This window comes from Clupea harengus, chromosome 1, assembly GCF_900700415.2.
Source record: "Clupea harengus chromosome 1, Ch_v2.0.2, whole genome shotgun sequence".
Lineage (NCBI taxonomy): Eukaryota > Metazoa > Chordata > Actinopteri > Clupeiformes > Clupeidae > Clupea > Clupea harengus.
The window spans coordinates 7,956,512-8,021,348 of record NC_045152.1 but is presented as its reverse complement, the minus strand read 5'-3'; the positions used below and the strand labels follow the sequence as shown (position 1 = coordinate 8,021,348).

Below are 64,837 nucleotides of genomic sequence, written 5' to 3'. Positions count from 1 at the left end.
TCCTCCGTTGCATACCCTTGTGTGTGTGTGTGGGTTTTTCTTTTTTTTCTTTCTTTTGGTCTGTGCTGCGTAAGGAGATTTTCAAGTAAGGGGGGAAATGAAAGAGAATGCAGCCTCAAAAGATTTATCTTTTGAAAGTTTAATTAATAAACATGAATTGTTGCACCGAGCAGCACATGATTGAGTTTGTCGGCGCATCAGCCTCTCTCTTGTGAAGCGCCTCTCTGCGCGATAACCCCCAGAAGATGCATTTGACTTTTGAAAAAGAGGCAATCTCCATGTGTGTGGTGATAATGCTTTGCTGTGCAAGACCGGCACATGCTAGCCTGGTCACAGATCAAGCAGACTAATGCTAGCGTCTCAGTCCTCCACTGTGAAGTCAGGCTCTGTGCTCCACCATCGTATTGGACTTTTTGATCTTCTATACTCAACACAGTGTCAAACATTCAAAGCAGTCACATTCACCATCAGATTATTTTTGCACGTGGTGTGGCTCATGGTTCCAATGATTTTATGTCAAAACCGCTGTGTTTTTTTTTTTTTCTTCAGTTAGTAAGCTTACACCCAGAGTCAGTTGTTGGCTATTAAATGTCTGAAAGCAGATCTGCTAATGGCCGTAAGTGTTCACCTTTGGACTGTGCAGTAAGCCAATGGCGTAGGCCCTGTGGGCTTGCCTGCCAGGCCTGTGATTGATTGGCTGGTGTCGCTGCTTGCCGTTCCTGTCACGCACTGGACCCCAGTGAAAGGCTAGCACTCTTTGGCCAGACTGTCCTGATGGATGTGTTGGTTCAGATAGACCCTGTTGATACTGAAGGGGATGCGTGGCTCTGGTTTCAGGCACTGGCTGTGAATGAAAGGGGTGTGTGTGTGTGTGTGTGGTTAGATTTGGTTGATTAGACTTGGGGTGTGTGTGTTTCTGAGGGTGTGTAAAAATAGACTTAGGTCAGTGTATGTTTATGTATGTGGAAAAAAGACTGTGTGTGTGTGTGTGTGTGTGGGAGAGAGACGAGAGGCTTTGGTTACCCGGTTGATGCAGACGAGAGGCGTGTGTTTTCTGGCTTCTCTGTCTGTGCACCTCGGCTCAGTATGCTGGTGGGTGAAGGTGAGGCCTGACTGATGAAGTGTGACGTGTCAAAGTTCAGCCCGCGCCCTCAAGCTATTCTCCCCCGTCACGACCCCGTGACCTTTATCATGTCGTGAGTGTGCACCTCTGAATCCCTACCCCCGCCCTTCAGCTGCAGCTTCCATTCTATCCCTCTGTCAGTCTTTCTCTCCCCGCCCTGCACTTTTGTGTAGAAAGTGGAGTTTTTAGAGGATCCCTCGAGGTCCATGGTAATATCCAGGCAGGGGATGGGGTGTTGAATTCCCAGATACAGGCCCTCCCCTATTGAATGCTAATGGCCTCTTTTTTTTTTTTTCTTCTTCTTTTTTTATTTTTTTTGATTGTTCCACTTTGAACAAAATTCTACACTACCATGCCCCACTTAAACGTAACCTTCTTCTGTCCTCAGTAATAGATCCCTTGAGAACGGCCAAGTTAAATCATTCTTATGCTTGAAGAGACTCTGTGTATCTGCCCTTCTTTTCACAATCACACCGGGTTTAAACCCCTTAATCTGTTCCTCGGATTAGGTTCTTTTCCCTCCTTCCCCAATTCAGCCCGGAGGTTTTCTTATCAGTCTGTGTGGACTGTAACACTCTCTGTGCTGACGCGGCAAGGCGCATAGTCAGAAACTAAGGCCAGTGATTCCTCGGTTAAGAGAGAGAGGAGAATATTTGGCTGGTATTTACAGCCTGAGAACAAAAATGAGATGATTGCAGTGTAAAGAAGCCCCAATTCTGTCTGTTTTTGCTGTGGTTGCGCACCACTGCAACCATCTTTTCCACACACTCCTATTCTTGTCCTCCTTAAAAGAAACTGAAACGACGGCATCTTTGTCCCACAGCACGGGCAGGATGTCCACAGTTCTGTCTTGGAATGGTGTCGGAATGCCATCAGCAGCTTAGTGCTATCGTATCACCTTAGATGTGCTATATTAAGGCTCTGCCAATGAACCTCCAGTGATGGCTGTGGGTGTCAATTAGTGGCTCGCCCAGAGCTTGCCTAGCAACAAGTGTACCTTTTCCAGCCCTATCTTTTATCAGCAGAGTACTATATTTAAAAAAAGACCTACCCTGACGGTTGACATAACTATCTGGGTGGAAGGTTGTGTGCCGAAAAAAGGGCTACTTTGCAAGGTTGTGTGCTGACAACAGCCGCTGTTGACTAACCGGCTTGTTCCCTCTCTGGTAGATTTGCCGGCAGCTAGTGCAAACGATCACGCAAAAGCCCCTGTGTGGGCACGGCCCGTGTTCCTGTTACCAGACCGCACAGCTTTGCATTTTTATCAGTGTGAGGAGGTCAGTGCCGCAGCTCCTGCAAATAATCCTCTGGAATAGCACTGTGGGAATAGCAAGGCAAAGTAATGTGACCACACTTGAAGCAGAGAAGGCATGGAGATAGAGGAGGTTAAAGAGGGCATAGACACGCACAGCCCCTTTTATTTGGGGTTTTGATCAGATCAGCCTGCACTTTGTGTGCTCTTCGCAGAGGCCACGATCTCTCCATCTCTTTCTTTATCTGCGCGCCTCTCTGGAAGTTTAAGGAATGCAGCCTTGGAAATAAAATGGGCCGTGAGAATCCTCATCAAAGGGCTCTGGAAAACTCTCCCCGCCTGACTCCCTGCTCCTTCGAGCGGCTGTGGGCAAATCCCCTTTTTTTTCGTTGCTCACGCGGCAGTCATTACGGACATTTGACCCTTGACCCTTGACCTTTGGTCGCTGCAGCACCTTGCCTGTATTATCTTTCTAAACACCGATGTGGTGCCCTTTCATTGACGGCCCCATGACTCTGGCTCTAATCTATATTGGCTGATGCGACTCAGATTTTAATTGCCTCTGCTGTCAGAAGCTAATCTCTGGTGTTGTTTTGAGGCTCATGCTCTATGCACTCGAATAGAAGCTTGCCTTCAGCACTGTATTATTTCAGATAAAAAAAAGAAAGGATGAAAGCTGAATGCTCAATTACAGTTTAAAATATTCATGTTTTAAAATTCTATCCATGGAATTTTACTATGGTGGTCTTACACGTTTAAGCTATGTGTAGATGTGAATTATTTATTGTCTACAAGCAGTGAAATATGAAATTTGGCTCTGTCCTGGTCTGATCTGATCTGGACACGGTGGGGAAGCCTTAAGGAGTGGTGTAGCACTTGAGCCGATTAGCATGGCAGTCGGAGGGATGCGATGGCTGTTTGACCTTTCCCATTTATAATGCCCCTCAGCCCTGGGGCTAAATTGCCACTCGGACACAAGGCTCATTAAATGCATTTTGTATGCCTGCTATAGTCCTTCATCTGAACAAACAAAGACAGCCATGCACACCTGTCCCCTATCAGTAGCGTGTTTGTTACGATAAACGTTGTTATTTTGGAGGGAGATGCTTGTGGCGGCGAAGACTCTCGTGTCTCTTTAAGGGGGAGGATTCACCGGCTGAGTCATGACCATCATCTTGTGACCTTTTCGCCAAAACCGCTAAACTCGTCTGACACGCCTGCGAGTGTTCTGAATAATTGCATGCCTGGGATGGCGGTGGCTCTGAAAACAAACATTTCATTTGTCAGTCGTCGCCTCGCTCTGAGGGCAAAGTCACGGGGGGTTCAGCCATCGCCTCGGGCCTGAGACTGACTGCCCCCCCCTGTGTTTCCCTCCCCTTTGCTAAAGTTTCTCAATCCATGCTCCAACAGGTTGGTTCAGCTCTCCGTCTCCTTTCTGCCTCATTCTCTTTTCTTTCTATCCGTTTCTTTTTTGCTCCTCTGCTTTCCTGTTCTCCATGCTCTGTGTACTCTTTTTTTGCTCTCTATTTCTCCCTCTCTTCTTCTTCTTCTTCTTCTTCTTCTTCTTCTTCTTCTTCTTCTTCTTCTTCTTCTTCTTCTTCTTCTTCTTCTTCTTCTTCTTCTTCTTCTTCTTCTTCTTCTTCTTCTTCTTCTTCTTCTTCTTCTTCTTCTTCTTCTTCTTCTTCTTCTTCTTCTTCTTCTTCTTCTTCTTCTTCTTCTTCTTCTTCTTCTTCTTCTTCTTCTTCTTCTTCTTCTTCCCAGTGTCCCACTACAAAAACAGACTCAGCCCCACCCATGGTGCACAGACTTAGCTTTAGCTAGAAGGGTGCAGAACCTTCTACCCAATTAGAGCCTGGAGGTTATGTCTGAGATTGAACACGGTGGCAGATTCCATACACACACACACACAGAGAGAGGGAGTACTAAGAAAACAAGAAAGAAGAGTGTGTGTTACCTTTTTTTTTTTCGTTTGGAGAATGTCAATTATTTCTATGTTTGGGAGAATGAAAAACTTGCAGTACTTCTGTAGATTTTTTTGGTCCTCATTAAAATTAACACTGGGCAAGTGTACGTTGTGGTGAAATCTTTCATAAAATTCATGACTTTGTGTACGTCTGGATGGACGCTCCCTGGCGACCAGCTGTCAGACAAGAGAAAAATATATCCCCGCCTTCCTGTGTTGCAAATCCATAATTCAGTTTTATGATTTTGTTTTAGATGTGTGAGTGCATTGTAAAAAACCTCACTGGAAATAGCAAAAGTGTGAGGTAAAGTGAGCAATGTGGTGACAAAGGCTGTGTTCTTCCCTCAGGTTATCCACATCTGCCTGGCAGTTTGTATACCAGTCCCTACATTCCCGTTGGCCATATGGAACACCCACAGCTGGGCCAGCATGCACTCTTTGACTCTCAAAAAGGTTTGTGATTTTTCTTTCCTATGAAGCATTCATCTGCATGATTTACATAAGGGGTCAGGTTCTCTATTGATTATAACAGAAGGCTTGATCTACCAATCTATGCAGCTAACACCCACACTGACATGTAATGCTAAGCTCTTGTTTATAGTTAGTGCTTGGTGAGAAAACCAGCACTTTGTGTTTAACAATCAGTATAAAGAACATGTGTGGGTAGTTGGCTTGGTGTGTGTGTGTGTGTGTGTGTGGGAGTTTTTTTTTTTTTTCTATTTGTTTCATAAATGAGGTATTTCTAGTATGTTTTATTTTTCTGTTACCCAATCATAAAAAGGCCCATGCATTCCTGATTATGTTAGACGCAGTAGACTACAGGTCATCGTTGTTGTTGCCTCTGCTCAGTCTGGACAGCAGTAAGGGCAACATCTGGCTATCCAGTGGAAAGGGAATGATTATTTTTGCCTATTTACTGGTCAACTCCTGGACAACAAAGTGATATGTGGAATAGATGGGAGTAGGACTGTGGGTTTTCCTTTTTTTTGTGATGCTACAAATGAGAGAACTGTTGCACAGTAACTTGGCTTTTTAATCATGCGGCCTTGTTCTCTTGCAGAAGGTTTCTACCTGTCTAGTCCTGTGGGTCAGCCATCTTTGCACTCCCAGTCCAGCCTCTCCCGCAGCCCTGGTGCCCACATGCCCAGCTCCCTCTCCAGGGAGAAAGAGCATCTGCTGGCCCACAAAAGCCTGAAGGACCCATTGAGGGAGCGGGAGAGGGACAGAGAAAGGGAAATGGGCAAGGAGAAGGCCTTCAAGATCGAGCTGGGTGCACCGCTGCAGAGGCGGGATCGTGAACGGGATCGAGAATGCGAACGTGAGCGAGATCGGGAGCGTGATCGGTCCAGGGAGGAGCCGCGTCCCCACAGCGTGGTGGACCTGACGCAGGATGTCAAGACCGAGGACGAGCGGGAGCGGCGGCCTCTCTCCGGGTCGGAACGGCTCGGAAAGAGCGCCATGGAACACGCATGGCCAGCCTTCCACCAGCACCCGCTTGCATCGAGCGTGCCCGACGCCAAGCCCAAGAACCCGCTGCAAACGTCCTCGCTCAGCAACTGCCGGGGCAGCAGTGGAGGCGGGACCAGCCAAGGTGGCTCCTCGGCCCGATGCCCGAGCGGAGAACCCGACCGAGATCGGGGTCCCCGCGACGACGAGAACGCTCGGCCCGGCGTCGGGTGCCTCGGGAGCCACCTGCACCCAGCGGACCGGCAGAAGAGGTGCGACTCGATGTCCGCTCCGGGGGGCCCTCTGCACATGTCTTACGCCGTCCCTTCCTCCCTGCAGAGCCCCCTGTCCCATCTCCCTCCCCGGCTGGTGTCTTCTGGCACCTACCCTCCCCCTCACCACATGCCGCCCAGCCTGTACCCCTTCTACTCAGCCTCCAAGGAGCCAGGAAAGGAACACAGAGTGATCGCTCCCACGTACGTGCCTTCTGTTGAGGTTTACGATGAGAGGAAAGGACCGATCCAAATTGCCTCGCAAGCCCGAGACAATAAAAATGACAAAAGCAGGGAGAGGGAGCGGGAAAGAGAGAAAGACAGAGAAAGAGAGAGGGACAGGGAAGCCTACAGATCAGTCCCACTGGTTGATAGGACTCATGCCGACCACGGACGGTCCTCGGTTAGAAGCGAGTCCCCCCTTCACTCGGACTTCAAAAGAGACATTATGAGGGAGGAAGGCTCAGTCATAAGGTCAAACGGTTTAGCCATAAAACGCCCCCCACCCTCCGATATGTGCACAAGCAAATCCAGGCACAGCCCCGACACTCGGGACTATCCTAGCGCCCCGTCCAGACACATGATCAAAATGGGCCTGGAGGCAGAGAGTCGCAACCAGGAGAGGGAGAGGGATCGGGATCGGACTCCCCGGCCCACACACCCCTTCACAGGGATGGACCCAGCCGCACTGCATGCAGATCCACATCCCCACAAGGGCTTTGCAACAGCAGAGCCCAAATGGAAACCTTTCGACATGGGCAACTACGCTACCAACCACATGGCTGCTTTGGCCTCCCACCACGGACACACGGGGCACGGAGGGGGCGAGGAAGGGGGCAAGCGAATGTACCTAGACCCCTCCGGCCTCCACCGGCCCTCCGGCAGCGGGAACAGCCCTGAGGGCCTCCACCCAGACCCTCACCCTGGCGAGGTGTCGGCCATGCAGAGCCTTATCAAGTACAGCGGAAACTTCCCTGGCGAGCCTGGCTCTAGGCTCTCCCCTGGGGGGGGCAGGAGCCCGTTTGGGGGGCTCGGGAGCATGAAGCTGGAGGCCGGCGCTGGCCTCGGCCACGGCCTCGGCCACGCCCATGCCCACGGCCACGCCCACGGCCAGGGCCACGGCGCCGTCTCCAAGGTGCAGCACCTCCCCCCACAGCAGCCCGGCAAGCAGCTGAAGAGGGACCCAGAGAGGCCTGACAGCGCTAAGTCCTTTGGCCGAGACGGAGGGGGCAGCGCTCAGGGGGAGGTGGAGGTACGGCACCCGCCCGTCGGGATCGCTGTGGCCGTGGCCCGACAGCGGGACAACAGCAGCAAACCCAGCTCAGGACCAGGGGACAGGGAGCGGCCCATCCCAGGAGGAGGCATCAAAAGTAAGAATCCTGCCCTCGCTTTTTCCATCTGATATCAATTTCATCAATCAAATTCATCAAAGATCAATTTTCTTTGGGGTTGTGTAATATTTCAACAGTAGAGTTTTCACTAGAAATAAAAAATGCACTTTTAAAATCCCTCAGTATAGACAAATCTGTTTATTGCTGAATGTTTTGCCTGTTTGAGTATGCTTTTTCGAAGGTCAGTTTGACTGTCAATGTTTCAGTGTTCATTATAAAATATCTTTTGACCTTTTTTTTTTTTTTTTACTTTGTGTCGCGTTTTAAGAGACAAGCACAGTGCCCCCCGCCCCTCCCCTTTACTACCATGCAGCTCGAGGGACTTTATGTAAAAGAGATGGCTGAGGTCTTGTCAGTGAGATTTTCCTACAGTACAGCCTGCCAGAGTAGGGGGGAGTGTACTAAGGCTTTTCTCTGACTAAGACGCTGCCTGCCAGCCTGCCTGCCTGCATTATAAATGTAATTTACAGAGTAGAACTAAAAGCTGCAAACAAGAGCAGAATTCCAATAGGACTTTAGGTTTGTTGCTAAGCAATAGAATCAGCCTTGACTGAGCGAGGGGTGAGGCATTCATTTATTTTCTTCTGTGTGCACAGGGATTGTAGTAATAACACCAGGCCCTTTTTGAACCACGGGCACGTTCTGAAATCATAAATGTGTCCGAGGAAAATGGAGAGTAGAGCTTTTTTGTGGACTCTTCTTTCCATGTTTGTTTTGGGTGTTTCTCCGCCTCCCTTTCCCTCTCTGATGCTGATGGATAGCGTTTGGTGGGACTAGATTTCAGTAACCTTGGAAACGAGTTGAAACCTCTTCCTCCGGAGCATGACCGAGATCGGTGTGCTCTTTCGTGGCCCTCTGAGGTTTCCCAGGAGCGCATTCCTCCTCCAGCCCCTGCCTGTCAATACTAAAGGGTTCAATACACTCGTAAAAATGACTGAGGGGCCCTGGGTGCATCTCGCCTGTAAACAGGATCCTGCACTGTGACATTTATTCGAAGCTATTTCTGTAATGCTTGCATGAAACCTCCTGGCTTTAAGAGAATATTGACCATTGTACAAGTCACGTCATTTTCATCACATGTGGATAACAGCTGCTGGATGTATATTTGATTAAAATGGATCAGAGTGAGATATTGAGCGAGTGTTACTGCGCACTGATGTTTGAGTCGTATTTTACCAGGTTTGGCTTCGTACTGCCTATACCCCTGCAGCAACAAAACCACATGGTCAATTTGATGTGCTTGTCATCGGTCTTTGTTTGGGGGGAGGGAGGGGGTAATGTTCATGTTGTGTTAACTCATCTCACTTGACTTGTGCAAACTGAATCAGTCCATTGACTGATAAGCTCTGTCACTAAGAGCATTGGCTATCTTTAGACTTCCATGCCCACGGAGAAATGCAAACACATTCTGACACCCGGGCACAGTCCAGGCCTCTTTTGTTGAGGGAACACAGAAGGCGCCGGAGATAGAACAACACGCCACAGTGTTCTGTAATATGTAAGAGAATGCCGAGACATGGGTGCTCTCTGCAATATACGCCCAGTTATCTTGTCTGAGGTTACAGGTCTTAAAATGCAGGTTGAGCACAGCCGAAAAAAAAACACATTCCTTTGAACGGGGTCTCACAAATGAATTTGATTTATGGGTCTGTGAATTCCAGAGTTCACAATTGAGGCTTCATGCAAACCACCTGTGCCTTTCAAACACCCTCCATCTGAAACCTGACCTCTGACCCCTCTACTCACAGGCTCAGGTCACGCTGAGGACGACCGAGGGGATGAGCGCACGCGTCACCGTGACGACCGGCTCCTGACTGGCCGTCTCGAGCGAGATCAAGAGAAGGTTTTGAGGTGAGATTTGACATGCTCTCTGGAAATGTGTTTTCTTTAGTGTCTGTAAACGTGGAGTTGTTTTTTTGCTGGCTCTTTAAACACCTACACATTTGTTCATGAATGTTTTTTTGTTTTATTAGACCCTGTAGAGTTAAAGAGTTAATGATTGGATTATATCTCATTTCTTAAATGCGATTCTGCCACTTGCAATTACTGAATGTCTGCTACTTTTTGATTGTAACCATTAACACGTAGCTAGATGGAGGCCATAAGATGTAACTAATACAGGGTAATGTCTCTTGCGTTTTTCTTTTCATTGTTATTCTCTTTGAAGTCTCTTGTGTCTGGATTTTTTGTCTTGCACTGGGTGGAAATTGGGAAAATGGAACAGAAAGTCTATACCCCATCTTCTAACGAAGACACAGGGAGGAGCTGGATAGCAAAGCTCCGTGGCTGAGATTGATTTTTCTCCCCCTGCAGTTATGTGGAAACTGGCGATAAGGGCCGTTAAAGGATAGGATGTTTGTCCTTTGAAGGTTACTCATTTAAGTAACTTACAGTTCTCATAAGCTACCAGCAAAGACACGCATGGATCCAAAAGAGATATACGCGGTGCCATGCTAAGCCAGCGTCCCAGAAGCTGCAGTGCTTGCCAAAAAACGGGGATCAGTTTTTCCCGAAATGGATCGCAGTGCGTCTTCTTGCTCTTAGAGGTAGCCAAGAATAAAAAAAATGGTGTAGTGTGTGTAATTAATTGCACCTCGTTATGAAAATGTTTTTAGTTTACTGCCGAGGGCTGTGAGCACTTCCGCCCCGCTTCGGAAAAGCAGCCCGACTCCTCTGATGGCGCTCATTGGCTTAGCAGGGCATGTTTTTTATTGGTCTCTTTCGCAGCGTGGGTTTTCTTTAAGGACCAGATGGATTTATGGGTACTTTCCCAGCTCATGGGAGTCTATTTTCAAAGTGTTGCACTCATTTAGAGTGGCAGAAAAAGTCTGCCTTCCCCACTGTGGAAATTGCTGCTTATAAAATAGACGGGTTCTCCCAGCAGGGGCTCGGCCTCAGATTTGCTCCCCCTGCATAACACTGGATGGATGGTTGGGTGAAATAAGAATTAGTGCCCCATGTCCTGGTAATGCCTTTATACACCACAAGATGCTTAAAAAGCGATACTACAGTGAGGGTCCAGATGCTGCTACTCAAAAAATAAATAAAGTAAAGTAAAGTACCAGTGTGATCGTTAATGAAGGACCTGTGTAATTAGCAGTGGTCAGCTGGCAAAAGGAGCATGGTTTTCGTTTGAGTAGCAATTACGCTGACAGCTACTGGGTACTGCGAACTTTGGCCTCATTCCCAGGCGGTAGCATGCTCGCATTATGCAAAAATCTATTTACTTTTAGTTTTTGAGACTTTGATCCCCAGGCTACCATGTCTGCACTTCTAATTTGTCCCGGCAAAAAGAGAAAAAAAATGACCGGAGAGGGCCTCATTATTCTGTGTAACTGCATTCTTAATTCTTCCATTGGCAGGGAGAGTAAGGAGCTAGCCGAGTACACGCAGATGCATCCCCCAATGGTGTCGGCCAGCGGACTCAACCCCAACCTGGTGGTGACCGGCGGGCAGGCCCTGGCTGGAACGGGGCGATGGCCCGGCGACCCAGCCTCCCACCTGGCCTCCCACCACTGGCTGTCTCGCTCAGGTGCTCCATCCATGTGGCTTCCCGGCTCCCACTACGGTAAGGACGAGGAGACTCGCTCAGAGGTTTTATGAAGTTGTGATTTTTTGTATTTTAGTATCGGGAGTACTCCCAAAAGTTATTTTCTATCCAAAGAATGTGTCGGTGTGTTGAGGTCTGATGTTTGTTATTTCTTTTGTTTGGTTTCCTTCCTCCTTGTGTTCACGGCGCTATAATTCGTCTCTCCTTGAGATTGGGATCGGCGCTGAAATGTCTTTGCCGTGTTGTTCGGCGGCTTCATTTCCTCCGATTTGTCTCTGTGGGCCTGTCAGATGTGTTTCTGCTGGTCTGCCAGTTTTGTTCCAACTCTGTTTTATAAGAATGTCCCAACTGCCTGCCCCAGACAGCAAAAAAACAAAAAACGACACACAAAAAAAAAACAATCGTGCTCTGCACATTTTCCTCATCCAAAAATAACAGCACAAACCAACACGGTCCCTTAGTGATTCCCTGACACTGAGATTGCAGTCTAGACAGCGCTCCCAGAGATGGAATGCTTTAGCACACTAGTTCAAAAGGGCTTCGATTCCTGGCATTGACAGAGAAGTGGTGGTTCCGCTTAGGGAGTACGGAGGTGGCATTATGGTGTCACAGAGAGAGCTATGAATGGCCGCCAAACCGCCTCAGACGCAATGCAAATGGACCATCAACTTCAGGCTTTATTGCGTAGGAGGACTGTTCTGGTCATCTAACGGTGGTTCTCTGGTTTTTGCTTTGATCCACATAGGCCTGCCACCCCACTCCCTGCACCAGGGCATGTCCCCTGGGTACCCTCCTGCCATGCCAGGCTCGATCCCAGCACCGTACCAGTTGGCTCGCGATCCCCAGTCTGGCCAACTGATTGTCATTCCTGCAGAGCATCTGTCACATTATGGTAAGGGCCCCATGGGCTTTTAAGACATTTCTGAGATGTCTTTTTTTTTTTTTTTTTTATGTGGGTAAGGGCTGGAATGCTATGTTATCCTGGGTTTTATTTAAATTAGTGTGTCTGGGTCCTGTCAAAATATGCATACTTTCTTTAGCCTCCATGTATGGATTAGCATTTGTATTAGTCATACCCATGTGTATGCTATTCAACTTGTAACACGCCACCAGGCTTTTCTGTGTCAGATTTGACATAGACTATTAAGTATTGGCTGTGTAGTTTTTCCTGACTGTACATGCAGTACTAGGTGTGTGTGTTTGTGTGAGTGTGTCCCTTCCATTGTAGACATTCCATACCATTGCGTAATACTGTAAATACTAGCCAAAGAAACATTTGTCCTCAACATGCAAATCATTTCACATTATTTAAGTACTGTCCATGCAGAAATTCCACACCATATTGAGCATACCTGACCCCCCCCCCCCCCCCCCCTCTTCTATTAACCCCCACCCAGCAGCGGCAGAGATGATGGAGCGCGCCCCCCCAATGTGGCCTGCGCTCTACCCTCAGGCGGGCAGCTCCCTGCAGCACGCGCACCAGCTCCAGATGCTCTCCCACCAGCAGCTCGTCAGGCAGCAGGAGCTCTACATGATCCAGCAGCAGGCCGCACAGGTCATGGAGATGCAGAGAAACGCACAGTTCGTGGTGAGCTCCCATGTGCATTTATTCTACTTTTTTTTCCTTTTTTTTGTTTTGTTATGCAAATATTTAACCAAACTGATATTTCAGTAATACTGAACTAAACAGCTACCACTCAAATACTTGCTCTCACTCAAACATACACACACGTACGAATATGCATACTATGCGAGCCAGCAGGTTTGTTGGGTATGGTACTGTCATTAAGTATGTAGCGAGTCCCAGTGTGCAGAGTTCTAGTGCATTCTAAGCACTCTCACACACATGCATACCCACTCTTGTGCTTTCATGCTCTCGCTCACACTCGCACGCACAAGCTGATGCACTGACCGGCTCAGACGCAACAGTTCAAAGCAGCAGACAAACACACAATTTCTGCTGAGTGTCTAGTTTCATAGTGTCTGTTTCTGTTTGCACAAACATGCGTACAGTATTTGTCGCCTACTGTATTTTAAAATGCAGAGAAGAATGCACTGCTTGTGCAGAGTTCCGTGGCTAAGCCCCCCCCCCCCCCTTCCATTGTGGCCTTGCAGTCTACATGCACTTCTCCCTATACCCTGTGCCAGACATCTGCTAAAATGCTTTCCAGAGGGGGTTCATGGAGATGTTAAGGTGGCACCCTGCTGGTATGCGTGTCTTTGGTGGGCTTTTGTGGTTTGAACTGAATATCGAGAGCTTGTGACAAGCAGTCAGGGTGAACTGTGTTTTTAGTTATGCCTTTTTTTTGTGTGTGTTGGCTAAATCTGTTTGGATGAAGGCACCTGCTACTTTCTCTGCTGACTGTATTCAGGAGCATCTCAGGGGTGTCTGCCTCCCCGCAGCATCCCAGTGCAGGGGTGGCTCTCTTAGCATCTTTGCCCTGACAGTAGCTTTCTCTGCGCACACAGGAGAGACTAAAGGCCAGCGAACAAAGGGCTGACATGGAGGACAAAGTGGACAAAAGAGCCGGCGAGGGGGGCAACAAAACGGGCCTCTCGGCTGTCTCTGCTCCGCCGCTGCATCCACGCAAGCCACCACCGCGGCGCTCCCCTACGCCCTCCACCTCCTCCTACAGCAAAGCCCTCACCCCCCTGCCCATCGCCCCACTTTCGTCACCGTCCGGCGTCACGACGCTCAAGTCCGAGGAACACCCCAAGACAGAGAAGCCGTTCCCACAGCAGTCCTACTCGCACCCGTCGACCCCGGCACCGCACACCCCCAGCCCGGCCTCCGCCTCCCCGTCGACCCCCTCGCCGATTCGGCCCAAAGAGGAGTCGGTGGAGGTGGCCGAGAAGGAGGGGCTGGAGCTGCAGAAGCAGGCGTCGGCCCCTTTCCAGTCCATGTATCCGGGTAAGCCACCTCTCTCTCACACCTGTGGTAGGCCCACATGAGCAGAAACCTCAGATGAGGGGTTCAGTGTGTCGGGAGCTAAACCAGCTGTTGACTTGTGTGTTCTCACTGCACTGAGAACAGAAGCTTTAACAAACCTCCCCATCATACTGATACTGTTGTTGTTGTGAAACTAAAGGGGATTTTGTAGAAGTACAAGCAATCTGTTAGTAATAGTTGGTAGTGCAATGTAAATATGTTGATGACGACCTGTTCTGTTTTGTAGTCACTGCTCGGGAATAACTTCTGGGAGTGTAAAAGGGAAAGCCAAAGTTGCTGCATTTTAATTACTGTACATCAAAGTGTATGATTGATGCATATGTTTTCGCATGCGTGTCGCTTTTTTAATTAACAATGGGATAAATCTGCATATAGCTTGTATTTAAAAGCACAGAGCAGATCAAAAAGCCTTCATTGTTCCAGCTCGGGCTATTGATCTCCCAGTAGCAAAATTTGAAGAGCATGTTGGGCAGGGACCTGGGGACTGGAGCAGGACAGCAGGCGCGGAGGCTTAGATGCCCATTCTTCATGTCAGAGCGCGCTGTGCAGAGCTGCCTTAATGAGTAGTCTGCAAATAGCCCCACATCTGGGATTACCAGCTGCCACTTCACTTGCGATAGAGACCTTCTTACCAAGGCAGCATTTTTGCCACTAGTCCCCTGACAGTTTGTGTGTGTGTGTGTGTGTGTGTGTGTGTGTGTGTGTGTGTGTGTGTGTGTGTGTGTGTGTATTGGAGTGTATGTATGTGTGTGTGATTTACAAATGGTAAAAATGATATAAATGGTACTGTTTATATAATGGTACTCTGGATAGAGATGGATAACTTTGTATATTATCTTATTTATCCTTCTCCTTTTAGTGTGTCTATGTAAGGACTCTTGAGTGAGATTATGTCCGTGTGTGTGTGTGTGGTGTGTGTGTTTTCTCACAGGCTTTTGGGATGCCTTTACTGAGGCCATTTTGCTCATGAAACTTTCATAAAGCTTCAGTCCTGAAGTGCACATGGGCAATTAATCACTTTGTCTCTCTGTCACAGGGAACTAAGCTCTCTGCTGTTTTGCCTCTTTGCATAAGCACTTCAAGCTTCTCAGACTTTTTCCCTTCACCCTCTCTCTCTCATTTACCCTCTTGTCTTCCTCCTCTATTCCAGAAATTCCTCCTGGCTACCCGTACCCACCGTTAACCACTCCGTTCGCCAGCCACTACCCCTACCTCCTTCAGCCGGCGGCCGCTGCAGACGCCGATGGCCTGGCCCCGGATGTGCCGCTCCCGGCGGAGACCTCGGAGCACCTGGCCGTCGTCGCCACCACCGACGTCAAACCCCGGCACCTGTGCTCTCCGGTGGTGGTGGAGCCCCTCCAAGCCTCCCGAGAGCTGGAGGCAGCGGAGAGGAGGAGCGCCTCCCCCAAGCAGGAGCCTGAGCTGGAGGACTGCAAGGAGGGCCTGAGCCATGAGGGCCTGGCTGCTCTGAGCCGTTCCGGGTTGGCCCCGCAAGCCATCTGTATGGAGGACGCCACCGGCCCGGCAGATCTGGAGGTCCAAGATCGAGTTGCGGTCCTGCCCAGACTGGAAGACCGCATGGACAGCACAGAGGATGGTGGAACCATCAAAGTGGAAGTGGCATCCTCCTCTTCATATGGCTGCGTCCAGCCGTATCTGATCCCAGAGGTCCCGGTACCAGTCTTGGACAGCAGGCCCAAAATGGAGGTTCCGGAGAGGTACATCAGCCTGACAGACTCTGCTTTCCAGCCCTTGGTGGGTCCTCCCGAGGCCTGTCCACAGGAGTCCGAGATGGTTTATCCGTCTGAACAGGCCGTCCCCACGCCGGAGCAGCTTGGTGTGGCCTGCGAGCTGCGGGAACCCGTCCCAGTGTGTGCATCCGCGCCTGCGTCTCCAGATGACGAGCCCCTGCAATCTGACAATCTGTTCCCCACACACACCTCCCCCCCGCCCCTGCATCTGGCCCTCCCCCTGGCCTGCTCCCCTGCCGTCACCATCCTGTCCGAAGACCCCATGGCTGGCCTGTTTGCCCTGGTGGCTGCTAGTGAGCTGCCGCAGGCTGGCTCCCTGTTTGTCCCCGCCGAGTGCAGCGCCATCGTCACCCCTCTGGAGTCGTCTGCCCTGGAGGGCATCGCCCTGCTCAGCCAACTGGCAGAACTGGAGATGGAGAAGTGTCAGGATGATGCAGCACTGCGTAAGTCTCCCATAGCAAGCGCGACCCGCAGTAGAATGGGTTCTCTATGGGACCAATGGGGTTTCTAATTCATTGTCTACCAGTTTACATTTAGTTTGATGGCTAGTGGTGTAGCTCAGGATGTTTTTAAGGTGTACAATGAGTAGTGTGCAGGTACAGTGTGTCTAACATAAATATTGAAGACAGTACAGTTGTGTAAAGAGTGTACATATCTCTTACATTGTTTTGGATAGCCTATATACTCCGGTATATATAGCAGGGTGTTGTGTTAGGGATGGTGTGTTGTGGATTGGATTGGGGAATCCCTTTATAGTGCACATCATACAAAACACTTTATAGTGCACATCATACAAAACACTTTATAGTGCACATCGTATAGAACACTTTGTAGTGCACATCATACAGAACGCTTTGGCTTGAGTAGAATTTGAAGTGCACAGGTTGTTGAAAAGAAAAATACAGAGAGGCAAAAAGTGGCTGTTGAGACGTTGTTCCCCATGCATGCACTGCTGTGTAGTGTGATGTGAGCGGCACAGCGTGGATGATTCGCGCTGTAGAGAGGGAGAGGGTGAGGGGCACAGCGTGGATGATTCGCGCTCCAGAGAGGGAGAGGGTGAGGGAGAAAGCGGGAGCTTCCGCAGTCCTCCACGCAGTGATGAACAGCATGCGGGTGACGCGCCCTCATTGTGTGTGCGGCGCTCCTCGTGTAGCTCTTCCAGAAGTAAGGAGATTTAAAGAGGAAACAACTGTGCATTCTCTCCGCTCTCTCCACCTCCTCTCCTCCCTTCCCCCCCCTTCACTTTCTTAATCTATTTAAGTGTCTGAGGCACAGTGCAGGCCCGTATTTATGGCTATGTAACACCGCGGGAGAGCCTTTAGATTTGCGTGCGGCCCGCACATCATGGCCGACTGCAATTAGTGTTGTGTATTGATCGTGTGTTCTTTGTGTTCTTTGCAGGCCTGGAGTTCTGCGGCCTGGACACCCTTCTGGAGGCTGGCAGGCAGGTGCTTCTGGAGGCCATCGAAAGCCAATCCCATATCCGTCTGCCGAGAGAACTCGACCCCAACAAGAAGTACAGCTGGAGGCAAAAGAAGGATGAGCCCGTAATGACTTTTTTTTACTTTCTTTCACCCCCCCTCTAGGAAATCTCCTCGTCATTGTTGTCCTTGTCATATATTTGTTGATGTATTTAAGTGCCGTCATTTGAAGTTGTTTTTCCTTCAAAGGAAACCGTAGAGCTCTTAAAGTGCACAGAGGGTTTGATTATCACTGGAAGCATGACTAACCACACGCTTCTGCATGTGCGTTTTGTATCTTAACAAGAGCACTCACAGAGGGGACCAGTGACCCCCACCGAAAAGAGTCATTGCGCACATTTGTGAAAATGGCTGTAACAGGCAATTTGAGGCTCTTTCAGTGCGGCTGCTGATTGCTCTCACAAACAGCTCCTGAAAGGATGTTTTTTTTTTTTTGTTTTTTTTAAGATCGCAAATCTGACACTTCTTCGCCTCCTGTTAGTGAGAAAATGGCTCGTCATTTCCGCTTCGGCGCGGATATGCTGAGAATATAGGGCTTGCGCTAAGAGATGAACGAGACGCTGTTCCTGACCGCTCCACTTTTGTTCCCCCCCTGCAGATGTTCTCCAAGGCCTCGCTGGAGGCGATTGATGCCATGGAGGTGGAGTACCGCATCCGGCTGGCCGAGCTGCAGAGGAGGTACAAGGACAAACAGCGGGAGCTGGTCAAGCTGCAGAGGTGGAAGGACAGCCAGTGAGTTACCCTTGCCCACAGCACTTACCCAGCAGCTCTGTACCTCAAGTCCATTTGCAGTCCCATTCTCCCCATCACAGATCATCACAGTGCCTTTGAGGGAAATGCCACCAATTTCAGAATATATCCCTTTACGAAAACCTTCCCTTTAAAGTAAAATACATGATACAAAATGCACTGCAATGGGAGGTCTCCCCAGAAACCTCCAAAAGCGCAAATGCTTGCAGAACATATTGATTCTACTTAAACATACATTGATTGGACCACCCCTAAACCAACTGTAACAAAAGAAAACTCCTTCAAGATCTCCTCCAAGTTTAGGTATGAACTGATGTTGATTGTGTGTGGGGTTTGCAGGGAGAAAGAGCTGCACCACCACCACCACCACCAGCAGCAGCAACAACAGCAACAACAACAGCAACAACAGCAACAACAGCAACAACAGCAGCAGCAGCAGCATCATCAGCAGCAGCAGCAGCAGCAGGAGGAGGGGAGCCGGAACATGGGCAGACGCGGGCCGGGTCGGCCACGGAAGCGCAAGCACGGGCTCTGTGCCTTGTCGCCGCAGAGGACCACCGCCAAACCGGACACCAAGTGTGCAAAGTGAGTGCATCACCCTGAGTTCATCACCCTGAGTTCATCACCCTGTGTGCATCACCCTGTCCCTGGACTGGCTTTGGCATCTCTGTGTGTACTATCTATATCTATCGGGCTCCTCAGCGGGTAGAGCAGGGTGCTATTAACACCAAGGTCATGGTTACACCACACACGTACTGATCACAAAAACAGATCGAAATGTATACCTGTGCTATAAGTTGCATTGGATCAGAGCGCCTGCTAAATGAATAAATGATGTCAATTTCAGAACAGATCTCCCGCAGAGCAGAGCTAGGGAAGAGATGAGTCACTTGACTCTTCGTTGCTCCCACCATGCTTTTGGAGTTAAAATCCATGAGCGTTTGCGCTGCTAGCAATGTTATGCTCAGCTTGATGAGCTGTGCAAGTAGGAACTTTAAAGATCACATCCAGACCTTGCCGTTCCTAACTGCAAAAGTCAATTTCAAATATAAAAAAAATCTTAATGCAGTGCCGACAAGTGCTGCTCAAGCAATCTTATCATTTTCTCGTTTGATCATTCACATCAAACCCTGCCTGTTCGGGGTCGGTCTGTGTTGGGGTGTGTGGGAAGTGGCAAGCTAATTTTGCCTAGTTGTATTTCCCTCTGCCTGTATATGTAGTTGCACTGAGTTCGGTGAAAAACGCTAAGTTTGAGTTTTTTTTTTTTCCCACAACAGGGTGGGCAGAGGCCTGCTCTACTCCGAGGACTCTGAGAGCGGTGAGGTTTTGAGGAAACGGTTTCGGGGTTCAAGTCGGGATGAGGACGAGGAGCTGGACAGTGGAGCTATGAGGGGGAAGAGGAAGCACAAGAGCTGGAATGACCCGGAAGCCTCATCCAGTTACTCCCATGAGGTAAGTGCGAGGCAGAAAAATACTTTTGTGGCCAGCCATTTATTTATTTATTTTATTCTCCACCAAGGATATACAAGCGTGATGAAGGTCCTTACGTCACCCTCCCAACTCTCACTCTTTTGTTCCTGAAGTCTTTTCTCTTCCATTCTCCTCTGAAAGGAATGAAGTACACATTGCCCCCCTTTCTGTTTCTCCCTTGTACGCCGCTTTGGATAAAAGCGTCTGCTAAATGACTAAATGTAAAAAATGTAAATGTTCTGTGAATAATCATTTGTGCGTTTTATCTCTTCTTTTGCAAACAGGTGCCTAGAAAGACCCATAAAAAGGGCAGAGTGAGCGAGCAGGAGCAGCTGGCTACCAAGCTGGACAAGGCCTTGTCGCTCACTAAACTGGGTAAATTCAGCAAGTCCTCCAGTAGGTTTACAGACATTGCCTCAGGGAAGTCTAGGTCTAGCGCGGGCGGCATCGGTAGCAGTGGTAGCAGCAGCAGCAGCAAGCGGCCCATGCTCACAGACGTCGACGCCAGGGCCAAGGTGGGCAAGTCGGGCCTGGCCAAAGACCTCGGCTTCGTGCACAAGTCCTCTTCCAAAGGAGGTAAAAGCAAATCGGCCGGCAAATTGAAAGCCCCCGAACCCGGCCTTAAAGGAATAGCTCAGCGGAAGGTGTCGTACTCCCCGGCAAGATCCGAAGTCAGCAGCTACTCCAACAGTAAGTGTAGCGGCGTTTAAAGCACTTCCTGCCTGGCCCCTTCATGGAGATGAGTCCTCATGTCCAGACCTTAGCCAGCAGTGACTAGTTTGAAACCAGCCATTATGTGTAGGACCTGGTGTATTTTTTCAGTGAGTGCTTTGCATTCAAATGTAAGTCATTATAATATTATGTGGACACTGTAGTGCAGTAATAACAATGGCTGGTTCTTGGGAGATGGCATTGATTATCATATTGGCGGTGCTAATTGGACTCCTGGATGTTGTGTGATAATGAAGGTGGGGGGGGGTGGGTTTGGCACAGCATGATGTAAATTTGAATTATGATGGGGTTGGAAGGCAGAGCCCTCCATTCATTGGAGATCGAAACTGAGCATTATGGTACCAACTAAGCCTAACTCTTTGCAAAGCAAATATAACATTTTTGATTTTTTTTCAAAATTTGTGAGTTATTCAAGGATGGTCGACTGCCTCTGAACATTGATATAGACTCCTGGTTCCGCGGTTCTAAGCTTTTTTCATGTTGCTTTTCGATGTAGACACCGACTCTGAGGAGGACGACTCCCTGAAGGAAAGCTGGCCTCCGCACTCCATGTTGGGCAGACCCAGCGGCTCACGGCCCCCCATGCCAGGCATGTCCAGCACTCCGTCCAAGAAGAAGCGTCCAGCGTCGAAGGGGGCCTGCGCCTCGTCGGCGACCCTCAAAGCCAAGCAGGCGGCCAAAGACCGGAAACACAAGCACTTTGCAATGCTGCTGCAGGAGGCAGGCGTCAGCTCGTCAGAAGACTCGTTTGACCAAGGTTACTGAATGAAAACGCTAAAACGTGAAACACTAAAGGGAAAAAAAAACTACACTATGCACAGAATTAGAGAGATGGCAGCTATCCTCATAACTCTCTTTTTTTTTTATTGCTATTTTTATTTCCCGCAGCCATTGCTGGTTGTTCTGCTGATTTGTTTCTAGAGAGGGCTTCTTTAGACTCAGGCAGCGAGTGCAGTCTTCCAAAACCCCTGCTTGTATATAATATTATTGGCTCTTGTTAGAGTCCCTGCTATTTTTTTTAAAGCTTGCATTCTTTTTAAATCACACTTTTTATAATTATGTCTGGCTTTCTAAGACATAATTGGCATTGTGACTCGAAAAAATGTGTGGCTTTTGTGAAAATTTGTTTGATCAATTGTATTGCAGTTTGGTACCCAAGCTTTTATTAAACATGCTGATTTAATTTTTATTGAAAGAGAAAAAAATCTGTGGTCTTTGTCTCTCTTGCTTACATCTCTATCTAGATTTTTAGACTGCAGCACTTTACACAATACTACAACACTGTTCTGTTATTCAAATATCCCCTTTGCCGAAGTTGGTCTTCCTACTTGTGATTCGGAATAAATAGCTTGTATGATTCATTTCACTCCAAAATCATGAGATTTCACATTTCTGTAATTCAAGGACAGCATTGTGGAATGAGGCTAGCCTAGACACACCTCCTAAACCAGTTATTCACTCTTGCCTTAAGGGAAATGAACTGAACACGTTTCCGCATTAGACCTATCGATATGTCTAATAATGGTTATATCTCAGAAATTCAGCATCGGCTGTGTCATGACAAATCTGTTAGAGCTCTAGAGCCTGGTCTTCCAGTCGTTCTCAGTCAGACATTACTACTGTACAGACTGTTTGGACTATGAGCCACACATCAGGAAGACCCGCTGGGATATTTGGAAAACAGGGCTGCTTACTAAATGAGCCACACCAACAATGAATAACCTAGCTTCTCTAGCCTGCTCGCTTTCTCCCCTCCCTGCAGCTGCTTGGCCACCCCTCCACCTCTGCCCTCTGACCCGACCCCCCCCACCCCCGATCCTTCTCCTACCCATGATGCTTTTGAATGTCTCTCGTTCTATGCATTTGCTTGTCCTGCAAACAGACGCCTAAGCGCTTGGCTGGAACTAGAGCAGCCAGCCGCACAACGTGAGCTCAGTACCCCCCATGCCACCTGTGCCATGGGCACTGTTCTGTAAGTAGGACGTCACCCTCCCTTTTTAAAATTTTGCTGTGACTTCTGAATTAATCTGATGCTGATTTGTTTGTCAACCACTATTTTAAAACCAATTTGTGCTGATGTTCTGTTACAGAAACTAAACTTCAATAACAGCAAATACAATATTTTGGAATGTTAATGAATTTGTTATTTTCTTTTTTATTTCTTTTTTAATTTTTTTTTTACACCATTTTGTGGCATTGGAGTGCCCGAAAAAGCCATGGTTATGTCTTCACTTGGAATGAAACCGCGTACAAAGGGGTCTGGTATGCTTGAGGCCAGTTGTATCTTTTATGATCACACTGAAATGGTTTGTTTGTCAATGTTTCCTTGAATTTTAACGCGCAGTTGTGTGTTGACAGTACCCGTGCAGATTTTTTGCAGTCCATGTACGTGCAAATGACATTTACAGTCTTTGGCAGATTCGGAGGATGGAACATATTTTGTGTAACTGACAGTTAAAGTCTAGAAGATAGCATGTACCACTTAATCATGTTGATTTTCTGAGCATATGCTGATGTTCCCATATTGCAAGGGCACATCTGGTTATTTGGCTTTGGTTTGTGTATCCTTGTAAAGGTGAGCATAAGAAGATGGCAAAGGCCCCCTGGGTCATGTGGGTTTCTGCTCTTAGCCTTTTTCTGACGATGAGATTGAAATATCTTGGGATTCGGTGAAATAGAGACATGGTTCTCTCCAATATTGCTGTCATTTTTGGTGTGTGATCCTTAACATTTTGGCCTTGGAGAGGTGATCAGTGTAGCAAAGCAGCGACTAGCTGGTAGTGATGGCAGGTGTGTATTGCATTGGCTTTGGCTTCATGGGTAGTCAGGTGAGTGTAGACTTGCCGGAAGGCTGAGGATATAACCATGGCTGAGGAGGCCCAGGCTGTCCCAGAGCGCGCCTGACGTCTGATCCCACAGAGCCCCAACACTGAGCCCGCTTTGTGTGTCACCCTTCGCTTGCTTACACCCCTCCACCTGCCTGTGGTTGATTTTTTTTTTGTTTTGTTTTTGTTTGTTTGTTAGTTGTTTTCTGTACTCAAGTCACATGACGTAGGAGTGTGAAGTGAAATCTGTGGAATCTTTAACTTGAGCGTGCACATGCCGACATAAGCTGAGCTCCTTCGCTTGTCTGCTTCAAAGCCTCATAATGTCATACATGTTAACCAGCTCACCGCGGCTTCCTCAAACCCTAACTGCACCGCTAACATCCTGTCTCCGTCCTCTGTCCTTGTCTGTTAACCGTGTCCCACAGCTTTTTGTCAAAAGCGAAAGAGAGGAGTTTTTTTTTTTTTTTTTTTTCATGTGGGTACCTACTGTCTTACATTTAGTCCTTGAGAGTCCGCTGTTCCATTTTATCAGTTGTATCAGTCGGACAAGCTCCTCGCTGAATGAAGCGTTAATAATTGATGATTGTCTTAGTCAGGGATATGTGCTTACTCTGCATGCTAGTCAGGCTTTTCGGTGGTGCTGTGGGCTTTTCGTATTTCCACAACCCACCCCCACCCCCCAGCTTTACCTCCTTTCACCATCGAGATCCCGCTTGTTCAGCTGAACTGGGCGCGGGCTACTCTCTTCTGAGCCACTCGTGTTTAGTCTGGCTAAAAGGGGAAATCGTTTGCATTCCCCCCATCCTCTCGTTTCGCAAGGGGAAAGGAAAAAGCAAGAGGACATGCTAAATTAAATCCCCCCCCCCCCCCCCCCCCCCCCCCCTCTTCTCCCTGTAAGAAAAAAAAAAAGCTCCTTAAGTTTAAAAAGCTGTATTGATGAGATGCTGCCCACCCTGCTTGCAGTATCACTGCTGCCTGAAGCCAGGCTTTGTCCCCTTCCAGTAATCTTGTGTAGCTGTGGGTGGGCGCCCACGTCTTTGCACTGGAGCGCTCCCTAATCCAGTCGGAGTTGGCCCCTGTGCTGTTAGATTAGAACGACCGATGGAAGGGAAACTGCGGAGCCGCACGCCCACCTCTCGTAGCCATGTCAGGATGATGAATGACGGACCGATTTTGGTATTCACGATGAACCACGAAGGTGGTTTTTAGGGTTCCCTGTGTAGTCCAGTGCTTTTTTTTTCGGGGGGTGAAATCCTAAAAGCGAAGTGCCAGAGGGCTGTATTCATTCGTGGTTTTCTTTTAAAGCACGCATTTTGTTCAGCTTGAGAATACATTTAGTACGAGCAGATGCAACGCCTCGTTTACTAACCACAACCAAAGAGTTGTACAACACTAATACCCAACAATGCTGAAGCAAGACAGCGCCTGTGTTCATTCAACCTCAAACAGAATCGTAGGGTTACATTTGTATCTTTTGAAATCTTAAAGCCATGGTTACGATCTTAACAGGCCTCTCTCTCCTCTCTCCCACGCAGAGTATCTGACAGATAGGGACGAGTCCGACGAGGATGACTACGAGGAAGATGACTACGAGTATGAGCTAGACGAGAGCGATGGGCTGTGCTCTTCCTCCTTCGAGGAGAGCGGGCTCGGAATGCTGGCTCGATTCGCCGCCAGCGCCATTCCGAGCCCCGTGGTCAGCAGCCCCCTCTCGCTCATCCAGCTGGAGGCCAAGGAAAAGGCCAAAAAGAAACAGGAGAGGCAAAGCCTTCTGGGTAAGGGCATACCAACAGCCTGTGTGTGTGTGTGTGTGTGTGTGTGTGTGTGTGTGTGTGTGTGTGTGTGTGTGTTGGATTGGGCTGTTAAGGGGGGTGGTGTTTGTAAGTCGTTGCTCTTGTGTTTGAATGGTTGTATGGGCGCTGTGTGGCGCGCAGTCATGTCATTATATGCCATGTTTCGTCACGCTTGTTTGTTTGTATCCTGCTGTGTTGGAATGTATCGTTGATATAAAGCAATATAGGCTGACGTATGGGCCGTTGGGTGTAAGCTGCATAATGTTAGTGAGTCTAGTGGGAGAGGAGGAGTCCTTTTTCTTACTCTGTTATTACCCCGTGCTGGGGCACACCTTCACAGTGCTGCTCGGAGCCAGAGCATGGCTGACTGTGTGACTGAGAGGCAGCGATAGAGAGACCGAGAGAGACAGAGAGAGACAGAGAGAGCGCCCACGAGATGGATGCAGAGAGACAGAGGTTAGGGAGACGGAGAGAGGAGGGGAGAAAATTGAAAAGGTGCTTGCCGGATGAAAACACATTGTGCTCTGAATGGGCACTCGGCGGGAGCATTATTGAATGTAGGCACACATCAGTTTCGCACCACCTGGAGACTGGAGTGTCATTACCCACTCGGCACATCTGTTTCCTGTGTGTGTGTGTGTGTGTGTCTCTGCGTGTGTCTTTCGCGAGGCGACCAAGGGTCTGCCATTCCGCTCTGCCCGGCAGCCACCATCGCCCCACCCCCCAGCACCCCCTCCCATACACACACACCCCTGGGGTCGTGATGGAACTGCGCGGTGAGCGTGTGATCAAGGCCCAGGCACCTAGCAGGGACCAGCCAGAGCCCTGTGGCAGAGCCAGAGCTGCTGGGAGCGAGCCAGCCAGCCAGCAAGCCCTCCCAATTAAAAGCACTCCAGACCCCGCAGTTCAAAGTGCATCCAAATAACATCAGTGGAGAATTCCACTCGGCCATCTGGCTCCACTTATGGTTTTAAGTGCACATTACAGCGTCGGGCTTTTTGATTCGTGAGCGGGCAGGCTGCTGCACAGAAACAGGGGGTTAGTCCCTGGTGAGCTGTCATTGCTGTCGCGCTGGAGTGAATGAATAGGTATGCAGAAAAGCATGTGTAAATCCCCTGGGTTTGTGTTGTGGTTGTGTGTGTGTGTGTGTGTGTGTGTGTGTGTGTGTGTGTGTCAGTGCAGATGTGTCTTGGAAGGCTGAGTTTCAGTCAAGATGTTTTGGTCAAGCTGTTGGTAAACCAAGTGTTTGTTGTAATCCACCCCAGGCCCCGACTTTGATCTCACCGACTCGGAGAGTGACGGAAAGATGCGGAAGAAGTTCCCCTCCCTTCTCCAGGGCAAGCGGTCCGCTCCTGAGCTCCCCCTGCTGCCGCCAGCCAGCGTGGTGCGGGAGGAGTCCAGCCCCAGCAAGCGCGGACGGAAGCCCAAGAAGATCAAATCCCCGAGAGAGTTTAGTCTGGACTTCGGGGCAGACGGCAGCGACGATGACCGCTGGACGCGGCGACGCAGCGAGCGGATATTCCTCCACGATGCCGCCCTGGCCACTCCCGTCTCACCCACCAGCAAGCCCCCGCCTCCTCTTACCCCGAAACCGGCCCGCACCCCCAAGCCCAGCCCTCAGAGCCCTAAGGAGGTTACCAAACCTAAGGAGATCAAAGAACTCATCAAGGTATGGAGGAACGTTTGACTCGTTTCATAGATGTCTCATTAGGTCAGGGACCATGAAGAAGACCCTGTCAGTTGGGTTGTTCCTTGGGGGAAGGAGTTGCTTGGGAAATAGTAGGACAGTGGTGGTTTATTAAATACAGTTATAAGAATTATTTTATTTTATTGTTCATTTTTTATTTTATTATTGTTTTATTGCATCAGAAGCCAACAGATTTCCAATAGTGAACTTACGGGGCGTGATATATGTTGGGAGTAGTGATGTGTTCACTGTGTCACACCCTATCCTTTTATTGACGGCGTCTCTCTGAGTCGCTGTTTGCCAAGTGTGGGGGAGCCAGCCTGAGTGCTACATTTGTAGGACAAGGGGGCCTCCTGCTGTGTGTGTCATGTTGCCGGACACAAAAGGCTTGCCGGTGCTTGCCAGGCTTCAATTAACTGGAGTTTGCCTCTTCCTCCCTCTTCCACCCCTCTTCCACCCCCACCACCACCACCATCCCTGCACCTTTTTATAGTGCTCTCTCCATGATAAGCCATTAATGTCCATTTCCTCATATCACGCCACGGAAAACATCAGGGAGGGGGTAAAAAAAACACCACACACTTCTTTTCACAGGTGGCTACAGTATCCGCAGTCACTTTTCCGGTCTTGGGTGAAACTGAGCGGCACAGACATCCTTGGTTTGTAACAGTTTAGAGAACCTTTTTGTTTTCGCTGTAAATGTTAATGTTGTTGTTGTTGTTGTTTTTGTTTGTCACAGAAAAAGAAGGGGAAGGAGAGCCTGACAAGTGTGGTGCCACCTCAGCTGGCCGGCTCACAGGTGGAGAGCAGCCCTGCCGTGCCTGTCAGTCCCGGACGCAAGGCCAAGGTCAAGCCCAAACCCAGAGAGGTAACCACGGTAACTCCGTCAGCCTTAGCAGCTGTAGCGCCGCAGGCATTAAAACACTTATTTATCTGTGCTCAACGTCCTCCTGCCCTAACACTCCCTGCCTTAAGTGCATAAATAGTGCAGCACCATTTCAAAAGGGAGGGTGGCGTTCCCAGTAATTTTTTTTTATGGCACAAGAGCCGTCGCCCTGCCCAGGCGATAAATATTTTAAAGGCTGCACCTAGCTGCCATTTTGTGAGGCTATTCATTCAGGGTGTGTGGGATCTAAAGAATGTGTGTGTTTGGGAGGGGGGGTGCACTCCCAAGAGAGAGTGTCTGAGAGGGCATTAGAATAATGTTACCTGGCAGTCCTAAGACTCCTTCTCTTACCTCCCTCCCCCCGATCACACCCTGTTGGGAATAGCCATGCATTAGAACCAGCCATCCGTTAAGCACCCCCCTCCCCTCCCCAGCCCTGTCCAGCCCTGTCCTGTGCATCGCAGGTCTGCTCGGAATACCACACGCCCCTGATTGGGGCAACAGCAGTCAGGGGAGGCAGGGGGTGGGGGGTTGGCAGAGGGTTGGGTCCCTAATTAGTCACCAGCGCCCAGCGGGAGGGGGAGCGCAATTAACTAAAGGACATCTCGCTCCATCCATTTTCTCCCTCCGCCTCCACACAACGTGCATTTATTTATATATTTATTTATTTATTGGCCTCAACATTTATTATTCATGGCAGAATGAAGTCAACCCGTTCTCATTTTAGTGCATGAATCACATGTTCTAATGAGCCCCAAAAACGTAATAGTAATATGCGCCCGGTCGGTGCTCCCCTGGGTCCTCTGGCATCTCATAGATGGAACCTGCTTCTGCACAGAGAGCGAGCTTGTCACTCATCTAAATGGGTTTCGCCTCAAATCAATTCTTGCCGCGTAAGCACACTGCGATTCATCCTGAGAATCACACAAGGCAGTCGCATCAGTGTTTGGTATCTGGTGTGTGTGTGTGTGTGTCTGGTTCTGTGTGTGTGTGTGTGTGTCTGGTTCTGTGTGTGTGTGTGTCTGGTTCTGTGTGTGTGTGTGTGTGTGTGTGTGTGTGTGTGTGTGTGTGTGTGTGTGTGTGTGTGTGTGTGTGTGTGTGTGTGTGTGTGTGTGTGTGTGTGTGTGTGTGTGTGTGTGTGTGTGTGTGTGTGTGTGTGTGTGTGTGTGTGTGTGTGTGTGTGTGTGTGTGCTCTTTGAAGGATGGTGGTGGTGGTAGGGTATAACACACGCTTGTGTCCCCCAGCAGGTGCGCTCAGGAAAGGGTGGTGCCGTCAGCAGGTTGATGGAGAGCATGGCCGCTGACGAGGACTTCGAGCCCAACCAGGACAGCAGTTTCTCAGAGGATGAAAATGAATCCGTCAACACTGCTCAGCCCGAGAGGCCCTGCACACCTGGTGAGGGTCATGCAGAACACACACACACACACACACACACACACACACACACACACATACAAACAAAAGCACCATTCATCACACCAACACCTAAACGTGTGTACATAGGAGTTACACACACACATGCACATATATACACACACAGCCCATAGCAGTGATAGAAGCACACAAATATGACTCATAACACATAGCTTACTAACCCTAATATAACTATACAACTCATAACATGCACATATATAGCCGAACTCATATATAGCATAACCACACAGTTGAACTTACATTTATAGTTGTACAAATACATAACTCCTACACACACATACACACACTTAATAATGCACCCACACATGCCACATTAAAAATACACTCTCCCCTCTCTCACACACACACCTAGTGCCGTCAGATAGATATTGCAACTGCTTTATAAGTTGCCTCTCCTTGTCTGAGCTCATAATGCCTTTTGATGGCTAAATTAGTCGACATTTTCCCCCTTACTCATGCCAATAAAACGCATTCTTCTTCAGTGACGCAGGAAGCGAGCGAGCCTATCTTAATCTAGCACTTTTTCAAAAAATGTGGAGATTTGTTAGACACGACCTGATTGCATCCATATGCCGGGGGTTGAAATGCGACATTCTCTGTAGAGCTCGCCTGCACAATCATCCATTTTTCTGAACTTCATTTCCTATGATTACGGAGCTTTTGTGTGGCGTGTGGGTTATGCTCCGATTAGGGGCTTTTCTAGCTCTGCTTTTGTAGACCGTGCCTTGCTAAAACATGTCAGGTTGACCTCTTACTCTTCCTCTACTTACCGTCATTGATGGCACTAATAGAGTCTGGACTGTCTCATAGTTAGTTCAGAGAGTGTAGAGGGGAGTAAGTCTTTGTGTGTGTGTCTGCGCTAAGCTCACCTCTTTTTTTTCCCCCCGCAGCTCCTCGCAACTGCGTCATCGACAAGGACGAGCTGCAGGACGGCCTCCGGGTCCTCATCCCCATGGATGACAAGCTGCTTTACGCCGGCCACGTCAACACCGTCCACTCCCCGGACATGTAAGCCTCCGCTTCTCTTTCTCTGTCTCTGTCTCCGTCTCCTCTGCCCGCGGGTGTCTCCGTTTATCCCCGTCTGCTGACGCGGCGCCCTGCCGGTGTGTGTCTAGTGAGCGTCTTGCACGGTGATGGATGTGGGTTCAATAAAGAGATCAACCAGATAAGTCTCTCCGCTGGCTACGTCGGCGATGTGTTGGTGGGAAAGGAACGCTTGCTGTGTTGCTCTCCTAGTGCGATATACTTGGAGTTTGTCATTGGAGAAGAAAATGGCCCATTTCTGGGTGTAAAACTTCTTTTTAAAGCTCTCCCCTGAGCTGAAGCCTGCCCGGGGCTTCATACATATGAATTAGCCGTGTTTGCAGTTTATTGAGGAGCGCCTGGCTTGTATGTCTTGCTCAGTTATCTCCGCAGACTAATCTCATTTAAGGAGCTAAGGGCTGAGAGACAAACTATCAAACTGCAGACACATCTGACCAGGAAAGCTTCAATGGGAGTGTTTCTGATCCATCCCCTGCCCCCTCCTGCAAGACAGCGTGTCCTCCATTTTGGCTCTATTAGAAAAGCAGCCCCTCCAGTGACTACAGGCTTGTATTTAGCATGCAGTGCAGAAAAGCCTATCTGCTGCACTGATCAATTTTCACTCGAGTATTAGCCTTGATTGAAGCTCCCCATTGCAATTCATTTATACTCCACCTAGCCTCCCATCCCCACCCCCCTCCACTCCTGCAAGAGCCTGATCTCTCGAGTTGCTAGAGCTGGGAAGTCGGAAAATACGTGTTCACCCACACACACACACACACACACACACACACACACACACACACTCACTCACTCTCTCACACGTTCCTTTTGAATTGTTTTTGAAAACAGGGCAAGGTCATCGTGAAGTACTTTCCTCTTTAGAGACACACACATGCCATGACACGCATTCTCAGATTAGGGGTGTTTTTATGATGTATTCCTTTTTCCTACTCGGTCCATCTCTGGTTTTGTGTGAAATGAGTTACCCTGTTGTTTGTTCTCTCATATTACATTCTCTCTCTCTCTCTCTCTCTTTCTCCCTCTCTGTCTCTGTAATGGACTAAAAATATTCTCCCCTTCGCCTGCTGTGGAAGGTGCCTTTGTGCAGGGTGTGTTTGATTCCCAGGCCTTTACTCCTGCGCTTCAAGGCACGAGGTTTAGTATGACAGCAAGAACTGCTGGTGAGGAGATTTAATATCCCTGCTGACGGCAGAGAGAGAGAGCAAGAGAGGGAGAGGAGGAGAGACGTGGACAGCGAGAGGAGGAGAGAATGTGAAAGGAAAGGAGAGGAGAGAGGGAACGAATGAGGGGAGGAGAGAGTGCAACGGAGGAGGGGAGAAAGAAGGGACCGATGGAAAAAGGGAGATGGTGAAGGAGAGGGATGAAAAGAGAGATCGAAAGAGAGGGAGAGAGAGAGAGAGAGTGCACGTGAAGGAGAGAGTGGGAGAGATAGAGAGGCGTTAACATGAAGAGGTTGACTGGAACAGCTCGCTTGTTGTCTGCAGCACCCCTCTCCGAAAATCTAATTCCACAGCAGCTTGTGCTACACGACATTTAAAATACATCCCGAGATTGGAAATCCATTCTGGGGCACTCACATGTATATACGGTGCAGGTGTTTATGTCCCTGTGCCGGTCTTCATTAGACTGCCATCCTGTCTGCGTGGGAGTTAGCTGCCCAGGCACACACCCTCAAACACACACCACACATTCCCACTCACTCACTCACTCACTCTCACTCTCACTCTCACTCTCACTCTCACTCTCACTCTCACTCTCTCTCTCTCTCTCTCTCTCTCTCTCTCTCTCTCTCTCTCTCTCTCTCTCTCTGTGTAAACGAAACACACACACATACATGCGCACACATCCAGGACTGCACACAAAAACACAGATACACCCTGACAAACACAGGTATGGTGGGTGTGTCCACAACACGCGCAGCTTTTACAAATCTCTCCATCACTAAGGGCCAGTGATTTTAAAACAGCCAGTGGCCATAATGAAGGGAAGTGGAATCCTGGGAACGGCTGAGGAAGTGCTCCGGCTCCTGGCCACTGAAGAAGCCCCCCCGTTCCCGTTCCCGTCCCCGTCCCGTCTCCCAGTGTTTGTGTAGAAGGCTAAGAAAAGGACCACTGGCAAAGGCCCATTGTCATGCGTAATACGTGAAGGGCATACTAATGGTGCGGCCCCATTATTTATGGGTAATGGGAAAATCATTTGAAGCCTTTTCTCTCCACCCTTCAGTGCACTTCCATTTTTTATTTATGTAGTCCCTTCTTGATTGAGTTTGGGAGCACAGGGTTTTTTTCCCCCTCCCTTCTGCTTGTGAAAACACCAAATTTCTCTTGTGCTTTCTCTCCTGTATCCTATTCACTCACACTCTCTCTCTCTCTTTCTCTCTCCCTCTCTTTCTCTCTTTTTAAAAATGTACCTCAATTTCGGGCATAATCAAAGATTCTTTTGTGTTGGCGAAACTGCTATGCAAAATCAGCCAGAGCTCGTCTTGTGCATTTTTGGGCATTAGGCACTAGCACATTCTAATGGTTCTCTTCCTCAGAAGGGCTCAGCATTTTTATCACCAATTTATGCAGCCTCGTTTTTAAAATCAGCAGTCTTATTTCTAAGGTCATTTGAATTGCTAAGTACAGTGAATAACAATGTAGCTACAGCCTTTTTCTTGCCCATGACACAATTCACACTCTGGGTTTAGTGTGGCAGCTGTTTACCACAGCAGATAAAGAAAGCCAAACAACCACATTATGGATAGTGTGGTGGCTTATCATTCTCTAAAGATGCTGCTAATATACTCATCCTTTCACATAGCGTTAGCGTTAGCTCTGACTGTACTGTCCCGGTGTGGAGCGCAGATTTGGCGTTTTGCTGGATGTGGTTCTTGTTCCAGGACACACTGGTGCGTTGGCCCCCCCTGGGAAAAGCCTGCCTCAATTTAACCAGAAGCTGCAGTCTTGCCCAGCACCCTGCTCCCAGCAGGGACCTGCACCCCCAGGCAAATGAAGGAGGGGGGGGTGGGTGTAATACTGCTGCTACTGCTGAAGGGGGGGGGGGGGTTAAATAACAGACACATAGACACACACACACACACACACACACACACACACACACACACACACACACACACACACACAAGCTATCGCCCCCCACCAGCCAATGTCACAGTAATGGGCCTGCCGCTGACTGACAGACAAGCTTGACAGCTGTGCTTGGGTTTGTGCTTGAGCTGCAGCACCCCATTCATGAATCCAGATGAAATGGGTCACACGTCCGCCCTCAGGGCTTTTTATGGCAGAGGGCACACACACACACACACACACACACACACACACACACACACACACACACTCTCTCTCACAGAAACTCTGTGACACACTACTCTCTCTGTCACTCTCTCTCATCACTTTTATACAGTTTGTTCAAGGTGGGAATGTTGCACCTTTACTCCACCTCACTGTTCTGCATTAAAGTTATGAACAGGGATTGGGAGGGGGTGGGGGCGGCAGCAGAGGTAGTCACAGAGCTGAATCAGCTGGTCTGTGTAAAAGGGGGGGCCAGCGTTGCGGTTGTAAGGGTGAGTCGCAGCTTAGCAGCTAACCAAAACAAAGCAAGACGACTGTGTTGTCAGAACACACAAATCCAACATGATAAGACCAAACATGTTGTACATGATGCACACCAACTTTGCTCGAGTCTGAACATTGCTATAAATGTACACGGCTTGAAAGAGCCCGCCGACACTAAGTTCACCCGTCATTATTTTTGAAAGTAACAGGTATGCTAGTTTATTTCCGATGCTGATTGTTATTGAGCATCATTGGGACAACTCGGAATTCGGAACGTCCGACATGATGTTTCCCAGCTCTGACTTGAATGCGTCCAAGCCAAATGTTAACACAATAATGTGGTGATAACTCATCAGTGGATTTTCCTTCCATCTGTTGGGTGTCAGTAGTTCACTTTTCTTTTCTTTTTTTTTCTTGTTCATTTTGACACACTGCCTCTACTCACACATTTAAAAAGGGATGAGGGTTGAGAGAGCAGGTCGTTTGTTTACCGCTTGAGGCCCTTTCCACACACTCCAGTTCGGAGACACCATTTCCCTTCCCTCTGCCTAAAAACACATTAACACAGACGTCTGCAGCGCCGTAATGACTCTCAAAGATGGAGCATATTAATACGCCTGGCCACATTACTTTTGGGGAAGAAAAATGGTAGCCCTGCCTTAATATAGATCAAAACTCCTGCGAAAAAGGGCTCGCTAATGTCAAAGATGTTCCATGGTCTGGAAAGCGGTGAGGCCGAAATCTCCCCCTCAAACTTCCACCTTATTTCCTCCTCCAGGATTAAACAATATTTTGGTTTTCAATAAATTAACAGAATGAATGCCTGTGTTTCTGTGATGTATACGACACGAACAGAGAGCATCTTTGTCCAGCCTGTCTCCCCTGACAGTCAAGGCAGTGAAGTAGTCATCAGAGCAGAGAAACTTATCGGAGAAGAGGAGGGCCGCTCCAAAGCCGCTTCTCCCCGGGGGACGAACGCATTTTAAGAGCGCAGCTAGCTGCGAGAGCGCATTGTAAGAGCGCAGCTGGCTGCGGGAGCATGTCTCCTTTGAGTATTCCCTTCATAATAGTCTGTTCAAAGCCACCGCTCTATATCCTCAGAGGGCTTTCGTCCTCATGTTCGGGGCGCCGCGACTTCTCAGCCCGGCTTAACAGTGCCCAGGTTATCCGTCTGTAACCCTTCAAACGTGTAGGATCGAGAGTGTTCTTTTTAGGCATACAGTTATGCTCCTAACATCCTTACCATCTCTGGGTTCTGGAGTTTTTTGCTCCAACTTACGCTGGTAGCAGCCAAGTACGTATTTTGTCTGCAGTAGCGAGGCTTATTTTCTTTATGTGTTCTGTATTATTTATTTATGTGTGTGTGTGTGTGTGTGTGTGTGTGTCACAGATACAGTGTCGTTGTGGAGGGAGAGAGAGGGAACAGGCCTCACATCTACTGCCTGGAACAGCTTCTCCAAGAGGCGGTGAGTGTGCCATCCCTTTGCTCATTTTCTCGTTTTAACACTGTCTGGCTTGTTCAGCCATGGAGCCTGACCGAGCAGATTTGCCACAGGGCAAGCTCTCTCTCCTGCTCTCTTTGCACTGGTCCTTCTCATTGCTAATAGGCCCTGGGTGCACTTGAACATACTGCCTTTTGCACTTTGCACTGCTGTGTTGAGTGTAGCGTGTTTTTGCTTTGCTGTGTTTTTTTTTTTGTAAGTTGTTGATTTAGGCAGTCAGTGGTAGTCGGCCACTCTGTTAATGTGCCTCACTCTGCCAAAGGCAACTCTGCTTGCCCCAGTCTCTTATGGGCAGATTAAAGTAAAGAAGTCCCTTGAAAGCCAATCATTTATTTGTCAGAGAGGGCACAGACACCAATTTCTTCTATGTTTATTTGCACCCAGAAGATTAGCGAATAACAATAGCTTGTTGACTAAACGGATCTCCGCTGGTGGTGTCTTCTCTCCTGTGCTGCAGATTATCGACGTGAAGCCCCCATCTGTGCGCTACCTGCCCCAGGGGACCCGGATTGCAGCCTATTGGAGCCAGCAGTACCGTTGCCTGTACCCTGGCACCGTCGTCCGAGGTAAAGCCCATTTCCTCCCAGCTCTCAATGCTCCGCTTCACATTAAGTACCGTGTATGAGGATTGGTTCGCATTTGACCGAGTAAACCTCTCTTAATGCAAGCCAGCGGAATTAGGCCGTTAAACTTCAATGCGGACTTTCAGCGTTGAAGGAACATTTGTTTTCCTCCAGGCGGGCTTTTAATTTGCCATAATCTAAAGCTTTTAGCAGAGGCCTAGAAGTATTGCCAAGTAAAGTAGGAGCCTAGTGGCCAGGGATTGGGGAGGGCGATGTTGATGTGGTTAGCTTGATGCGGGACTCGTTCTTTATTATTATTTATTTTCCCTCCCTCCCTCCTTCCGACACAGGGGAGTTGGTTGGAGACCTGTCAAAAGCTTGCTTAGTGGGGGGAAGGCCACCGCTACTCTTGTCTTGCCAGTGCGGATAAAGAGTCCCTGTGTCTAAACTCCCGGGTCTTCACTCATCCATCCTGTTCACAAAAAAAAGCCATTACTTTCTTCCGCCGTCCGGCAGATTTACCTTCCTTCCCATGAAGGCGGTTTCTGTTTTGCATGAACGCACCTCGGCAGAGACGTGCATGCATGCGCTCGCCGTCGCTCGTACATCAATCCCTCTCCCATTATCTGCCTCCAGGGACTTCCGACATGGACGAAGCGGACAACCTGATAACGGTGGAGTTTGACGACGGAGACACGGGCCGAATTCCCCTGTCACACATCCGGCTGCTCCCCCCCGACTACAAGATCCAGTGTGAGTATTCCAGACGGCGTGCCGGCAAGGACAAACTTAATGACCCTACAAAGGATGGGAGGGCGAGGGGGGGGGGGACAAATATGAATGCTGAATGGCTAAAAATTAAACATTACTGAAGATTAATGGATGTAACCTTAAGTAAATGCGGTCTGTACTTCATGTACACATGCTTTTTGGGATGTACTTCCTGACGCTTAGGCAGGGATTCAGTGAAGGGAATTTTTCTACAGTGGAGTACAGTGCTAAGATTTGTGGCTTGCTATTTTAAACATGAATACTTGTTCCTCTTCGCCTGTGTTCATGAGTATTTGCTCTGATTTGGACTAATACCACAGATATTATGCCAGCATGTGTGGTTCATTTTTCCACAACCAAATATGATTTATTTTTATATAATCTTTTAGGTTTGACATTCATTCTGTTCACTTCAATACCCTGTTCTATTTTTAGTAGAGTTTTTTTTTAGATAACAGACATCAGATTGAGTTTTTTTCATTCAGTATTCTGTAGTCTGGATTTAGATTAGATGTCATGTAGTGCATATGTGTTTGTGTTGACTCTGAAATACCTGATGATTTCACTATTTCTTTGAACAGCATGTCTTTTTAACTGTAGGGAACAGTACTACTGCAAAGTGAGGTTTATGGTTACTAAGGTCACTGAGTGATTTTCTAGTAAGCAGTATTCCTACTGTCAGGTTGTGTCTTGTGTCTCTAATGTCTTTGCTCCCTCCTCCGGCACGGAGCCCACCCCTGCCTTGCCAGTATTCCTACTCTCAGGTTGTGTCTTGTGTCTCTAATGTCTCTGCTTCCTCCTCAGGCGCGGAGCCGTCCCCTGCCTTGCTCGTGGCGTGCACTAAGCGACGCGGAAGGAAGGCCAGCAAGGACGTTCCGGAGAGCAAAGAACCCGTGCCCAAGCCCTCCGAGGACTCTGTCGCCAAGAGCCGGGGCAGGGGGAGGAAGCCCAAGCCCAGGCCTGGTAATTCATGCTCCTTAAAAGCAACGCCTTATTTGAGTCTTACTGAAGCATTGCAACTGGAATTGATACTAGACTCATAAGATGTTCGGAGCTATTGACGACTAGTGAAAAACTAGCGAGCTGCACATACTGACGTTCTTGTAAAGTCGCTCTGGGCAGCTGAATGTGAACTGGTGGGGCGGTTTTATAGGTATTAAATCATTTTCCATTTGGTGGTTTGGGGAGTAAAATATGTACTGCTAGAAGCTTGGCTTTTAGAGCATTCCATTTAGGTCAGTTTTTCCCCCCCCTCTCTGTCATATTAAAAAAAAAAGGAAGAAAGAAAAAAAGCTCAACTGCTATCTGTGTTCCATTTCCAGATCCTGAAGTGGCTCCAAAGGAGCATGAAAAGCCTGCTGACGTATCGGCCCCTCCGCCGGCCAAGGAGAAAGCTCTGGTGGCCCAGAGAATCGGGCCCAGGCCGGGCAGGAAGAGCCTGCAAAGCAGGAGCAGGAGCAGCAGCAGTGCCGTTAGTGCGTCCGCCATCACGGGGCAGCCAGGCGAAAGCCAGAAGAAGCCAGCGGGAGTCAAGGCACCGGCCAAGGTGCGTCCGCCACACCCGCCGCAGTCTGTCTACACCACCCCCATATACGGGAAAGTCCTCTCCGTGGACCTCTACAACGATCCGTCCACTTCCTTGGCCGCCTTCATGTCCGGGAAAGAGGCTGGCGTTGTTGGCGGCGGCAGCAGCAGCAGCATTGGGAAGGTGAAGCCGGTGAAGCGTCTGAGGAAGAGCGAGGAGATGGTGGAGTTGGCGTTCGGCACCAAAGCCCAGAGGAAGCAGCCTCCGGCCGAGATCCTCATCAAGCTGGACCACGAAGGGGTGATGTCGCCCAAGACCAAGAAGACCAAGGCACTGATGATGATGGAGGGCCAGAATCTCTCCAAGAGGGAGAACAAGGCAGTGCTTGGGGTTGGCTTTACCTCTGTCACCCCCACAAGCAGCAGCAGCAGCAGCAACAACAACAACAACAATAACAAAACCAACACCAACTCCTCCACGTCCTCCACCTCCCCAGCCAACACCTCCAACACCACTATTGTTAACACCAGTGAGAAAAACAACAGCAAGCCCAAGACCAAACTTGAAGTGGAGGCCCCAAAGGTAGAAGGTGGGTCCACCTATGGTGTGCGTAAGGTGGGCTGTGGCAGCGAGGGTCTGGTTAAAGTGAAGGGCTCTGGAGAGGTGGCGAAAAAAGATGTGGAGGAGGAGTCTGTCAGCAGTAGCAGTAGCAGCAGCAGCAGCTCTGAGTCGGAGGTCGAGGACGAGCAGGCGCCAGCCGCGGTCAAAAAGGACAAGAAGTTGAAGGTTGCTGCAGCGAAGCAGGACACCAGCCCCAACAGCTCGCGGGCCTCAAGCCCCGTCTCCTCCAACTCTTCCAACACCTCCAACTCCTCCAGCTCCTCCAGCAGCAGCTCCTCCTCCTCGGCCGGCTCCCACTCGTCCTCCTCGTCCTCCACTTCATCCACCACCGACGATGAGGAGGAAGAGGAGGAGCTGTCGTGCAGCTCAGACGAGGAGGCGCCCGTCCTCTCTCAGGCATCCCCGACCACTCCCATGCAGGATGCCCCTCAGCAAGAGGAGGAGAAGCCACAGGAGGCAGCCGAGGAGGCCCAGGCCCAGCCTACAAAAGCCCGCAAACAGGAGCAAAGGCCCCATGCCCAGCCACAGCAACAACAACAACAACAATCGACGGAGAAACAGCCGAAATCCCAGAAGCTGAAGCAGCAGAGCAGTGGCCGGCCCAAAAGACGAGAGGGCACCCACCTGCCCACCACCAAGGAGCTGGCCAAGCGGCAGAGGCTGCCCTCGGTGGAGAACCGACCTAAGATCTCCGCCTTCCTGCCCGCCCGGCAGCTGTGGAAGTGGTTTGGGAAGCCTACTCAGGTGAGATGCTGTTTCAGACTCTTTTTTTTTTTTTACCCCACCATCGTCTGAATGATGTAGACATCTGCTTTGTCAGACACCTTTTAAAGAATGTATAAAATAAAAAAAAGTTGTCATAGGTGTGGAGACTCATAGTCGTCTTTGTCTCTGCAGAGGCGTGGAATGAAGGGGAAGGCAAAGAAGCTGTTCTACAAAGCGATCGTGCGCGGCAAGGAAATGATCCGCATCGGAGACTGCGCCGTGTTCCTCTCGGCCGGGCGGCCCAACCTCCCTTTCATCGGACACATTCAGAGCATGTGGGAGTCCTGGGGCAACAACATGGTGGTCCGCGTCAAATGGTTTTACCACCCAGAGGAGACCAACCCTGGCAAGAAACTTAACGACAAGAAGGTTAGCTTTTGATTCTTGTCTCTTTCCTTGTTGGAGGTTGTCACATCTTTTCTATGTGGATGTCACTGTGTGTGTGTGTGTGTGTGTGTGTGTGTGTGTGTGTGTGTGTGTGTGTGTGTGTGTGTGTGTGTGTGTGTGTGTGTGTGTGTGTGTGTGTGTGTGTGTGTGTGTGTGTGTGTGTGTGTGTGTGTGTGTGTGTGTGTGTGTGTGTGTGTGAGCGTGTGTGTGTGTGTGTGAGCGTGTGTGTGTGTGTGTGTGTGTGTGTGTGTGTGTGTGTGAGCGTGTGTTGATTGAAATTCAGTGTGAGGGTGCTCTGTACAGACTCTGACTTGAGTTATTCAGGGCATGTCCATGGAGCGTGCCGATTTCTCTGTCACTGTTTCCTTTAGCCTGTGCGGTGCTGTGCCTCTGTGGCTGCTGCTTGCTCAGGCCCTGTTAACTTCTCTTGACAGAACTGGGATCAGATGTCTGGAAGGAGTCTCCCCCCCGCCCTGCAGGTATCCAACCAGAGGAAAGACTTCATGGAGGTGAGAATTTTGCTCTTTGTGGTGTCTGTCTGTCTGTCTGTCTCGCACTTGCACAATAGCACATACTCGCTCTCACAAGCTTGCACTCTTAATCTCACACACACACATGTTGTTGTGTTTTTTTTCTCTCTCTCCCCCCCCCCCCCCCCCCTCACAGCGAGCCCTCTACCAGTCTTCTCACATCGACGAGAACGACGTGCAGACCATCTCCCACAAGTGTTTGGTGGTCAGCCTAGAGCAGTACGAGCAGATGATCAAGACCAAGAAGTACCAGGACAGCGAGGATCTCTACTACCTGGCCGGCACCTACGAGCCCACCACCGGCATGATCTTCAACACCGACGGCGTGCCAGTCATCTGCTGAAGCTCGTCAATCTCTCTCTCTCTCTCTCTCTCAGAGCTCAAACCCCTATGCAGCTTGCAGTGGGGATGGGTGGGATATGTACACAGATCTCTACAAGGGCTGATCCGGTGCTTTAACCAACGCATCACCCCCCAATCCCCCTGCCGTATCTGCGTCAAGGTTGGATAGGAGGAGTGTGTGAAAAGCATTGACAAGAAAAAAATGTGTTACCACACTGCCTTCTGAGGAGAGTTGAGTGAGAAGACGAAACATTATTTCACTGGATTTGACTGGTGGCTTTCGCCCAAATTGGATGCCTTCAGACTCTCAATTTTTTTTCAAATTGACTTCAATAACACTGCGTTTTTGGAGTCGGTGGCAGCTCATAATGTGTCTGTATTGAAGCCGGGCCCATGCAGGGGCTTGGCCGACTAATTGGGAGGATATTTTTAACCCTTGTATAATGGAGCACAATCCGTTTCTGTTCAGACTTGGCGTATGAAAGAAGGAAAACGAACAAACGAAAAGCCATGTAGTCTTTGGGAGAGTCTTTTCCGTATATATGTTTTCAGGAAGGAAAGAAGGGGAAGAACGTTTGCGGAAATAAAATATATCACTGACATCGAGGGAAGGGAAAGAGGAGCGCGTGGAGAACATCAACTTCAAGGTCAACTGTGTCTGCACAGCTGAGCCACCCCCTTGTCTCAAACCATCACCAGCACTACTACAATGGAGGTGACACTACTCCCATGGGACAGAGTCTCAAGGGCCACGGGTGGAGGGGTGTTTAGCCAGCCAGACATCCGGGTGCTCGGGGAACGGCCCATGGAGCACTTGATTGGAGATGACAAGTCTCGTCACGCTCGCCGCTCCAGTCAGCCCAAGGAAGACTGACGTGACATCTTCGCCCAGGCCGCCATGTTGTCCGTTGACCTCTCCGTGAATCCACAGCGGAAATTCCCAAGGAGGGAGGAGTGACTTAATGGGAGCGGACAGAGACACTGCTGGCCGCAGTCAGACCAGGCTCCCAGCTGCTGTGACTTGGAAGCGCGCTAATGCCTCGAACTGTCCAAAGAGATAGAAATGCCATTTCGGAAAGGAGGCAGAGTCTGGGAAAAAAAAGAAAGGAGGGCAGGGGGAAGAAAGAAGAATGCCTCTCTCCTCTCCCATCATGAGACCCACGCACAGGACATTGAGGTCGGACCGTCCGCTCAAGATCTGGCTGGTCCTCCTCACCACACTGTTTATTCACTGGAAAGTGTGAGTCAGTTTTCCAACGAGCGGCCCAAGAGATCTATCAGTACATTTACACAAGCGTTTCCTGGAGGCCGCAAGTCAGAAAGCTCTTCTTTTATGACTCAATGGCTGTTCTGGAGCTGGAGGGATCCCGGCAAAGCTTGTATAGATTTTGTCTGTAAATACTTGTGTACACACACTGCTATATATATATATATATGTACATATATATAGCAATGACACATTTTATTTTCATGTACCATAGATTTATGTGAAATTAATTTTTTTAAAGAGCTAAAAGATGAAAAAAAACTGTGAACAAAATTCTAAAATGAGAGAGAAAAAAAATCAGGACTTTAGGGTAAGATGTTACTGTATCTAAACTCAGCTGCCCACTACAGTACATGTATGACATGTTGTATTGCCAACGTGTAATTCTATGGCTACAATTACAACACAATGGGTTTGTGGAGTCACTGACAGTATTCAGTACCTACTCTGGTTGACAATACTGCAGTTTTACAACAGAAAGCACTTAAACTCTGCCCTTGGCCTTGTGTAAGACCGACTTCCCTTGACAATCCCCCAGTGCAGGTGGACTAGATGTGTGAGGGTATTGGATGTTGCAGCTGTTGCCCGTCATGGACACAGGTCAGGGAGACATTTTCACTTCGAGACACCAGAACAGACACCTACGTCATGCTCTCTTTACCGTGGCCTCCCGCCCCCGGCAGAAGGGTTGTACATATTTCTAATTTCCTCTTTTTCCATTTTGCTGGTCTCATTTTGTGTTTACCCTTTATATACCCGTCTTTGCTCCTTCGCAGGCAAACGAAAGAAAACAGCGACATGGTATTCATAAAAGAACTTTGCTATAATTGACATGGCTTTTATGGCATGAGCAATGAACAAAAGAGAAAAAAAAAATAATCAGTGGCATGATAGTGGCTGTGAGTGTTATTCTAAAAGCTTCTGGCATTTTCTTTTCACCTGTGCGCATCCAAGAGCACACTTCTGCCCATGTTCACCGCAGCTTCTCATCTTATTCTGGTCTGTGTGTTTGTGTGGTGTGCGCTTACTAGCCTTAACCTCGGTCCCCTTGTTGGCGACTGTGCAGTGTGTTTAAAAGTTATTGTTGAATGTTGCTCATTGTGAATAGTGCCCATCGATTTTAATATTGTATTCCAAAGAACTGGCCATCCATCACCACAGGCCCGTGAATGCTGTTAGGACCAGGCTATTTCTCTGCTGCTTACCTAGTCAAGACCAATCAAATGTATTTGATTTTTTTTGTGGGGAAGGGGGGGGGGCATTGTTTTGATGTCAAATACTTATTTTCAGCATGGAGAGCTCTTTATTTTCTTAACAGTGTGTTGATTGTTCTGGGTTATTTCGTAATTAATCAGTTGCATATTTGTGCCTAATGTTAAGATGGTGAACAAGAGGAGGTTGAATGTTTTTTGTTCTTCTTTTGATTGGACAATGATACTATACGTCCAGTTAAATTGGGCATGTTTCATGTAAATGTGCCTGGTAAAATAATGTTGTTTTTTTTGTCTCTGATTGAAATGTACTAAGCCCATAGTACTAAGGTTTCAGAAAATAATACGATTACTGCCATCTCTGAAAGATGATTTAGAGGACTTTACCTGTCCTACTCAGAGTTATAACTTAATTAAGAGGCTACATCTATCTTGTTTTTATATCTGTTTACTTTTGTGTGTAGATATCAGCCATAGGTCTAGCATGACTTTGTGTAGCCAAATTTCTCCAATGCCACTTGCTTTGCTACCTCCCTGTTAAATTGAGCATGTCATGCTTTCCATTGATCATGTCTGGTCTGCCTGTATCCCCCCACCCCCTTTACACTTTTTTGTTTTTGTAAGCATGGAGGCCACAAAGGTCTTCTCTTTCATCATCACTGAATGTTGTGCTTTGAATGTCAACCCTGTCCTTAAAATGGCTGCCATACATATCCAATCGAGTTTTCACGGTTTTCCCTTTTTGTCTTTTGTTTTTGTTTCGAGTTTACGGAGAGAAGGCAAAAAGGGAATTGACACTAGCTTACATGCGGTCCATGAAGTGGAGCATGTGTCGTCCTCAATATTTCTGAACTTTATATTGTAGAAATAGGTTGACACTATTATGTATGTAGGGTCTGTAGGTATATATGAGTTATTAAGTCTGAAATATCTTCTCCACTTTTTTCATGTGTGGTTGCCCTGTCTCTCTTAAAGAGATGATTTCTTGTTGATATTCAATAGGTTTGAACATGATTCTTAACATGTTAATCGTTATATGTTGTTTTGATATAGAATAATATAGCATACACATTCTCTCTGTACAACTGGGTTGGTACATTTTTAAGCTCTGTGAAATGGACCCAAAGCCGACTTGAATGGTGCCAAATAACCCATAAATTCAGAATCTAATGCCACGGCAATCAAATTTCCATCATCCAACACTATTTACACTTTGTGTCCAGGTTGGGTTTTCAAATGGTATTTCTGTATATCGAACAGTTTAATGTATGCCCCTCTGGAGGAAGAAAAAAAAAAGACGAAGATTTGCTCAGTCGAGTTGAGATAAAAAAAAGCACTTTTTGACACATTTTTGTATGCACATGTTTAAGCTAAAGCAATGATGACGCCTCCTGGAACAGAGTCAGAGCAGAACAATCAAAGCAATCACAAGTATTTATCTTGCCCATGCCGCCCTTCACAACACAATCACTTTAGTGATGAACACTGGGCCTCTCATTTCCCCTGGACCCTCATCCCCGCCCAATTAAACCTTTACCATGGGTGTGAAACAGTGACCTCTGCTGGTCATTAGCCTTGTCACATAATGGCCCCCAAGCCTTAGATTGACTGACCATTACTGGCAACACTGAATCCCCCGAAACAAAAATACACATATTGTATAAATGAGATCTAGCAGGTGGACTATATACACTCTGTCACAAACATGATACCTTTCACATGTTGGTTATGTGTCTGCGTCTCAGTGTATCTATAGTAGGCGAATGCACAGAAGGCAGTCCATGGGTTTTATGAGACACATTCACCGTTATTGCTTGCGGAGAGCCTGTATTTGTCACTCTCTGAATGGTTTTTTTATTTCTATTGGGTTTCCAGTCCGTTCTGTTCCTGTTCCTTACCTTACCTTTTCTTTTTTTTTTCATTGAGGTCCTGTTAGTTGTTTTTTGCTAGTCATATTCCCCCCTCTCAGAACAACCGTCCTACATGCTTTATGTGCAATACTGCTGAAATTGGTTTCTGTGAGGTAGCTGCTAGTGATGGATAGAAACTGTTAATGTGTGTGGGAGAGGAGAAAAAGAGCGAGTGTGAGAGGATGCAGTCTGGAGGCTGGTCCTTCACTGGTCTTTGCTAGTCCCTCTGCATCAGTTAGGTCCTGTTACAAATTTAAAATAAAAGCTTATTTTGACATTTTAAAAAGCATCAAGGTTTTGTAAATGATCCTTTATGTGAGAGGGGGAGACAACTATGAATATACTTTGTACACACATTTAATCTTGTAAAAAAAAAAAGAGAATACATTTTTTTAAATCTGAAAACATACAAAAACTATGGGTGTTTGTTTACCTGTGTGTAGTTCACATAATTGTTTTTTAACAACAGCATCCAGTTTTATCTGTGTTTTCTTTCAGATTCTTTTCAATATTTTCTAGTTCAACAATAAACAGATAAAACACTATAACTGTGTGGTGGTTTCACATTTCTCTTTTTACTGTTACTATGAAATTTCCTTTCACTTACCGAGTTCACCCAATCACGGTTTCATCTGCGGTAGGCTATTCTCCTTACACAGAAAATAATTGTATGTCATCGGTTTGTACACCTAAACCTTAAATCATTACACATTGACTAGGGGAAAAGAAGCCTAACTAAATGTTCACATATTGTTTTACCTGAGTATTGGAGGATTCGTGTCTTCTTTCAACAAGGCAGTCGCACGCACACTAGGCCTACCATACACACAGGGCGGGCTGTCAGTTTTGTTTTGATTAGTAGACTAGCATATTGAAGGCTGAAGTGAACTGAAAGCGGAATTGGCGGGAAGCGAAATGTAAGTACATAAATGTTAAATGAAATTACGTTAAAATACACAAAAGGAAAGCAATGTAGCCAGGGCGTATACGGAAAATGGCGCCTAGACGAGCACTGGAATTGCGCCCCTGTCCGAGCATCTGACCCCCATCTTTTAGATGACTACCATCATAATTTAAAAAAAAGACAGGACCCAAATATCGCCATCAAGCGTTAATGAGCGCTGGCAGGCACGGGACGTACAGAGCTCATACTCCCTACCAGAGGTACTTCGGGTTATTGCATTCTGTAAGCAGCACGCGGATGGCAATATGTAAAACATGCGGGATGGTGAAGCAACAACGTAAAACTTTGTTCGACACTAAATGATGCACAAAGACCGGTACACTAAGTATAATTACACGTGTAGTAATCCATGGTTTAAAATAGCAGGAGCTAGTGTGATATGGGTATATCTAGACTAACTATCAACATAAAAATAATGAGCTCTTGACACACGTAACGTGATCTTTGCCCGTTGCTATCTTTGCAAACGTGCTGTATAAGCAATCTACCATCTTCATCTACCTTTTATAATTGTACTTATATAGTTAGCTTGCCTAGCTTCCTTAACAAGCTTTAAAAAAGAAAACAAAACTGCAGTGAGGTGAAATACATTGTTGCTAGCTATCCTCTCAGATTCTCTATCCTACCCTAGTTTTTTTTTTTTTACTAAACTGCAACCAAACAAGATTATTGTGAAAGCAATGGCAGAGGTGAGAAATCTTTTAAATAATGTATTGGTCACCAGCAGCAAACCTGTTTTGGGCGAGCAGAACTTCTCCAGCAAAGTGTACTTGCCGAATAGAAATGGAACAAGAAGTCTCTGTCGACCAGTGATGAACTGACTGGCACTGGCTACAAGACTGATTTATCATGTGCTGACTTAGAAGTTAACTGTAGATATAAACGCCTTTCCTACCTTTCTTTTAAGACACAGTGGCTTATTTTTGTGATCTACAATAACCTTCCATTGCTGAGTTTTTGGGGGACATAGGAAGCACAGGTTTGCAATACAACTCATGCATTTACATTTAGTCATTTAGCAGACACAATCAGTCTACGAGCAATGGAGACCTAGTGTAACAATAAATATTATTTTACATAAGAAATAGAAAAAAAAGTGCAGGAATGTAACTACTGTAAGTGCAAGTTAAGTACTAGTAGAAGTGCAAGTTAGGAGGGGAGGGGCTCTCTGAAGAGTTGGGTCTTCAAGAGCTTCTTAAATGTAGAGAGGGATGCCTCTGTTCTGGTAGTGCTCAACATAAAGCTATTACCAGTGCTATGTCCGATCTGGTCACTGGTCTTTGGTCATTGGTGTCATTAGATGCCTGTGTCCGGTTCTCCCAAGGAGTGCGTGTTCAGCCATGGTGGCATCACACTCATCATACTATGTCCTCATCGTGCACAAATGTCTGACACATTTGTTCAATTAGATGTTTTGCAAATGTAATGCTTCATCTTGAGCTTGCGGTATGCTTACATTAAAAATCCATACTGTAAAAGCAAATCACTCACTCATTCACTCACTGACCCACAATTTATTTGCAACTCTTTTAAGATACAGTGTGAAGTCAGTTTTCAGTAATACTCAGTGTTTAGAGGTTAAAGCCAGTATTCACTTGTTTTGGCTGCGAGAAAATAAAGAAAACTTTGTCTTTGAGCTACTTTTTGTTAGCTCTTTACTTTGACATTTTAGAAAGCATTCATTATTTGAGTTAATTCAGTACACCAATTGTTACTCTGCAGGCAAAAATGCAAGAGCACAAAATTAGTCGAAGAGTGCACAATGACTTGTTTAGGACTTGAAACATAAGTTTAAGCACTTGAATTTTGGACTTTGGTAATCCTTGACTTGACTTGCTGAGGACTCTGTCTTGACTTGGTACTTGACTCAGGACTTCATTGTTAGGACTTGAGACTTCTTACTTGCCAAACAATGGTTTTGTCCCACCTCTGCTCCCTATAACAGAGCATCATTGGCAGGGGCGTTGCTAGAAGTTGAAAACATTCAGGGCTTATTCCAGACCTGTCGGGGGGTCCAGAGACATCTTCCACTGTGAATATTTTTTTACAATATTTGTTTTACGGCTAAATGCTCCATTTTCACGCAGGTTGAAACAGAAACGGTAAGCCAGCGCATGGCATGCAGGGCCTGTCGTCTGTCTGACTCACATGAACATCCATGATATCCACCCATCCACGATACCACACTGCTTATTTACATGAAAACACTTTTATGCTGCATGTACATCGCCAATAGGTTACCCATAGAAAATATTTTAGGTTTTTATAGACAGAAATTGCATCTCATGTGAACATCATGCCGTTTGAATATCAGAAAACATCAGCCTTTGTTTGGTAAACCAAGGTTTAGATAAGCCTATAAATAGTGCTGTCTGGAGATTGAGTTTAAACGCTAGTTATGAATGTAACTGTGGTTCTATGAATGCCGAATGACCGCTAGACGGGGGGCATACCCCTATGAATATTATCCCTTACGCATAGTATGGATCGAGTCTTTATACAAACAAAGTCATGTAGAACGTACCTCATGCTATAAATAGCATTGTTGCGCATCATACGTCCTCTGAAAACTTTGCGCGGTACAACCTGTATAAGGAATGAGGATGAGGAACTCTGGCGGTCATTCGGCATTCATAGAGCCACAGTCACATTCGTAACTAGCACTCTATTTCATGCCTCCTGATCTCCAGAGGCATAGCCTATGAATGACTTATAGCAGCACAGTCAGGAGGACAAACGCGCCTCACAGGGCCCTGTTGCCCAGGGCGACTAAGCGCCACACTAGGATTGACCGTAGCGGGGGAGGCAATAATTCTTTTGACCCTCTCCACTGGCAAACACCATGTTCCCTAATGCTACGGAATGGGAATAAACCATACAGAAAGAAATCCACAGAAAATGTGTCTGTGGCAAAAGCAGATACACTATTGGCATAGAAAAAAACATTTCAGATCGATACCATTCAAACTGTTGTGACAGAATCTAATTCCCCAGCAGTAGTGCACTAACTAAAGTTCTGGTTCCGTAGCTATAGCCGATGCCTTACTGAAAATGAGCTGCTTCCCCTTGTGCATGGCACACTCTATGGTGGCACAGCTTTCTTGAGTGTGTGTGCCATTAATGAGAATCCTGCGGTGCTCTCGGCACAATCTGGTGAGACTGACTAGTAGTTCATGAGAACACACTGCTTTGTGAGTCATGGAAAGAGGGAAGAGACGTTTCTGTCAGGTGATGGATGACCCGTGACGCACAAAAAGTACTGCGTGTACCCTTGCTGAACAGGTAAACTCTACAAGCCTGTAGGGATTGGTGTTATTACAACTGATGAGTTTTTTTATGGCACCTGTCATTGGCCTGTAACTACCCTCTCAGAGCACATTAAAGTGAGTTAGGAGGAATGCTCACAGTGGTAGTGTAACAGTTATGAGTGTGGTGGTGCGATTCACCCAAGTGTTTTAAGACAGCAGAGAGAGGCAGCACCAAAATGGAGAAGATAAACATAAACTTGCTTTTGGCAGTGATGTGCAACAAGCAGTAGGCCAAGAAAATGTCTTCGAACACATCCACTATTACTCCAGAAAGTTTATGGCGTCGCAAAAACAATACGGCGAAGAACATTCTGTTACTGATGTTGGACCATTTCTCCAAAGGCTATCTATCTAAGATAAATAAACTGTGGCAAACCACTTGAATCGTATTGTTTTAGGCATCAGACTAATGAAAATTACTTTTTGTCTTTTAAAGCGCATTGAGATTACAATAATAGACAAGCCAGGACAATTTGTTTCATAGAGTTTCTAATTCTGTGGTTTGTTCTATGCTCTGTATGAGCTGTAGCTAAACAATCCTTCAGATGGATGTAGATACACACATCGTATTTTTGCCTGTAAGTTGCCAAGCAACCAGGGGTGGAGGTTAAGAAGGACGTTCTTGCAGATATGAATCATGGGGAATGATAGGCCAGACTTATGTTGAATTATGTGAATATGAATAGTTGCAGGGATAATATTTGTATCTCTTTAAGAATTTTTAAAAGAAAACAAAGTGATTCATACTGAACTGTATGCAATTATCTTCTAGACTTCCAGCAGGGCCTATCTTGGCCACAGTAGTAGTAGGCTACTCAGTCCTTGATCAGAACGTTACACAATTAGTCTCCGTTCCCTTAGTGGATTTTGTGTACCTCATATAAATTATATATAAATGATTATAAAATGCTGGGACTTGAGTTGATTCTTCATGTATGTGTGAATGAGGTGTCTGTTAAGGATGAGGAGAAATTCACTCTGCCATTTAGCTGACCACAGGAATGATGTTTGCCTTGTTGACCCTCCTCCCCTCCTTCCCCTTAAATTACGCCTTGAAGTGAAAATCAATCACCACCTTGCCAGATGATGGCAAAACAAGTTTGTTTTGTCAATGTACACAGTTTAATACACCCCACCAGACCTACCCTCATAGGGAGCGAGAGAAGTGTTTACTAAATGACCATGAGGAGACAGTAGGCCTGTGTGTTACTAGCGGGACAGAACAGTCCCTGTCAAAAATTGCGCAACTATGAAATGTCAAAGAACAGTTCTGTAATCTGATTTAAAACTAGAGGCCATTTGACTGCAGACTCGATGCAGTCGTTCTCAAACAGACTTCTCTCCCTCCACAGCCAGCTGAATCCAATGCGTACAAAGCCACCAAAGATGAGATTTGATATCGCCTCTCTTTGATTTCTCTTTTGATGGAATACCATTTGCATAAATTAATCTAATGGTAGCCTCCCTTAATTTTACCACTGACATAATGTATCATGCATATTCAGCTCAACTTCATCCGTTCTCATAAATTCCGTTTAATATAAATGGGCACTAAGGAACATTTGAGATGAAGTCATAAGATAACAGTGCCTCTGACATGGATTCAGATCCCACAGCTGTTTCACTGTGAGGTGTTCAGGGATGGATTGGGTGTCTATTTTTGAGGATCCATTTGTGCACAGCTACACCCACAGTCCCTCAAAGGCTGCTTTTGTTTTTAATGAACTAAAACACGCGTTGAGAATATTTCATTTTAGAGGGGGGGGGGGGGGGTGTTGGCGTCTCCTTGGCAAAGATTGTGCAGCACATTTTGAAGACGTGCTGCAATCCATTTTGCACCACAGATATGTTTGGCTTTGGTGTGCTTTGATGTCATTCTATGACTCAGAGGAGTTCAAAGGCACCGACACTTCTGGGCACAAAGAGCTTTTCATGTCGCTGCCAATCATTACATTTACATTTTACATTTAGTCATTTAGCAGACGCTTTTGTCCAAAGCGACGTACAAGGGAGAGAACAGTCAAGCTAAGAGCAATAAAAAAGCATGGTGTAACAATAAATACTACTTTACATGAGAATTAGAAAAACAACAACCTAGAAAAGAGGAAAAAGAAGTGCAGGAATGTAACTGCTGAAGTGCAAGTTAAGCGCTAGTCAGGTGCCAGTTAGGAGGGGAGGTGCTCTCTGAAGAGTTGGGTCTTCAAAAGCTTCTTGAAGGTAGAGAGGGACGCCCCTGCTCTGGTAGTACTAGGCAGTTCGTTCCACCAACGTGGAACTATAAATGAAAATAGTCTGGATTGCCGTGCTTGCACGGACGGCAGTGCCAAACGACGCTCACTAGACGAGCGCAGCGTCCTGGGTGTAACATTTGCCCTTACAAGAGCATTTAGGTAGGTGGGAGCAGAACCAGTAAGCACTCTGTAGGCAAGCATAAGTGACTTGAACTTAATGCGAGCAGCTACTGGCAGCCAGTGGAGCTCGATGAGTAGCGGGGTGACGTGTGCCCTTTTCGGTTGGTTGAACACCAGACGCGCCGCCGCGTTCTGGATCATCTGTAGTGGTTTCACCACGCAAGCCGGCAGGCCCGTTAGGAGGGCGTTGCAGTAGTCAAGGCGGGAGCTCACCAAGGTTTGCACCAGCAGCTGGGTGGCATACTGGGTTAGGTACGGCCTGATTTTGCGGATGTTGTATAGCGCAAAGCGGCACGACCTGGAGACAGAGGCGATGTGGGCCGTGAAGGTCAGTTGGTCATCAATAATGACCCCGAGGTTTCTTGCTGTTTTGGATGGAGCAAGAGATAAAGAGTCAGTATTGATCTTGATGTTGTGGTGGATGACCTGTTTGGCTGGGAAGACCATCAGTTCCGTTTTGGCCAGGTTCAGCTGAAGGTGGTGATTTTTCATCCATGTGGATATATCAGCGAGACAGTCCGAAATCCGCGTCGAGACCGTGGTGTCCTCAGGAGGGAAAGACAGAAACAGTTGAGTATCATCGGCATAACAGTGGTAGGAAAAACCATGCGAGCGGATGATAGGGCCCAACGAGGTGGTGTAAATGGCAAAGAGAAGTGGTCCCATCACCGAGCCTTGGGGCACCCCAGTGGTGAGGCGGTGAGGTACAGACAGCTGACCTTGCCATGACACGTTAAACGAGCGCCCAGTGAGGTAGGATTCAAACCAGGAGTGCGCATTGCCAGAAATGCCCATACTTGACAGTATGGACAGAAGGATGCGGTGGTTGACTGTATCAAACGCAGCTGATAAGTCAAGCAGGACGAGAGCCGAGGATTGAGCTGCTGCTCTAGCTGTTTTTAAGGCCTCCATTACAGACAACAGGGCTGTTTCGGTGGAGTGACCGCTTTTGAAGCCAGACTGGTTCGGATCGAGGAGATTGTTCTTTGACAGGAACTCGGTGACCTGTTTGGAAGCTGCCCTCTCAATGGTTTTAGATAGGAGCGTGAGAAGTGAGACCGGTCGATAGTTTTCCACCTGAGTGGGATCGAGAGACGGCTTCTTGAGCAGCGGCGTTACCCGAGCCACTTTGAAAAGAGAAGGAAATGTTCCAGAATTAAATGAAGCATTAATCACCTGTGTTATTGCCGGTAAGACGGCAGGCGATATGGCTTGAAGGATGTTGGATGGGATGGGGTCCAGCGGGCATGTAGTTGGACGGCTACCTGTTAGGATTTTGGAGACCTCACTCTCGCTGAGAGGGATGAAAGAAGGAAAAGATGAGCTATTGACGGTTGCGCCCTTAGGGGAGGGGGACAGTTGGTCGAACTGTTGCCCGATGGCTGCCACTTTCTCTGTGAAAAAGGAAGCAAAGTTATCAGCAGTGAGGTTAGTAGCTGGGGGGGGAGGAGGAGGGTAGAGCAGAGTTTTGAAGGTGGAGAATAGTTTCCGAGCGTCAGTTGCACCGTTGATTTTGTCATTGAAAAAAGTCTTCTTAGCAGCAGTGATGCTGGATGAGAAGGAGGCCAGCAGTGTCTGGTAGCTTGCAAGATCGTCCAGCGCGGCAGATTTGTGCCACTTTCTCTCAGCCGCTCTGAGATTGGAGCGCTGCGTTCGGAGGGTATCACTCAGCCACGAATGAGACTGGGTAGATCGAGCAGGTCTGGTGGAAAGTGGACACAAGCTGTCCAAGCATGAGCTCAGAGTGGAGCAGAGAGCTTCGGTGGCATCATTGACACCTAGTGAGGAGAAAGTGGATAAAGGTGGAAGAGCAGAAGAAACCAGAGAGGAAAAGTGGGTGGGAGAGAGGTTGCGGAGGTTGCGCCGGAACGAGACCATCGGAGGGGGGACAGAGGGTTGCTCAATGAGCCGAACAGAGGCTCAATGAGCCGAACAGTGCCACTGTACGAGGAGCTGCCTTTTTGAACACCCCATTCTCTCATGCGGGAGCCCACAGACACCTCTAAACATGCTCTGCCCTGGAGAAACACCTACTTCAATTGCCCGGTTACAGCTCCCTTTAAGCAATTCGCTTTGTGTTTGAGCATGCACACAAAAATATAGGCTAATCCTTTGGGAAATGCCTTTGAATTTTTCATGCTCATGTTTTGGCTGGGAAAACATCCCAATAAAAAAAAGCAATATTCATGGTCTCCGTGCAATTTGGAAATGATTCTGAATGCGTCATCTCTTAAATGATCATGGAATAACATTTGAATACATGCAAGAGGAGGTGGGAGCTGGGAGCTGGGAGACAGAAGCCTCTCTGGCTGGATAATGTGCCCCTGGTAATCAAAGGCACCCACTGAGTGGCAAAACGACATCAGCCAACAAGATGTGTTTGCTCAGGGGAAGCACATATTTATACACGGTGCAGCTACTCACATTAGATGGTGTGTGTGTCTGTTTGTGTGTGTGTGTGTGGAAGGAAATGTTTCAGGGGATGTTTTTGAGAGTAATGCCGTTGCTCTAAAAGGGAGTGGCATAATACTATTGATGTTCGTGAAAGCAATTAATCCCTCCGGTAAACACTCTCTTGCAGCCATGTTCAGATGACTTTGTTCGCTCCCCCTTGCTCGCCTGTGCTATCTTAGCGTAGCGGGTTGCATCATTATGCTAATAGAACAGAAATAGATGGGAAGCCATGTAATATTCATGGCTGTCCATCGTGACAAATGATGCGGGAGCTGTACAGGTGGAAACGCACGTCAATGAACCGGAGCTCAGAACAATTAAATCCTGTGGCCATATAGGGTCTAGAGAAAAGGGGGTGAAATTCCTCTACTGCCCATTCAATACTGGGCTTTTTCCTCTTTGATCGTTTGACTCTAATGGATCTTATTCTTTCTCTCACTCACTTTCATTTTCTCTGGGTCTCATTCAGCCCAGGGCCTTTTTAGACATTCACATTGTCCTGGGTTTTAGACGTGCTCATCCTCTCCTTGGATATCAACATGGCTGCTTTAGCTATCCAGATTTCCCAGAAGGACACGAGTATCCGAGTCAAAGGTATTGCACCAGCGTTACGACTCCCCTGGACAGATCATCTTGCAGATGGATGGGGCACGTCTTTTTTCATGTTATGCTTTCCACAGTATAGCTGTATTTTATGTCACACCCACAACAGGAGTCCATTTTGTTGCCCTAGTTTACTATGACACCCTTCCCGTTTCGAAATGGCCTGTCTGGGCTGGTGTACATTGTGTAGTGTCCTTCTATTGTGCATACTTTGCTGATTTTTATGGGCTATGAAAATGATTGCTGATCAAAACAAGCATTCTCTGGCAGGCATACATCTCATCAAAGCGAGATTGAAAATGGTCTAACGCTGAAATGATAGCCTCCACGGTGGGAAAGGGCTAGTTTTCACTATTATTTGACCCTGTGGGCTCCTCCACGACATGAGATGTACTGCTTAAGCGAATCGCAGAGAGATGGAGAGAGGCTTTTCCACACTCCCTCCTTCCCTCTCTCCCTCCCGGGGTCCTCCCCCCTCCTCCCTCTCCTTTTTCTCAGCCCACTGTGGTCCGTAACCTTCCTTCCTTTATTACTTTTCCTGCTGACGGCATAAGGGCAGCCAGGCTGCACTGTGCCGCCGTGGGTCCTCGGTCACGACTCGGAGAAGCCCAGGGCCTAGGCTTTGTCACAGCCCATATTCCTTGGCCTGTCAGGAACCCTAGGATTTATGGTTAGGGCCTCGGCGCTGGCCACAGCAGGCACAAGATGGTGGCCTGTGTTGTGACCGACCACATCTCCACCACTCTCTCATCACATGCAGCGCTGAGCCCTGGAGAGCCTGAGGGGGAGGCACCGATTTACATGCCAACCCTGAGGGCATTGCAACCACCCTGTCATTAAGGCAATCTGAGGGTGTGAAACCGCACTGAGAGAAGGAGTTAAAAGGAGAGAGAGAGCGATAAAGAGCGAGAGAGAGAGAGTCAGCGAGAGTATATAAGAAAGACTGTGAATATATAATCATGTTCAGTTGACCTTTTTCTCTTACAGGAGACCCTTTTACCCTGTTGTTCCAATATCTAGCGTCCTCGGCTACATTCGCAGCCCTGCACTCTCCCCCTCACTGCTGTCTCAGGGAAGCATCCAAGAGAACTCGCTGTGAGAGAAACCAGACACAACCAGTGCATCCCGAACGCTGCACTATGTCATCTGAAGTGAAATGGCAGTCAGAATGAAAAAATGCTGTGACATCGCTTGAAAGCCATAAACGTCCCCTTCTATGGGCTGTTTAGGCAGTTAAGAAATTGTGTGACAATCCTATGATGAAATGAATATGGCTTTTACTGTCAGAATTGCCAAAAAGGGGGCCTCGGTTTGAGGGGAGTCAGCCACGGTGGCTTTCAGTCGACACGGAATCAGTATATTTTACTGTCAATAATTGACCTTATCACTGGACTTCATAATGAAATCTGCAGTCAAGCGGCACCAATGTGTTCTTCTCTCCCTCCTTCACACCTGACCTAGGAATTCATATTTGCTTTGCGTTCGCCTCTGCCATCGATATGCACATAATTTGCTCACGATGATAGCCTGCCTGTGAACTCACCTCATTCATTTCTCAGTGACACATAAGGACATCTGTTCCATGGTGATTTGAACAGGGTTATATGTGACCTCAGGGCCAAGTGCTGTGCATAAGACGACAGTGGTCTTATGTGAAGTGATAACTACACCTTGCACTATCCTCTCCCATCCTTCTGCTGTTTTAGCTGCATATAATCTTATGAATGTCATGGACTGCACACTAAACTAATTTCCCAGCATTAATATGTGTTGGGCATCTGGACAAGGCTTTGTGTTGAATCATAATGGCGATATGACAGAAGGAAGGCAGTGTGCCAGGGGTGACGTATGGCGAAGAAAATATGAAGTGAAAAGCCAGAGGTATCGCTCAGCACTTTTCTTCCAGGGGTGTCTGTGTGTTTGTGTTCTGTGTGTGTGTGTGTGTGTGTGTGTGTGTGTGTGTGTGTGTGTGTGTGTATGTGTGTGTGTGTGTGTGTGTGTGTGTGTGTGTGTGTATGTGCAGGCGAACCCTAGAGTGGTGAGAGGCAGCGCTTGGGGAAGAGAGGCAGGTGATTGCAGCGGTTTGATCAAGCCCCATTATGTTCTCCAAAACGAGCACCTTAAACCCCCACAGAGCGCTCAGGCCTGGAGATTGGCAACGCGTTTAGGTTGGAGAGGGAGAAAATGGAACTATCACACAAGAGGAGAAAGAGGAGGAGGATGAGAGATGGAGGCAGTTGAGGAGTGGAGGACCCCCACCCTCTCGCTTTCTTTTGTTTTCTCTCTCTCTCTCTCTTTCTCTTCCTCGTTTTCTCTCACCCTGCCTTGACGGGGGGGGGGGGGGGATAACAAATTACCAATGATCTGTGTGAAAATTAGCAACTGGGTCGTCTCCTCATTGCAGTGGCCATGGAGAGGTGACAGACAGAGGTGTTAATACAGGCCCTCGCCCTCCTGTGTGCGGGTGCTGGAGCCAGCTGGGGCCGACCAGCAGGTGATGGCCAATCTCACTAGGGGAGGTGTGGGTGAAGGGAGGTGTGGGTGAAGGGGGGGGACCAACGGAGGGTGATGGCCAATCTCACTAGGGGAGGTGTGGGTGAAGGGAGGTGTGGGTGAAGGGAGGGGACCAGCGGAGGGTGTTTCTCTGGAAGTGGGTCGTTTAGGTTGTAATAATAAATAAATAAATAACAAATGTGTTCCGGACTCAAACAGGGACCCAGGTTGGTGGGGCTCGTACTGACTTTATGTTGGTGTGTCCTTGAACAGGATACTGAGGTACAAACTGCTCCCAAGAACTGGCCGTCTGTTAGTGTGTTTACATGATGGTATAATTCGAATCTTTGCTTAGTCGGACTATGCTTTCTTTCGAGGGTAGGTGCTATTATCCCAATGTACATGGCAGTGAATAAATCGAATCATTGGCCGAAAGCATGTCATATCCGATACGATAGGTGGCGCTGTTTTTATTACAACTAGTGGTGATACAGCCCTTTCCGCTTGACCTCTTCACCACTACCAATAACAACAACAGTTGATTGAGCATGAATCGCGTCTGTTCATCGGTCCAGAAATGCGTGTTGCCTCTTGGGTTGTTTGTTTGTTTGTTTGTTTGTTTCTGCCAGGCCGATGTGTTTATAAGTTACATTATTCAAAGGTGAAAGATAAAAGGCGAGAGAAACGCATGCACATTCACACACACACACGCGCGCAAATAATGGGTTACGGCCAAAACGCATTGCCCTTCTGCCAGTTGCATCAAATTGTTTAAGTACTTCTTCGCTGTCGATTTCCAAATCTGTGTGAATATTCATAAGAGCAAGTCCAGTCAGTCTTTTGTCAGTCATCGTACTTCGTAAGATATGTCTTAAGACGCCCCATTGTACTGAATGACCGCTCAGCAGACGCTGTGGAAACGGGCAAATGTGCCGAACTTTCCAGGGCTTGATAAAGCTCACTGCATTTGGGCTGTAGGTCATTTAGCTGTTTCCAGCTCTATATCTGCATCGTCAATGCTGGGCATTAGTTGTCCGTACTCCGATTTTATAGTTTCCCCATCGTAATAAATATGCATTCATGATATTTTTCTATGACCGAGTTTGACAGGTATTGGTCAGGTAATAGTCGAGTGACAGCTGATTTCACAAGCATTAACTTTAAACCAGAATATTATAACGTGTCGGCATAGTCGCCCCGTAATGCCGTGCAGCGGGCGCATACTGTTATACTTTATGTTATGCATGACGTTCCCTAGGCTATATGTTCCTTACCGTTCTAATTACATGTCGTTGTTCTGTGTTGGGACAGAGCTTATACAGGTGGGTGACGGTAGCACAGTCTGTTCGTGGGCATAAAGCCCGTGCCATTGTGACAGTGTGTTGTGTTTAATAAAAAGCCATAACAAATATACCACGCTTCCGTGATTTGTTACAATATAATGGTCTTGCTTCTATAATGTATAAACACGTAGGTTACAGGGTGGGTGTGGCAGAGAGAGAGAGGGAGAGCGATGATGCACACGGATATATCAGATTTAGCGACCGGAGCAAAGTTATGTTGCTGTAACGTTGAACTCTTTGCAATCAATAAATACAGTACTTAATAGGCTAATTGATACAATATCTCCTCGTTTGAGTGTGGTTGTTTGAGTGCAATGGGAGTGTATGATCGTTATTGTCTATAAAGCAGTGTTTCTCAAACTTTTTCAGACCAAGGACCACTTAGCCAATAAAAATTCGCGGACCATTTAACTAAATATCCCCGGAACAACATGCCTCCTACCCAAGACCTGGCGCCAGACAATTGTTAGCGCACACATGATTTTCGCGGGCTCTCCTTTTGTACGTACCAGTAGGCTAGTTATAGATATGACAATGCGCAAGGCAAAGCATCTGGAACCCTGCTCCATGTCGCAATAATGTCGTAGAAATGTCGCAATAATTTACTTGTGGCCGTCGCGGACCACACTTCATCATATTTGATAGAATGAAGAACAAATTAGTTGTGAATACTATCACCGAGTTTGAAAGGTATTTGGTCAGGTAACAGCCCTTTAACAGCTGATTTGCTTTCTGATTTGACAGTACTGCTGTGTGTTTTAAGCAAATAAAATGTGGACTGTTTACAAGCGGGCACCTGCTATCGTTGATTATACAGTAAATACGTTGTGAAATGAAACAAAAACACATCACAGTTAAAGATGTATTAGTATTGATTGATTCACATCGATATGAATGGATGACATGACTAACAAGTGGTGGGAAATTAATATGAAAGTATTTGTTCGGTGAATTAGCGCGCTCTGTCCAAACAGTCGCAGTCAACGTTTTTGTCAACACTGGCACCACATAAGTATCGTAATTTGAACGTCCTTATACGTTTTTAAGGAGGGGTTGTAAAGGTACTCATATCTTCGGACCTCTTCTGTTATGTTTGTTCATAGTCAACAAGAATAAGCTTGTGAGACAGTCTGCAGGATATTCATAAATAAACGTGTCATTAGTATGAACAGCTGAGACAACGTATCGTCTCTTTCGTCTTCCGGGTCACGACCTGGCAGGGAGGGAGGGAGGATGGCGGCGGGATCTCAAGCATGCGCAAAGACGCAAAGTCCAGTTCCTTATCCAATTCACCGTTACATGCCGCAATAGTCGAACTATCAACTGGATCGGATCGAGTTATCCAGGGGTGTTAGTCCGACTATGTGCGGTCCGACTACGATCCGACTAAGGTGCTTACATGAAACGGATAATGCGATTTCAGTCCGACTAAGGCAGTTATTCGAATCCATGTAACCACGGTCACTGATTGGTGTGTGAGCTGTGAAGTACTGAATGAACTATGGAGCACTATGGCGTAGTCTTGGTTGAGTAGAAAAGTGCTATGTAATTACCATCCATTAGCTGATGGACACACTAGTGAGACAGAACAAGAAAAATCTAATACTATATGCGCTGTTCTGTTATAACAGGGATACATTTGATGTTCCCTTGGACTGTTCACAGATTCGGCAGTCCCTGGTAGGAAATGAAGATTAATCTGATCATCCAAGATGGAAAAGATAATGATAAGTCCAAATGGCCATAGGATTAAAATAAGTAGGGCATAAAAGGGTGACATCATCATTCATTGAATTGCACTTGACAATCTTCCATGATGAGGTAAAACTAATAAAAAAGTAATGTGTCTTCAGTGAGCAATTTCCAGTCCTGATCTCCTGTTACCACTCACAGTCCTTTGGGTTGCTGGCCATATAGGCCCCCAAACCACATTTGCCGAATCCTCTCAAGCTAACGACCTCGTACTCCTACCAAGTATGGGGTTGGCAGCGCCTGTGACCTGCAATGGGAGAGGGGCGAGGGCGCTGTGGTTCCTGAAGTATTCCGCAAACATTATGAGGGAGAGAGGAGGAATCACTGCAGGGCTACGAGAGCTCCTATTTTAGTAGCCTTGGCATAGGCAGACGGAAAACAAAGTTTCTCTGGAGTGCGTAATCATTTGGTTCCCATTCCTGTGATGTTTTCTAGGTCGTTCCTTGCCTGACCTTTGAATAACTCCTCTGGTTCTCTGAATGGTGACCTTTCTTGGCTGAGCCATGTTTTGTGCTCGCACTTCCTGCATTGTATGGACTGCATTTCTGCCATAATCTCCCGAATTGAATAATATGCAGTGAATGAAGATTCAACCAAAAGCATGTGTCCCTTAAAGGAGCACACCATATGCTTTGTCCAACAATATTAATGTCCATCTGGTTCCAGTGTCTTTATTTCCATTGACGGCAACTCTCTGGAACATGCCAGAAAAAAAATCCTCCTCCTCGTCTTCTTCTTCTGTAGGTGATGGAGTGTGTGCCATCAATAATACATTTCAAACATGCGGTTGGTTTTCATTGGAAAAAAAATCTGTAAGTGGTCATGAATTTTAATTTAAAGAAACCCCCTTAAACCGCTTTACCCGGGCCGAAAGCTTGCCGTGTGACTGTAGTGCAAAGAAATGCTGAGAGAACATTTCACCAAGTCATTAATGCAAAGATTTCAGCTTGACTGAGTGACTGAATAAACGTGCAAATGAAAGCTGGCCCAATGAAAAAAAAAAAAAAACCTCAAGGAACTGCTTACCAAATCCCTCTCTTCTTAGCCCAACATACCACATAGTCATTCCCACACACACACAAACAGAAACACACACATGCACACAAACACACACATGCACACACACACACACACACACACACACACACACACACACACACACACACTCATACTCATATAGATACACAGACACACCTCTGACGGATCTGTATGCTGCATACATCAACATTCAGTCTCTTTCCCCCATTTAAAGATAACCTGAAGGGCTATTGATTGCAGCCAAACTCAGAGAGAGAAAGGGGTGGGGTGGGGGGGACATAGAGACAGACAGACTGGACAGACAGAGTGAGAAACAGAGGGTAGAGAGTAAAGCAAAAGAAAAAGAGAAAGAAAACAAGATTTAGAAAAGCAGTTTCTCACTCTGGAGGGAGAGAGTGAGGGAGAGAGATAGGGAGGGAAAGAGAGGGAGGGAGGGAGAGAGAGAGTGAGGGAGAGAGTGAGAGAGAGGGAGGGAGAGAGAGGGGGGGAGGGAGGGAGGGAGGGAGTGAGAGAGAGAGAGAGAGAGAGAGAGAGGGAGGGAGGGAGGGAGGGAGGGAGTGAGTGAGTAGCCCCAGAGGGCCAGGTGGGCTCAGCCTGAAGCAGCTGACAGACAGGCTGCTGACGGCCCCACTGGACACACTCTGCTCCAGGCACAGCCAAGCCTCCAGCTGCCCGAGACAAAACCCAACCCCCACGCCCCCCATCAACACAGCTCAAAACACACACCACACACACACACACACATACAGATCTAGAAAACAGACATGAACAAAACATATTGCACACATGCCCAAATCAAAACCCAACCCCCACGCCCCACTTCAACACAGCTCAAAACACACAACACACACATATGCACCAACACACACAGGGAGACACACAAACAGACCTACAAACAAACATGAACAGATGAACAGATACCGCACACATACATATGCTAGTACATGTGTATGTGAACATACTTAAGCAATCAACATTGAACATTATATTACTCACACACTCATGTACACTCTCACTCACACATTGTCCACAACACACACACACACACACACACACTTCCCTGAGCTTTGGAAAGAACAGCAGTGGTGAAGAGGGAGCTGTCAGCAGATGCCTCCAGCTTCCTTTATCTGACAGAATAAAACAGAGCTAGCACACTGTAAACACTCCTGGGGGGCTCGGGCTTTTTAAGGCCTGTGTGTGTGTGTGTGTGTGTGTGTGTGTGTGTGTGTGTGTGTGTGTGTGTGTGTGTGTGTGTGTGTGTGTGTGTGTGTGTGTGTGAATGTGTGTGTGTGTGTCAGAGTCTAAAAGAAAAGGTGTTGAAAACGGTGAAATACAGTGTCTAATGATTTAATGACTGATCGGAGGGGTGCGAAACACAAAGACTGTTCCATGTTGATTCACCTGCTTCCTTTACCTCTCTGGATAGCTGAGGCAGAATTAGCCTTCCCTAGACCCCGCACTTAGGCGCACCTAAAAACCCACACAACCTTAAAGCATTACCTTAAGCCATGACTCTTTCATGGGTTTGCATTTGTTTTCAAGAAAATCTTCCACCCACAGCTGTGACTGGTATGGCAGGCACATAACCCGCTGTGTAATTTGCAGGAGTGGGCTGATTCCACATCCAGATCAATACGTTCAGCGATTCCGTGGATGGTGCGCGAGAGAGCGACAGAGACGTAGAGCAGTCCCTCTGGACTCATTAGCTGTGTTCTTCTTTCCCCCATTTCCATTTCTGTGTTTGTCTACACAAGACTGATTGACTAAACCCTGAAAAGCAAGGCTTCTTGAGAGCAGCAGGAGGTCTGTGGGATTGCAGATACTACGGGTAGCAGCGTATTGTTTGAGGTAAAAGTAGCCCTCTGTTTCAATCTTGTGCAATGGAAATGAGACCCCAGCAAGGTGACGGACGTATCTTATTATGATGGATTTGACTTATTCTGGAGACATAGCGAGTTAGGTTGGTGGCTGATTATTGTGTAACTATGAGCTATGGATGTTCCCTTAATAGACTCGCAAATAAGGAACAGAAAAAGAAGCAGTTTATCTGGGTAATCAATGAACATCCGGTTACAGACACAGTCAGACCTGTTTTGAGGTCAAATTAATTCTTTACGCACAGAAAAAAGGAATGTGCACTGTAAGATGTTAGCTCTCACAGTTATTGGATTTCCACTCCTCGTCGCCTCGCATGCTCTACCTTCCTCTCATTTCTTTCATTGCCTTTGCTGTTGTTCCCTCCTTTTCTCCTCTATCATCTCCTCTCACCTCTTCTCTTCTTCTCACCTCCTCTCCATACCCTATATCCTCCTCTCTTCCCTTTTGTCTCCTCTCTTCACTTTCCCTCTGCTCAATCCTCCATCTCTCCCCCCCCTGTCCTGTCCTGTCCTTTGGAGAAAGCATCACTGGGCCACTACTACACTGAGCTGCAGTTGGCTGAGTTGACTGAAATGATCTGCACCTGAAGTCCCTGTTCTGTTGTTAGTACTAACTCTCTCCACCCCAGCCCAACACAAAGCCCATTCCCCACCAGACTGTTCCTGTCCTGTTATTTTCTCTGCTAAAGTTAAACTGGGTGACTGTGACTACAAAGCGGGGAGCGACCTGAGACCTGAAAGAGGGCACCGGTGTAAAAACGTCCTCTTTCACTCCGATCGCAGAACACCACAATTTTCTCAGAAGAGCACTCTTCTTCTTTTTTTTTTCCCCCTTCCCAATGTCTAATTCAGTGAGTGTGCTGTAAAACATCCTTGATGGCGCTTTAAAAGCCTGCCGCGGCCTCCCCCTTCCCTGATCCGTGTTTGTGTGCAAATAGAGTCCATCACCCAGACGCCCGAGTGCAGCCAGCGAAGGGCGGAGAAGACGGATGCGCCGCGGTGCGCGGCTGACTGGCACTCAGAGAAGCACCGTAAGCTCTGCGCTTAAACCCTGCATGCCTCAGTCCTCTAGCATCCCATCTCAGCAAACACCGCCCCCCCGTACACACACACACACACACACACACACACTCACACACACACACACACACACACACACTCACACACACACACACTCACACACACACACACACACACACTCACACACACACTCACACACACACACACACACACACACTCACACACACACACACACACACACACACACTCACACACACACACACTCACACACACACACAGGCACTCATTCATCTGTCCTATCCATCTGACACACTCAAGTACACTAAAAGGAAAGGAAAAACATAGCGGGGGTAGAGGGTACCCATATTAAGCCATCATTGACTGCTAAGTCGAGAGGGGAAGTGTATGTGTTGCGATCCGGGGCATGCGTAAGAGCTCCCTGGACAGACAGTGCAAACTGAGCACCATGGAAACGCTGTGACTCACCGACGTGATGTTTGCTCAGTGCTCTTGGCTCCAGCTTCGGCTCAAATGAAGAAGGAAATGAAAAGTCTCTGATACACATTGACCAGGAGATGCCACAAGGCCTTGTGCTTTGCATATCTATGCAGCTAGAAACCACAAAGGTTGTTGTTTTTTTTTTCTTCGCGCCATTCATATCTCACCTGATCTGTGTTACACTCAGATCAGAGTTAAAATTCTCAGAACTATTTGTTCAACCTCCACATTATCTAGTCACTGGTGGTGCATATTCTCATTCTTTTTCAACATTTTACAAATGCTTTCACACATTCATGCAAAAGGGTATGTCTGCAG

The 64,837-nt window shown here is 47.5% G+C and overlaps 1 protein-coding gene across 1 annotated transcript; it reads left to right on the top strand.

Annotated features, from left to right (window-relative positions):
- The first annotated feature begins 4,593 nt into the window (after positions 1 to 4,593).
- tnrc18 (trinucleotide repeat containing 18) lies at positions 4,594 to 45,303 on the top strand. Its single transcript, XM_031566257.2, is given in 27 exon segments — positions 4,594 to 4,791; positions 5,399 to 7,426; positions 9,196 to 9,298; positions 10,810 to 11,015; positions 11,743 to 11,889; positions 12,398 to 12,585; positions 13,467 to 13,908; positions 15,098 to 16,141; positions 17,100 to 17,245; positions 17,778 to 17,915; positions 18,390 to 18,514; positions 19,207 to 19,381; positions 19,684 to 20,089; positions 20,628 to 20,888; positions 24,495 to 24,734; positions 26,018 to 26,421; positions 27,179 to 27,307; positions 28,571 to 28,721; positions 29,651 to 29,768; positions 34,755 to 34,830; positions 35,324 to 35,432; positions 36,066 to 36,182; positions 37,005 to 37,163; positions 37,523 to 39,090; positions 39,244 to 39,480; positions 39,933 to 40,007; positions 40,165 to 45,303. Coding segments are annotated over 27 exon segments (9,048 nt in total). The 5' UTR covers positions 4,594 to 4,742; the 3' UTR covers positions 40,372 to 45,303.
- The last annotated feature ends 19,534 nt before the right edge of the window (positions 45,304 to 64,837 follow it).